General features: G+C 52.7%; 2 protein-coding genes across 3 annotated transcripts; one reads left to right on the plus strand and one right to left on the minus strand.

The window, feature by feature from the left end:
• Positions 1 to 10,257: 10,257 nt before the first annotated feature.
• TNS4 (tensin 4) lies at positions 10,258 to 36,369 on the plus strand. 2 transcript variants are annotated; one of them, XM_012452027.2, is made up of 13 exons: positions 10,258 to 10,339; positions 15,161 to 15,694; positions 23,226 to 23,649; positions 24,752 to 25,176; positions 27,550 to 27,636; positions 27,951 to 28,076; positions 30,429 to 30,521; positions 30,639 to 30,716; positions 32,312 to 32,380; positions 33,251 to 33,419; positions 34,124 to 34,192; positions 34,453 to 34,479; positions 35,083 to 36,369. In XM_012452027.2, exons 2-13 carry the CDS (start codon positions 15,256 to 15,258, stop codon positions 35,222 to 35,224), a joined length of 2,148 nt encoding a protein of 715 aa, XP_012307450.2. In that variant the 5' UTR covers positions 10,258 to 10,339; positions 15,161 to 15,255; the 3' UTR covers positions 35,225 to 36,369. The 2 variants fall into 2 exon arrangements, with proteins under 2 accessions (XP_012307450.2, XP_012307452.2); XM_012452029.2 differs by having other exon boundaries at positions 24,755 to 25,176.
• Positions 36,370 to 55,032: 18,663 nt separating this feature from the next.
• Positions 55,033 to 69,684, minus strand: IGFBP4 (insulin like growth factor binding protein 4). The gene is made up of 4 exons (XM_064369693.1): positions 69,147 to 69,684; positions 60,361 to 60,518; positions 59,342 to 59,476; positions 55,033 to 56,321 (listed from the first exon to the last, which is right to left on the minus strand). Exons 1-4 carry the CDS (start codon positions 69,493 to 69,495, stop codon positions 56,187 to 56,189), a joined length of 777 nt encoding a protein of 258 aa, XP_064225763.1. The 5' UTR covers positions 69,496 to 69,684; the 3' UTR covers positions 55,033 to 56,186.
• Positions 69,685 to 69,784: the final 100 nt, after the last annotated feature.

Raw genomic sequence — 69,784 nt, forward strand, 5'->3', positions numbered from 1 at the left:
TGCAGACACCTCGAATTCCTGTGCCAGGAACCGAGCTGAGGAAACCACAGGAATCTCATTTGAAGATTTTCTCAAATGGAAAAGCAGCTTCTCCTCTCTCAGCCTCAGTTTCCCCATTTGTAAAATGGCAACTTGTACCCAAGTCCATTCCAGCTCAAAAATACTATGATTCTTTTCTTAACAAGGAGGAGTTAAGGGGAAGAAAACTATTATTTCACCTGTGATCCCACTGAGGAAGAAGTCTGCGGACTGAGTTGGGGGCCAGTGGCATGGCGTAGAGCTCCCAGCACTCAAGGATGGCCACCCTCTGCCCTGGTGCCTGTTACTCTAGGGGAGTCCCCTTCTCCTTCCTTGGTTTCCTTGTCTGTAAAAGAGAATGATGCCAGCCACATCAGAGGACCACCGTAAGGAGAAATACAACGTTTTCTACAAAGTGCCTGGAGCAGTGCTTGACCCATAGTTGATGTCATGATCAACGCAGTTTCCTCTCCCTGGGTAGCAAGTGCTGGGTGCCTCCCCAGCTCAGCCTGCAGAGCCTGGAGACCAGAACATTCTGCTCTCCCTCACTGCCTCCATCCACCCCTGTCTGTGGCTTCCCTCCCCGTCAAGCTCAGCTCCTTGCCCGAGGTGGGGCAGAGGCCAGAGTAGCCAGGTAAGCATGGTTAGCCACGGACGTGGCCACCCAAGGTCCCATGGCCAGAGTGGCAAGCCTGAATCCACACCAAGGCCTGGGGACCATGTCCAGTGCTCTTGTCACAAAACAGTGAACCGCATGTGATGCAGGCCCAAGGGCTTGCTGCCCACCCGCCGTCCACCATCTCCCTCTGTCCCCAGGTGACCCCACTGCAGTCCTGTGGTTTAGGGTTGCTGTTGTTGTGGCAGCGACTGAAGTCTTGGCACCCTCCCGCCAGTGAGTGGGTAGGGGGCTCCAGGGGCCAAATTCCTCTTCAAATGAGATTCCCGTGGTTTCCTCAGCTGAGTTCCTCAGCTCGGTTCCTGGCACAGAACTCCGAGGCATCTGCAGAGCAGAGAACAAACAATGTGGAATTAAATTTCCCTGGAAAAAAAAAGGCTCCACAAGTGAAGCGTCTCTTGGGGCGTGGGTGTGACTGCTCCCCACGCCATGCCAGGTTGGACTCCCTCCGCCCTCCAGGCACAGCGGTTGAGCAAGCCCAACTCCTTCCCCCCACCCACCACCTCTCCCCACTGTGGGGCCTCAGAGCTGTCACCAGAGATGGGCTTTGGCTTTTTCCAGACTCTGCTGGGGCACTCTGACCGGAGACAGCTGGGAGCCCCGAAATAGGAGCGTCCTCCTGGGATGGGGTCACACCAGCTCCAGCTCCATCTGATGTTGCCGCCACCACAGGACAGGATTCAGGATCAGGTTGCAAAAACAAGGGGACATGGTGAGACAGGCTGTCTCCCCGGGTCCCCAAGCCTCAGCAGCATATTCTAAAGTGATAATCCCCAAGAGGCACCGAGGAGAAAAGGAGAAAAAGGCAAAGTCACCAGCTGACCTCCCCTAAACCCCAGCCCAATACCATCTTAGATCCTGTCAGGGAAGGCCCCCGGACATGTGGTTTATCCGCGCAATGGAATGTTATCTGGCCATAAAAAGGAATGGAGCTATTGAAATGCACTCCAGCATGGAGGAACCTGAAATCATTATACTAAGTGAAAAAAGCCAGACACAAAAGGCTGCATCGTGTATGATTCCATTTATATCAAATATCCAGAATAGGTAAAGCCATAAAGACAGAATGCAGATTAGTGGTTGCCAGGGCCTGGAGGAGAGGGAGATGGGAGTGGCTGCTTAGTGGGTGTAAAGTTTCCTTTTGGGGTTATAAAAATGTTCTGGACAGAAAGAGAGGTGGTGGTTGCACAACACTGTGAACGTATTAAATTCACAATGGTGAATTTGTTGTCATACGTATTTTACTACAATAAAAGGACAAAATGTAAGACTCCTGGCCTGGGTCCCCGGCTGTAGAGGAATCCTGCTCTGGCCACCCCCATGGAACGTGGGTCTGTTGGTCCAAGTGGATGTGCCCACCAGAACCACAACCTCCCTTCTAGACCATGGGTTGCACATGGAGAACCATGCATTGCACATGGTATTCCTGCCCTTACAGCCCTGAAACTCTTCCCCAGGTTAATTTCCCCAAGGCAAGTCACACCCTGGGCCCAAGGGAGAGCTGTTTGAAGGAGAGTGGTTAGAATTTGGCTTCTCAGGCTGTTCTATCCCCTACTTCTGGTGCAGGATGGAGCCAGGAATTAGAAGATAAGAAGGACCAGGGCCGGGTGAGGTGGCTCAAGCCTGTAATCCCCATACTTTGGGAGTCCGAGATAGGCGGATCGTGAGGTCAAGAGTTCGAGATCAGCCTGGCCAATATGGTGACACCCTCGTCTCTATTAAAAATACAACAATTAGCCGGGCGTGGTGGTGCTCACCTGTAGTCCCAGCTCCTCAGGAGGCTAAGGCAGAAGAATCGCTTGAACCAGGGAGGCAGAGGTTGCAGTGAGCCAAGATTGTGCCACTGCACCCCGGCCTGGGCGACAGAGTGAGACTCTGTCTCAAAAAAAAAAAAAAAGAAGAAGGACCAGCCCACCAGCCAGGGACTGGGATTCAGGGGCCAGCCCTACCAGGCAGCTACCTCCTGGCACATAACTCCTAGTTGTCAGAGAATTATGAATTTGATCCTGACCTTCACGGTCATTATAAAAATATATATATGTGAGGTAAATGGATTGAACATATTTTATTAACAGTTTGTAAGCTTGACTTATGACTTCTGAATATTTAGACTTATGGTATATATTCATCTTCTACTTCTATGTAAAAAATGACCACAGATTTAGTGGCTTAAAACAACACCCATTTAAGGCCGAGTGCAGTGGCTCACGCCTGTAACCCCAGCACTTTGGGAGGCCAAGGTGGGCAGAGCATGAGGTCAAGAGATCAAGACCATCCTGGCCACCATGGTGAAACCCCATCTCTACCAAAAAAATATAAAAATTAGCTGGGCATGGTGGCGCACGCCTGTAGTCCCAGCTACTCAGAAGGCTGAGGCAGGAGAATCACTTGAACCCGGGAGGCAGAGGTTGCAGTAAGCCGAGATCGCACCACTGCGCTCCAGCCTGGTGAGAGAGTAAGACCTTGTCTCAAAAAAAAAACCCACCCATTTATGAGCTCACAGTTAACACGTGGCTCTGAGGATGCCATGTGTAAAGAGCTGCCCCATGCCGTCAGTGACAACAAACCAAGCCCCAGAAGGGAAGACAAGGGTGGGCATGCCGCGGAGGGCCAGGGAGGTGTGTGAGCACAGCGTATCCTCTTACTCAGCCGCCAGGCTCAGCAGGAGGCGTTACTCATCCTATGAGCTCACCTTGGGCCTAAGCCCAGGCAGGATCACACACGAGCTGGCCGGGGATGCCCTTCTCCTGGCCAGTGCCTGGACAGATGGTCCAGCAACTTGGGTCATTGCTGCACAGGTACTGATGCCTCCAAGAGTGGCCCTGCACATCCCCTCCTCCAAGGGCAGTCAGTGAGAGAGAGGTCCAGAAGGGCAGCCCAAGGATGGCAGTGCCCAGCCCCCAGCCTCTCTGTTTTTGGGCACAGATGGCTGATTTTTTCAGAACTAACTGAGGTGTAAAAATCAGCAAATTATGTCCGAAAGCCAAGTACAAATTCCTTGGTTCTGAGAGACCCACACAACTTACCCCTGGTCACGGTGCTCTAGACTTGGTCTGAGAGGCCTGGCCCTGACATGAGGAAGGAAGGAAAAGGGAAAGGAAAGGGGCATTCTCATCAGAAGCATGTCCACACCTGCTCTCGTGCTCACCCGGGGCTGCTCCCCAGAGAGCACAGGGCAGGGCAGATGTTGAAGTTCTGAGTCCAGGGGGACAGGTATTCCTAGGGCCATGGGACCCTATGCGGGGGTGGGGCTTGCACAGGCTACCCTGCATCACCTCCACATCCACACTGTCAGGGGATTGTGAAAGGCAAGGATCTGAGTTTCAGTCCAGCATTATCACCCCACTGGCAATGGTGCCCGTGGACAACCCCACACTAAGCCTCAGCTCACCCGTCAGTCCAGTGAGCTTGCACACTCCCCAAAGGTAGCCTGGAATGTGGAAAGGACATTTTAGAATTCGTATACATGTATTTTTATCTAAAAGTAAGAAAGAGGCCGGGCGCAGTGGCTTTTGCCTGTGATTCCAACACTTTGGGAGGCCAAGGCAGGAGGATTGCTTGAGTCCAGGAGTTCAAGACCAGCCTGGGCAACATAGTGAGACCCACGTCTCTACAAAAAATAAAAGTAATAAAAAATTTTTTAAAGAAAGAAAGAGGCCGGGCATGGTGGTTCATGCCTGTAATCTCAGCACTTTGGAAGACCAAGATGGGCAGATCACCTGAGGTCAGGAAGTCAAGACCAGGCTGACCAACATGGCAAAACCCTATCTCTAATACAAAATACAAAAATCAGCCAGATGTGGTGGTGGGTACCTGTAATCCCAGCTACTGGGGAAGCTGAGGCAGGGAGAATTGCTTGAACCCAGGAGGCAGAGGTTGCAGTAGGCTGAGATTGTGCCACTGCACTCCAGCCTAGGCAACAAAGTGAGACTCTGTCTCAAAAAAGAAAGAGAGAGAGGGAAGGAAGGAGGGAGGGAAGGAAGGAAGGAAGGAAGGAAGAAAGAAAGGAAGAGAGAAATTCAGATCAACTAATATTTAACATACAGATTGACCCAGGTACCCTCACTGGGTCTGTCTGTCAGCCACTTGTGTCCCCAGAATTAGTCACTCTGTCAGGCAGAGAACTTGAGGGCCGAACCCTCTCTCTGTTGCTCACTTCCAATGTACTGTGACATATTGATGTCTGCGTATGCCCAGTGTATACTGTCTGATTCAAACTAACTTAGCCCTCCTTTAAAAAAAAAAAAAACAGATAAATGGTCTAAAAAGATTTCTGCAAAGACACAGCAAGAAAATAAGCAGAAGATCGCCTCATCTGCCGTATCACAAAGGAAGAACAAGTGTTGCCTATTGATTGCCCAGGAGAGATTTCCAAAAATGAAATCTCTTTTTATCAGGATAAAGGTGAAGTTCAGCCAAGTTAGCAAGGAAGCAACTATGGGGGACGGAAGAGACTAGGATAGAGCTTTTGAAAATCGGGTTGAAAAGCGTTCCCATTGTTACATGATTTTGTGGCTGAAAACCTCATGTGTTCCCAAGATCTTTCATATCTGCCCTTCAAACAACGAACTAAAAAAGAAATGTTTAATTTGCTTAAAAATCTTCTAAATGAAGAGTTTGAGTGGGTTTAAAATCCATTTGCTGAAAGTATTAAAATGCAACATATTCCAATTCTTTGCAAGAGCAACTGATTGACATGAGAGAAGATGGAAATTTGCAAGCCAATTTTGAACAAAACCTTTGCATAATTGGTGGATGGAATTGAAAATTGAAAATTAATGTCATGATTTAATGAGCTGAGCCCCACAATGCACCTCGTCCATCTGGATCTAGGTATCTTCGTGAGGCCTTCTTTTCAGCTGTGACAACCATTAAAACTGAATATTGAAATAAACTTAATTTAGAATGAGACACGCAAATCACTGTTCCACACAGTGTTTTCAGATTTCACAAACCAGGATTTTCAAAAATAAACAAGCATATTCAATCACGTCGCTCTGTGAGAACAAAAGGGTTTTTATTAAATGAAATGCCATAAAATGGCTTTTAAATATATCATTTAAAATGATTCAATGTATTTTTTCTTCATTTTTATTTATAATTTTAGAATGTATATAATGGATATAGCTTATAAATATATGTATAATGAACACAACTTCTTTTATAATGTGTATATATTTTTATAATGTAAATACTAATATATTTATGTATATGTAGTTCACGTATATAATTTGTAAAGTTCTATATACGTAATTTTGGTCGTTTTTGGTTTGGTTTGGTTTTTGTTTTTTTTCGGGATGGAGTCTCGCTCTGTTATCCAGGCTGGAGTGCAATGGTGCTATCTCAGCTCACTGCAATCTCTACCTCCTGGGTTCAACTGATCCTCCCACCTCAGCCTTCCCAAGTAGCTGGGATTACAAGCACACACCACTACATCCAGCTAATTTTTATATTTTTAGTAGAGATGGGGTTTCACCATATTGGCCAGGCTGATCTTGAACTCCTGACCTCAAGTGATCCACTCGCCTCAGCCTCCTAAACTGTTGGGATTACAGGCATGAGTCACCACACCTGACCTATATCTGTAATTTATAAACAAATGGTTTTTAAGATGCCTGCTCTAAATTTTTTACCAATGAGACACGTGAACAACAGAGTTTGAGTTTGAGGATGCGGCAGTGCCTGAGGGGCCCGCCAGTCTGGGGTTGGAGAATGCGTGGGGCCACCCTTACCTGGATGTGAGCCTTCATAGTAAACATGTTCCTGAATTAGGTCTCACCTGCCCTGCAGAGGCAAAGCATTGACTGGAGCTTCAGGAGTGTGCATGTTGTTGTTGTTGTTGTTGTTGTTGTTGTTGTTATTATTATTATTTTGAGACAGGGTCTCACTCTGTGACCCAGGCTGGACGCAGCGGCACCAACATGGCTCACTGCAGCCTCAACCTCCCTAGGCTCAGGTGATCCTCTCACCTCAGCCTCCCAAGTAGCTAGGACTATAGGCAGGCACCACCACTCCTGGCTATTTTTGTACTTTTTTTAAAAAAAGAGATATGAAGGGGGACAGACAAGGTGAAACACACCTGTAATCCCAGCACTTTAGGAGGCCGAGGCGGGTGAATCATGAGGTCAAGAGATTGAGACCATCCTGGCCAACATGGTGAAACTCTGTCTCTACTAAAAATACAAAAATTAGCTGAGCATGGTGGCGGGCACCTGTAATCCCAGCTACTAGGGAGGCTGAGGCAGGAGAATCGCTTGAACCCAGGGAACAGACGTTGCGGTAAGCTGAGATGGCACCAGTGTACTCCAGCCTGGGCGATAGAGAAAGTCTCCATCTCAAAAGAAAAGAAAAAAGAGATAACGAGGGTTTCACCATGTTGCCCAGGTTGGTCTCGAACTGCTGAGGCTCAAGAGATCCATCCGCCTCAGCCTCCCCAAGTATTGGGATTACAGGCATGAGCCACTGCGCCCAGCCAGGTATGTGCATTTTATAGCTCAGGGGTCAGAGGTCCAAAAGAGCAAGACCCGAGAGCTGCCCCACTGGAAAGACCATCATCTCCTCCCCTGGAAAAAGAAGGACGTCTGTCTCCACTACTCCACACCCCTCCCACTCAACAGGAGAAGGAAAACCTTCCTCCCACTCAGAGGGACTTCAGAGGCCCCGAAAGGGTAACACTCTTTCCTGGAGCATCACAGCACATTGGCAATGGAGACTAAGTGTGAACTCCACCCTGAGCACCAGTGCTGAGCTTTTACCTGCTCTGTTCTGTCTTGACCTCTGTCTTGATGCGGAGCCTGGTTATTGGTTACCAAAATTCTCACTGTCCTCTCTACTGGAAAGTTCTCCCTGCTATTCATTTTAGATTTGTGTGTTGCAAATAAAGCCTAGAATATTCAGGAGTCTAAACACTCAGAGTCAATTCTCTGCCCCACTGAGGCAAAGAACATCTCTTTCCAATCTTTTGGGTCTGTCTTAACCCCAAAGAAGAGGGACTTCCAGAGAAAAGTGAAGTCTGCACCTCTGCTACCTTCTCAGGGGGCTCAGCACCTCCCTGAAGCAACAGGACCTCCCTAAGGCACACATATGTTCATATGATTCATGTCATTCCCTCCCTGTGCTTGCCCTGCTTAAAGGCTCCTCCTGTATCTCCACTGCCCACCACAGAAAATTCCCACTGCTCAGGCCAATCTATACCCTGGTCCCACTCTTTGCATCAGTCACCTGCAGGAAACAGAAGCCACATTAGCTAGTGTAAGCAGAGAGGAATTTCATGCAGTATTCTGTCCTTAGAAAATGATCAAGAGAGCTAGAGGAGCAAGCTGCACTGCAGGAATAGCTCCCAGAACACAGGGGCCAAACAACCCACCTGGGAGTCTCGCCCTCTGCTACCATCAGGATATAAGGAATCACGAGTGGCCGGGTGCAGTGGCTCATGCCTGTAATCCCAGCACTTTGGGAGGTCGAGGCAGGCAGATCACTTGAGGTCAGAAGTTCAAGACCAGCCTGGAAACATGGCAAAACCCTGTCTCTACTAAAAATAAAAATTAAAAAAATTAGCCAGGTGTGGTGGCGCACACCTGTAGTCCCAGCTACTTAGGAGGCAGACGCAGGAGAATTGCTTGAACCCAGGAGGTGGAGGTTGCAGTGGGCTGAGATTGTGCCACTGCACTCCAGCCTGGGTGACAGAGTGAGACTCCATCTCAAAAAATAAAAATAAAAATAATTACCAAGCCAGGCACGGTGGCTCATGCCTGTAATCCCAGCCCTTTGAGAGGCTCAGGTGGGAGAATCACTTGAAGCTGGGAGTTTGAGACCAGCCTGCGTAACATGGTGTGACCACATTTCTAAAAAAAAAAAAAAAAAAAAAAAAATTCTTCAATTACTATTGAGATATTTCATATTATTTTTCATACTGAGTCTTTAAAATCTGAATTGTATTTTGCACCAACAGCACATCTTTATTTAGCCACATTTCAAATGCTCGGTATCCGCACGAGACTAGCACTGACAGGAGACGACTCAGCTCTGGCCTTTTGTAGGTCTCTTGGTTCACCAGGCCGAGATTTGGGGGCCTTTTCTGTCTATGATTCATGCTCCCCCATGAATAATGTGCTCCTCGGGGGCAGGAGCCTTGTCCCATTCATCTCTATATCCCATGCCTGAATGCAGGGGCACTCAATAAATGTTTTGTTTTGTTTTGTTTTGTTTTGTTTTTTTGATATAGAGTTTTGCTCTGTCACCTCGGCTAAGTACAGTGGCGCAATCTCGGCTCATTGCAACCTCCACCTCCCAGGTTTAGGTGATTCTCCTGCCACAGCCTCCCAAGTAGCTGGGATTACAGGCACCCACCACCACGCCTGGCTAATTTTTATAGTTTTAGTAGAAACGGGATTTCACCATGTTGGCAAGGCTGGTCTCAAACTCCTGACCTCAGGTGATCTGCCCACCTCAGCCTCCCAAAGTGCTGGGATTACAGGCAGGAGCCACCACACCTGGCCAAATAAATGTATTTTGAATGAATAAGTAATGTGGGTTCTCTACAAGAAAAAAACTCAGTCCGAAATTATATTTCTTAGTTTGTTTAACTGATTTTCCCTCTCCTTTAGTGAGAGACAGCAAAATACATCAAAATACAGGCGAAGTTTGTTTTTTTTTTTTAATCTACTTGGACTCTTTTCTCTCAGAAGAGTAGAGGTTGGACAAGGTGCCCCTATCAACCAGGGAAATCGTGTATTTTGAGGCTCCCTCACTTTAGACCAGCGCCCCCAGACCAGGTTCTGCCATCAGTGTCCTCCCCCGACCATGGCTGAACGCCCGCTTACAACATTCTGCCACCTCTGGCCCTTCTAGAACAGGGAGAGGGTTGGAGCCATGAAGAAGGAGCGACCAGACTTCTGGGCTTCCTGGCATCACCCTCCAATGCCCTCCCCTCAGGGAACTCCCACCCTGGGGCACAGACCAGACGAGGGACAGAGATAGCCCATGACTGAAGGAACAGCTACAAGTCCCTTCTCAAAGCCCTCCAGACACTTCAGCCCCCTTTCCTTGAGTGAGAGGCCCCATCCCAGGCTATAGTCATTACTGTGAAAGGAGAGAAAGAAGAAAAGACAAGCTCGTGCCTAGCCTTACTTCCAATGGGCCCGTACCTGCGCCTGTCCCAGCGTGACCCAGCCAAAAGGGGGCTGCAGAGGGTCTCCTGCCCACTGGCCTCCTGCTTTGTCAAGGCCCTCACTCTCCGCCAGCTCTGCCAACCCCTGGCCTCTGACCCAGCCAGCACCTGAGGGGTGCCCGCTGCACACCTTGATCCTAGCGATGCCCTGTCCAAGCAAGGACTCCCTGACCATGTGGTGCCACAGGAACTCGGGAGCCCCTCACACACACCCGGCCCCAAAACCTGCCACCCAGAGCTTCCTTTCCTGCTGCCTGTGCCAGCCCCACCTGAGCTCACTGGACCCAGCAGGGGTGGGGCCTCCTGCTGTCAGGGCCACGGTGCAGAGCCCGCCCGGAGGGGAGGGGAGAGGGCGGGCAAGCTGCTCTTAAGGCAGGTCTGGAGGTGAACTGGCGCCTCTCCTGACTCTTCACCTGGACTGTGAGTCGTCTTGATCCAGTAGTGAATGCAACAGCCTTCCCACCTGTGGACACCAGGTAGGTGCCTTTATTCTTTAAGAACAGAAACACTGAGCGCCTTTGCTGGCCCTGACTCATTTAACCATTTAATTTTTTTTTTTTTTAAACAAAGTCTTGCTCTGTGGCACAGGCTAGAATGCAGTGACACAATCTCAGCTCGCTGCAACCTCCACCTCCCGGGTTCTAACAATTCTCCTGCCTCAGCCTCCTGAGTAGCTGGGATTGCAGGCAGGTGCCACCACACCCCGCTAATTTTTGTATGTTAAGTAGAGACAGGGTTTCACCATGTTGGCCAGGCTGGTCTTGAACTCCTGACCTCAGGTGATTCTCCCACCTTGGCCTCCCAAAGTGCTGGAATTACAGGCATGAGCCACTGCACCTGGCCTCATTAAACCTTTTGTCCTCAGCTTCTCCACTTCTCAGGGCTCAGAGTGAAGGTGGGAGAAATGGGGTAGAGGATGTGGACGAGACAGAGGTGGTCTCAGGATCGCAGATTGCAGAGTTCAGCACTTTAAGGAAACTAAACCTGTGCCCCTCGGTGAAGAGATGGGAGAGCTGAGGGCAGGGAGGAGAGGCTTGCCTGAGATCATGGAAAGGGACTGGACACGAACCCAGGCCTCCTGCCTCCCAGTGCTCCGGGAGCTCTCTGGGCCCTTCAGAGGTAGGCAGGAATGGGAGGTGGGTGGCTGGCCTTCACTGTTCCTACAGGTCCCTGCCTGCTATCCACGTCCTGTGTCACCGGGTCTGGGTGGGACGGATGGGAAGATCAGGAGCCAGTTTTCAAAAACAGGGGGTGCAGTGGGGAATGGGCTAATGAGGCAAGGTGCTTTTGGGGAGACTCAGGCTTCACCTTCACCCTACCCTCTCCCTTCACCGACCTGGGCTCATAGGGAGAGAGTAAGGGGAAGAGGTTGGCAATGACAGGGAAGAGGGGATTTACCAAGGTACCGGGACTCCCCAGAGCCCTTGCGGACTGAGAGATCTGAGTCAGAATCGGAAGCTGGAGCAGGTGGGGGGCACCTATAAACGGGGCAGAAGAGGCTGGAGCCCTCCTTACCGCCCCCCTCCTCCCCATGCATCCCAACCACACAGAGCCCTGGGCCCAGAGACTCTCCCCACCACTTACAGCAAGAAAGAGCAAGTTACAGCAAGGGACAGCGTTCAGGAATACAGGAGTAAGACCGAGCCCTGCCCTGGGACATCCAAGGGCCAGGCAGAGCCTTAAAAGTGAAAGAAGGCTAAAGAGGAATGTAGGAGCTGCCTGCTCGCCCTGTGCTCAGCTCCGGGTCTGTCCCTCTTGGTTCCAGAATCTCAGAAGGGGCAGCGGTGGACAGGGGTCTTAAATCTGTGAAGCAGCCACAGAGGTTAAAAGTGTGGGACCATGGAGCAGGACGACCTGGATTCAAACCCCAATTTGCATTCGGGTTGCATGACCTTGGGCAGATTCCTCCACTCTCCAGCCCTGTGGCAATAGTCCCCTCCTCAGAGAACTGTTGAGAGCATTCGAGGTGTTTGGTGTCATATCCCCATTATACAGATGGGACAACTGAGGTCTGCCCAGAGAGGAAAGGACGCTTGCCCAGGGTGGCACAAAAGCTGTGTCCAAATTAGTAAGCAGGTATCCTGGGTCCTGGTCGTGAGGGGACACGCAGCCCTCCTTGAGCTCTGCAAAGTCAGCAGCCCCTGCCTCCTCTGCAGGGCACAGCCAGAACACCCTGCAGGGAGCGCCCAGATCCTGTCCCAACAAACCCAGGCCACTTGGAGCCTGTGTGGAAAAAGCTGAGGTTCCGGCTCTGTGTCCTCAGCTGTCCCGGGAAGGAGGGAACACAGAGGCCGGCTCCCTTCCACTGCCATTTATAGACAACTTCCCGTGCCTGGGATGCCCCACCCCCTGCAGGACCTGGCTAAGGCAAAGTCTGGCATCAGACCAAGGAGCCGCAGGGGTGAGGGGAGGCAGGAGAGGGGAAGGGGGACTGGCTTTCCTCAGGAAACCTGTGTGACCTTCAGCCAATCATGCCGCAGCTCTAGACCCCAGGAGTCCCTCTGCACTTGAATTCCATGTGGCATATAAGGAAATAAGATTCCAAAATCCCACACCTGGGTTTGAATCCCAGCTCCACCATTTTTCTTGATGTGAAGAATGTTTCTTGACCTCTTGAGTCTCAGTATCTTCATCTGTAAAATGGACTGACAACTCAAATGTTAAGTCCGAGCACAGTGGCTCACACCTGTAATTCTATCACTTTGGGAGGCTGAGGAAGGAGGATCACTTGAGTCCAGGAGTTCAAGACCAGCCCAGGCAACAAAGTGGGACCCTGTTTCTACAAAAAATTCGCCGGGTGTAGTAGCACAGGCCTGTAGTCCCAGCCACTTGGGAGGGTGAGCTGGGAGAATCACTTGAACCCCAGGAGGTCAAGGCTGCAGTGAGCCATGACTGTGCCATGCACTCTAGCCTGAGCAACAGAGCAAGACCTTGTCTTGAAGAAGATTGTCAAAAGAAGATTGACAATAGGGGTGCAGTGCTTCCTAGAGCTGCAAGGGGGTTGAGTTACCAAGTGTAACTCGTGTGTAAACCACCTAGCACATGGTCAGTGCCAATAAATGGAAGCTACTATTACAAGAGTGTTCCTTAAGCCCTTATTTCTAAGGACTATTTAGAATTGCCTAACTACCTTCACAAGGAGCACCTCACTGGCTCCGTAACGCTCTCGGGGAGGGTGCAGGGCAGGAATCCTCATTCGCATCCCACAGATGAGGAAACTCAGGGTCAGAGTCACACCATAAGGAGCTATTTGAGCTGCAAGTCAAATCTAAATCTTCAGCTCCCAGAGTCTACTTTCTCTTCTCCCAGGCTAGTCTCAGATTCCTTTTCCAGGGCTAAGGTCTGACTCCAAAGCAGGATGTAAAGGAGGCCTCTTGGCCATGAGGAGAAAGAGAGTTGGGGAGTGTTGCTGGGGCTGGGGGCAGGCAGCAAAGCTCAGAGCAGGCAACGGGAGCGCAACCAGCACATCCCAGCTCTGTCCAGTTTTCTTGGCAGCCTCATTCCCAGAACCTCTTGCCTCCTGCCAAGCCCCACCTGCAAGAAACTAGCATGTGGCATTAAGGCTAGACAATGGAAAGCACTTTCACAGGAAGGTTTCACAGGAAGGAAAATGAGGAGGTTGAGATATTGCTTTCCCAAATGAGCCCCAAGGAAATGAATATCATCTGATGATGTCACTCCCCAGCTCAAAAATTTTCAGAGGCTCCCTGTTACCCTTAGGGTTGAGCTGGCAGTCCCGAGCCCAGCCTGCAAGGCTCTGCCGGGTCCGGCCAGCCTGCCTCCCCCGCCCCATCTCCTCCATCCATCCCAGGTGCTCTGTTACTCAGGTGCTTAATAATGTCTTGCGAGCTTCCTTGCTGGCCAGACTCTTGCACGATGGTCCCCTCTACTTTATTTGTTTGTTTGTGTGGAGGCAGAGTCTCACTCTGTTGCCCAGGCTCGAGTGCATTGGCTCGATCTCAGCTCACTGTAACCTCTGCCTCCCAGGTTCAAGCAATTCTCCTGTCTCACACTCCTGAGTAGCCGGAATTACAGGCACACACCACCACACCAGCTGATTTTATATTTTTGGTAGAGATGGGGTTTCACCTTGTTGGCCAGGCTGGTCTCGAACTCCTGACCTCAAGGGATCCGCCCACCTTGACCACCCAAAGTGCTGGGATTACAGGTGTGAGCTACCATGCCTGGCCCACCCCCTCTATTTTAAACCTTCCCCTGCCTCCTCATCCCTACCCACCTTGCCCAGCTACCTCTTGTTTTTCCTTCTTATCTCCCTTTGCATGTCGCTTCCTCCAGGAAGGCCTCCCTAACCTCCCCACTAAACTAGGAAAGTCCACTGCCCTCCCCTCCTCCCTCGTGACACTCCTTACAGTTGTTCACCCACTTACTTGTCTGTTTCACCAACAGGCTTAAGTGCAGGCACTCGGACATCAGGCAGCCTGGGGCCCAGTCCTTCTATGACATTTGTTGGCAGTGTGACTCTTGGGCAAGTTACCTACCTCTCTGTGCCTCAATTCTCTCACTGTAAAATGGGATGATAATACCTACCTTATACAGTTGTTAGGAGGATTTCTAAAGGCTTTATGTAAAAATACCAGAGCTTATGTGCTTAATAATTACTCAGCAAACAGTAGGTAGTATTTACTTAATAAACACACCTGGGATGTAGTAGATACTCAATACACATCTACTGAGGTTATTTTATTTAATGATCTCTTACATAATGCTTATTATGTGCCAGGCACTGTTCTAAGCACATTACAAATATTAATTTGTTTTATAGACAAGGGAACTGAGGCACAGAGAAGTCAATTAACTTGCCCAAGGTTAAACAGCTAGTAGGTGGTGGAACCAGGCGCAAACCCAGGTGGGCTGGCACCAGTATTCATGCTTTTTTAATTTTCTTTTTTTGTGTGTGAGACAGAGTTTTGCTCTTGTTGCCCAGTCCAGAGTGCAATGGCACAATCTCAGCCTCTGGCTCCCGGGTTCAAGTGATTCTCCTGCCTCAGCCTCCCAAGTAGCTGGGATTACAGGCATGCGCCACCACGCCCGGCTAATTTTGTATTTTTTATAGATACAGGGTTTCTCCATGTTGGTCAGGCTGGTCTCGATCTCCCAACCTCAGGTGATCCACCCGCCTCAGCCTCCCAAAGTGCTGGGATTACAGACGTGAGCCACCACACCCAGCTGCATCCATGCTTTTAAATGAATGAATAAATTGGCCCTTGTATGGAGGGTGGGGAGGCAGGGGCTTCACCTACAGAAGTTACTCCATTCCCACTCTAGGACTCTTGCAGATCCTGGGAGCTCCTGGTTGGCAAATGAGATCTATGGGATGTCAGTGAGGCTGGCTGAAAACCAGAGGTAAACCGCAGAGGTCACCGCCCCCACCATGTCCCAGGTGATGTCCAGCCCACTGCTGGCAGGAAGCCACACTGTCAGCTTGGCACCTCATGATGAGCCCAGGAGGTCCCTGCACCCAGCACCCAGCCCCAGCCTGCCACCCCAGTGTTCTTACTACACCACAGAAGGCTGGGGAGCCCAGGCCCTGATGGCCCCCATGCCCTGCATGGGGCCCTCTGGCCGACTCCAGCAAGCCCCACAGGCAGAGGCCAAAGCCACCTGCTTCCTGCCATCCCCTGGTGAGCAAGCCTTGGGGACCCCGGAGGACCTTGACTCCTACATTGACTTCTCACTGGAGAGCCTCAATCAGATGATCCTGGAACTGGACCCTACCTTCCAGCTGCTTCCCCCAGGGACTGGGGGCCCCCAGGCTGAGCCGACCCAGAGCACCACGTCAATGAGAAAGAAGGAGGAACCTGAAGCCTTGGGTAAGGATTTGGGGTGCAGTACCAGGAGGGGGGCTTGGCGCCAGACCTCAGGAGGAAGAAGGACTTTCCTATGTACCGAGAAGGGGACAATGTCCTGTTGGGAAATGCCGCGCAAACCTAATCACGTTACCAACCCCTCTGTTTTCTGCGCTACACAAAAGGGATAAATACAAGTTTCCCTCGCTAGCCCATTCTATTTGGTTCCTGAGTTTGGAAAGTGATAGATCCCTATTTTGTATGATTTTATGAGGACTTAAATAAGCTACTATAGAAAGTGTTTTGTGCAGGCCGGGCACAGTGACTCACACCTGTAATCCCAGCACTTTGGGAGGCTGAGGAGGGTGGATCACAAGGTCAGGAGTTTAAGACCAGCCTGGCCAAGACGGTGAAACACCGTCTCTACCAAAAATACAAAAATTAGCCAGGCACTGTGGCAGGTGCCTGTAATCCCAGCTACTTGGGAGGCTGAGGCAGGAGAATTGCTTGAACCCAGGAGACGGAGGTTACAGTGAGCCAAGATTGTGCCACTGTACTCTAGCCTGGGCAACAGAGCAAGATTCCATCTCAAAAAAAAAAAAAAAAAAAAAAACAAGAAAAAGAAAGTGTTTTGTATAGTGCCATGCCCATAAGGAAGAGCTCAGTAAATGTGGATCCCTGACCCCCACTGCCCTAGGGTGTCTCACTTCAGAGCCTAACCTGGGCCCCCCTGAAATTTTGGTAGGATCACTATCTGGACCTCTGTCCTTGTTTAGGGGAGTATCTCTTTGGAGGGGCCACATTAGGAATGGTAGGATTGGGTAAGGACCTGGTAGTGTTGAAGCGGTGGTATGCTGGTGAATGTTTCCTGGCTCCCTGGTTGGGGAGCAGGGGCAGAGGGAGCTGATTTGAAGCTTCTGCCCATTTCCACAGTGTAAATTCTCCCACCATGGCCTATTTCAAGCTACCAACATGATGTCACTGAATGAGGAGCTAGAGACACATGCAGGCTATGACACAGCATTGCCACCAGACCGACACAACAGACGTAGAGAACCCCGAGAGCGCAGATAATAGTACCCTGTAGTAAAATAATTGGGATGTGATGAACTTTGAGTATTTACTATCTTTGTGTTTAACGTAAGTTACTTCATTGTAAGTGTATGTAATTATTCATAATGGCTGAGTTTAGTAACCAGCTGGACAAAATCCTGAAAATTTAACAACCAGCTCTTAACCAGCTGATGCAAACCAATTCCAGTGCACCACCAAGTCCAAAGGAACGTGGAAGTTCCCACATCTGGCTTCAGTTTCCTGAACAAAGACTTTCAAGTATTCTCTGAGGATGAGGGTCAAGGAGCTGCCCCATTAGACAGGTTGGAAGACTGAGGCCTCCAAGGCTTTCAACTACCAGCAAGGGTGACGGGGTGCATGATTAGGATAGAGATAGGAGCCATAAGATCTTCCACTTATTGGACACGTATTATATATCAGGCAGTGTGCCAAGCACTTTGTGTAGAATCTTCAATCCTCTCAATCCACTCCCTGAGTTAATTTTTTTTTTTTTTTTTTTTTTTTTTTTTTTTTTTTTTTTTTTGCGACAGAGTCTCTCTCTCTGTTGCCCAGGCTGGAGTACAACAGCACAATCTCAGCTCACAGCAACCTCTGCCTCCCAGGTTCAAGGGATTCTCCTGCCTCAGCCTCCCCAGTAGCTGAGATTACAGGCTCCTGCCACCACACCCAACTAATTTTTGTGTTTTTAGTAGAGACAGTCTAGGCTGGTCTCAAACTCCTAGGCTCAAGTGATCCACCTGCCTTGGCCTCCCAAAGTGCTGGGATTACAGACATGAGCCACTGTGCCCAGCCGAATATTTTACCTCCATTTTGCACATGAGAAAACTGGGGCTGCTGGGGTTGAGTAAGGAGGCAGTCTAGCCTAATGGTTGGCGTCGGGCAGAGCGTTCGCAAGCTCCTTGCTTCACTGCTTTGCAGTGCAGATTCCTCATCTGAGAAATGGAGGTAATGAGGGTTCTCACCTCAAAGGTGTTATGGGGATTGAAAGAAATTACATTTGTTGGCGGCTTATCACAAATCCTGGCACCCTACAAGCCATGATAAATGGTAGCTGTTTTCATTAAACATTAGGGGTTGCACGTCGGGCCAGCCCCAGGGTAGGTTTAGGCTCAGGGTGGAGGCTAGCTCGACACCCAGGCCCTCTGGCACCCTGGGTTCCTGGGCTCCTGGGCTCCTGCCTGCTCTGCCCCCTCCCGCCAAGTACTGCCTGCCAGGCCTGTTAAAGAAACCGTCCCTCAAGGGTATTCCTGTTTCTTAAGGCCAGTCATGGACACGTCACTGCAGGAAAGGTGTCTTGGGCCTAATTACTGTTGGCAGGAGCAAGCCCAGGGTTTTACCGTTCATGGCCCAACGCAGGCTTTCCACATGTCCAAGGCCGGCTGGGCCAAAACCAGTCCCTATGGAACATCCACACACATTGGATGAGGGTTGGTGACAACTGGGCCCTTCCTCCATGGAAGGGGCTCATGATCAGCTTGGGGCTGATGGTGTGGGTCCACATCCACAGATGCCCCGGGCACCACATGCCACTGGACATGTGTCCACACAACTCTGGGGAACAGGGAACGCAAGGCAGGCCCTGGCCAGAGGGTCCTGAGGAAGCCACCTTGCTGTGCCCTGGCCCCTTCCGAAGGAGAAAAGAAAACCCTTCCTTTAACCTCTGCCTGGACACCTCCAATGCCTGGGAGCTCACTACCCTCTAAGACGGCCCAGCCAGGTCAGCTCCCCATTGGGAAGTTCTCCACCATCACTAAGAGTAACAGGAACTTACATCCAAAATCCTCCCCGCAGTCCCTGCTACCGGTGACCAAGCTCTCACTGGCCCATGGCAGTACAACTCTGAGCATCGTGGTGAGTTCTCTTACCGCTAAATGTATTCGGAGTGGAGGACGCCCTGCCATTTTATAATCTCGTCCTTCCTACGATTGGGCTATTCAAGGAAAGACATTCTGACATTACTATACTAGGACATGTTTACTGTTCCTCTTCGTCCTAACTTGGCAAAATTTAAAAATTAAACATTGGCAATCCTATATTATTGACTTTTCCCCTAAATATATATAGATTTTTTTTCTGAGACAGGGTCTTGTGTTGCCCGGGCTGGAGTACAGCGGTGTGGTCGTAGCTCACTGCAGCCTTGAACGCCTAGGCTCAAGCAATCCTCCCACCTCAGCATCCCCAGTAGCTGGGACTACAGGCACATGTCACCACTCCTGGTTAATTTCTTTCTTTTTTTTTTTCTTGTGGGTGACAGAGTCACCAGGTTCAAGCAATTCTCATACCTCAGCCTCCTGAGTAGCTGGGGTTACAGGTGCCCGCCACCATGCCCAGCTAATTTTTTTGTATTTTTAGTAGAGACAGGGGTTTCACCATGTTGGCCATGCTGGTCTCGAACTCCTGACCTCAAGTGATTTGCCTGGTTCAGCCTCCCAAAGCGCTAGGATTACAGGCATGAGCCACCACAACTGGTCAACCCGGCTAATTTTTAAACTTTTTGTAGAGATGGAGTCTCGCCATGTTACCCAGGCTACCTCAAGCGATTCTCCTTCCTCAGCCTCCCAAAGTTCTGGGATTACAGACAGTGAGCCACATCGCCCAGCCCAGACTTAAAAAAATAAAACAAAACAAAAAACTAGTCCATGTACCAGCCTGGCCAACATGGCGAAAACCCAACTCTACCAAAAATACAAAAATTATCTGGGTGTGATGGCACACACCTGTACACACCTGTAGTCCCAGCTACTTGGGAGGCTGAGGTGGGAGAATCACTTGAGCCTGGGAGGTGGAGTCTGCAATGAGCCGAGATCCCACCGCTGCAATCCAGCCTAGGCAACAGAGTGAGACCCTGTCTCAAAAAAAAAAAAAAATAGAGAGAGTTCATGTAATAGATGATCCCAGTGTATGCCTTTCAAGGGAGTAGTGGAAACCTCCTTTGACAGATGAGGAAACTGAGGCTCAGGGTGGGTATGTGGTGGCTCACAGTCACACAGCCAGGGAGAGATAGGTCAGGCCCTGAATCCCAACCTACTGGGCTCCGTAGGAACTCTTTCTCTCTTTCTAAAGTCTAGTCTTCTGCCCTCTGGGGCATCATGGAATCCATCCATTTGGAGGCAGCCTACGGGCTCCTCTTCTGAGACCCGACCTCCTGGGCACTTCACAAACCTTCCCCAGGTTCCCTGTCCCTGCCTTCTTTTAAACTTGCCCTGAGGGTCCCCATCCCACAGGGAACGTGGTTCCTGGAAGCAAACACCATATCCATTTCTTTATCCTCTCCACCACCTCACCCCATCTTTGGAACAGCCCCACACTTTCATTTTCCAGCAATTTCTGCCAGGCAAGGCTGTTTACCAGCCCCGAGTGAAGGGCATTTAATAACTGTCTCTCCACCCCCCACCCACATGCCCTCCCTCCACCCACCCGCCCACCTGGGGCTGGCGCCGGCACCCACCCAGCACTGCTCAGACTTGCCCCACAGACCAGTAAACAGCCACTGCACCCCCGAAAAGGGTGGAGGGCCCCAACCCCGCCCACTCAGCCACACCCACCTCGGGACAGCAGGTGGAGGTGAGTACTGGGCCCCTCCCTCCCCTCCTGCTCTCCTTACTCTGCGCCCCCAGCAAGGTCCCTGGTGGGAGTTTAGATGACCCAGTGAGTAGGGAGCCCAGAGCTTCACCAGGCCAAGAGAACCTCCCCAAAGCAGCCAAGCACCTTCTCACAGGGCAAGGCCTTGGAACAGGGTCCCAAGGAGCCCCTCCTCATCCTGGAAGAAGCAGTCCCCAAACAGAGCACAGCAACACTCCCTGGCTGTGCAACATCGGATAACTCACTTCACCTCTCTGAGTCTTGATTTCTCATCTGTTATATGGGCGTAATAATATTCCCTACTTCAATAGCGTTGTCATGAGGGTTAAAGGAGCTAATACAAGCAACGTGTTCATAGTGGTCCTGGCACACAGCACTCAATACTAGCCTTTATGAAACATGGTTGTACACTAAGTGTTAGCTCCGCCCCCACTCTTCTCCAAGCCTCAGTTTCCTCCTCTGTAAAAAATAATACCTGCCCTGCCCGAGGGCTGTTATGAGGTTCAGAGGAGATTATGGGTGTAAACACTATAAAGTCCTATAAAAATTGAAGTTGGCTGGCGCAGTGGCTCACGCCTGTAATCCCAGCACTTTGGGAAGTCGAGGCGGGTAGATCGCCTGAGGTCAGGAGTTTGAGACCAGTGTGGCCAACATAGTGAAACCCCATCTCTACTGAAAATACAAAAAATTAGCCAGGCATGGTAGTGGGCGCCTGTAATCCCAGCTACTCGGGAGGCTGAGGCAGAAGACTCCATTAAACCCGGGAGGCAAAGGTTGCAGTGAGCTGACATCGTGCCATTGCACTCCAGCCTGGGCAACAAGAGTGAGACTCCATCTCAAAAAGAGAAAAAAAAAAAAAAAATTGAAGTTGTGCTTTCCAGCCTTCCAGAAGAATCCAACCCATTCTCCATTTGGCCAATACTGCCCCCTAAAAGCAGGCAGGTAAGAAATGCTCCTTTCTCAAGGCTCACCATGGGCCAGACTCCAGGCTATTGTATTTCATCCTCATCACAACCTTGCAAGACTGGTTTCAGAGCCTCACTTTTCAGATAAGGAAACTGAGGCTCAGAGAGGTTAGGAAAGATACACAGTGCCCTTGGCTGAAAAGCCGCAAAGTCAGGACTCACCCCAGGTTTGTCTGGCTACAAAGCCAGGCTCTTCCTCCACCTGCTAAGCAGCAAGCCCCAGTCAGCTGCCAGCCCTTGCTCATCTGATGTAATCCCCCACCCCCACCGTGGCCCAAGCAAGCTCAGACAGAGGCAGTCACCGTGAGCAGGGCCAGATGGCCCTACCCAGGAGCAGGCTGGGGCAGGCTGGGGCTCCACAGTCGTAATGGGGAGGAACAGTACATGTGCCAGGGCCCCAGGCAGGTGGGAGCTGAGGGTGCACGTTCTCCCTAGTTTCCCCAGCCTCCATCCCAGGAAGCCAGAGGCAAGACTCACACTCTCAAGAAAGGAGCAGCTCGTTAACCCCCACTTTCCTCCAGCTTTGCTGGAACAGCACCAAGGACAATTCCCCTCCCCCAGGTCAGGAGGTTGGGTGTCCATTGAGCAGGGCAGCCCACTCCAAGGCTGACCTCGGGAGAGGAAGAAGGCCTCAGAATCCCGAGAGTCCTGGGTGCCCCCACTGGGGAGTGGAAAGAACGCTGGAGCGAGTCAGCAGCCTGGGATGAGTTGCTTGACCCCTGTGCACCAGCTAGAAGCCCCAGGATACCCGCAACTCAAGAATGCGGCAAGCCCTGCGCTCTGGGAGTGCCTGCTCCAAAGCAGAATTCTCAAACTCCGCTGCGTATTCACATGTCCTGGGTGGCCGTGCTAAAGAGCAGATTCTATTTCTGTAGGGGTGGAGCTCGGGTAACGTGGTCCTGCTGGGCCATTCATGGTCTGCTGGACACACCTGCAAAACTGGAAAACAAACAAAACTGAGGCATGGGTTCACCCACTGGAGAGTCTAATCCAACTGGCATGAGGTGCAGCCTGCGGTGATTCCAGTGTGTAACCAAGCTTGAGAATCCCTGCTTTCATTGCAGGTACAAGAAACAACCACCAGTTTCTTTCGATTTATTTATTTATTTTTTTTTGGAGATGGAGTTTCACTCTTGTCACCCAGGCTGGAGTGCAATGGCGCAATCTTGGCTCACTGCAACCTCTGCCTCCCAGGTTTAAGCAATTCTTGTGCCTCAGCCTCCCAAATAGCTTAGATTACAGGCACCCGGCTAGTTTTTGTATTTTTGGTAGAGATGGATTTTCGCCATGTTGGCCAGGCTGGTCTCGAACTCCTGACTTCAGGTGACCCACCCACCTCAGCCTCCCAAAGTGCTGGAATTACAGGTGTGAGCCACCTCGCCTGGCTTCAGAAAAACCACTTTCACTCTCCCTGAGTAGCAGAGGCATCAGAAAGCGTCACTGGTACAGCCCATCAAGTGGTCATTTCAACCTAGAAACGGCACAGACAAGGGAGAGGGTTGCCCCGTTTTTAAGCACCTGCACTGTGCCGGGAACAGTGCTGCCTGTGTGAGTTCCACTTCATCCTTTCTGTAACACCAAGAGGCTGGATGCAGTTGTCCCGCTTTACAGGTGTGGAACTGAGGCCCTGAGTAGTGAAGCCTTTTGGCCAAACTCTCAGAGAATAAGTGGTAGAGCCAGATCTGAAGCCTGGGTCTGTCTGATTCCAAGGCCTGGGTTCTCTACTGCATCTCCTTACCCAAGGGAAGTGGTCACAGGGAGGGTGACTTTGGAACTGGGTCCTGAAGGTGGAGTTGGGCTCTCCTCTCTGGGCCTCAGTTTCCTGATCACTATAAAAGAGGAGGGACAGGATGACCTTGAGGACACTTCCAGTGTTTCTGTTCCATGAGTCTGGGCTCCTGGGTTTCACCAGTGCTCTTCTTTTCTTCCCAAAGATATAAAGTACATCGAGGTGACCTCCGCCAGATCCAGGTGCCACGATGGCCCCCAGCGCTGCTCCAGCCCCTCTGTCACCCCACCCTTCGGCTCACCTCGCAGTGGTGGCCTCCTCCTTTCCAGAGATGTCCCCCGAGAGACCCGAAGCAGCAGTGAGAGCCTCATCTTCTCTGGGAACCAGGGCAGGGGACACCAGCGCCCTCTGCCCCCCTCAGAGGGTCTCTCCTCTCAACCCCCAAATTCCCCCAGCATCTCCATTCCTTGCATGGGGAGCAAGGCCTCAGGCCCCCATGGCTTGGGCTCCCCACTGGTGGCTTCTCCAAGATTGGAGAAGAGGCTGGGAGGCCTGGCCCTACAGCGGGGCAGCAGGGTCTCTGTGCTGTCAGCCAGCCCATTGTCTGATGTCAGCTATACGTTTGGAAGGTAGGTTCTATAGCTTCTAACACTGAACACACACACACACACACACAGGCACACACAGGCACACGCGCACACACTCCCTAAAATCATTGAAAGGCACCCTGCTCTGTCTGAGCAAAATCTGGGCATGCACCAAAAGCAAAATCGAACGTTCGCTTTCACAGCCATTCAGATCTCAAGCTGTCCTCAAGTATTGAGAATACAATTCAATATAGAAAGCCTTGACTTATATCTCCCTGTTGGGAAAAGAGCTGTTGCTTTAATGAGGCTCATCTACAGCCTTTCCAGCCCTCAGACAACCCATCTCAGGGAAGGGTTTTTCTAAACCCCAAAACACAAGGCTATAAACAGAATCGGGGGGCCTGAGATGAACCATTTAGGAATAAAAAGGCTCCTTCCTCTTTGTTGCTGGCAAAACCTAGCAAAGGAAGGAGGCAGCCTTGCCTGGGCATTACTTACAATCCCAGTTGAGTTCTCTATAGACCTCACAGCAGAACTGCACACACGTGCACACCCATCCTGCCCCAGGAAGGCAGAATCCCAGGACTCTGCCTCCCATTCCACTGCCAAAGCCACTGGCCAAAGCAGTCCCTGGCACAGAGGCTGGGGATTCCATAGTCATGCCCATTGGCACGGGCCTCTGAACTCAGGGAGAAGTCTAGCTGGATGTGAAGCTGGCCTCCTTCTGCAGCTGGGGAGTTTCCTCTGCATCAGCTGCGGTGTGTTCCAGCATCGCTCCAGCCCATCTGCAGGGCTCCTAGGAGTCATGGGGGCCTGGGAGGTCCTGATGCGACAGCTCAGTCAGGACGGCCTGGCTGGGAAGGCAGAGGGAGTGTGGGCCAGCCTATGCCCAAGGCCTGCAGGGGTCAGCTCACTGGCTAATTTAAGTGACCCAAGACCCTGCCATCCAGGCACATTTCTGTATCCTTACCATCCCTTGAGGATCACAAGGGTGTGCACTTTGCTCTGGGCTCTGTGGGGTGGGGTAGGCAGTGTTCTATTTGGCCAAAGCCACAGGAACCCAAATCACTAGATCCAGAGCCTGGCTCTAGCCCCTGAGCCACCTGCTGCCCTAACACCCTGTCTGACTCTCTCTCTGCTGCAGCAGTCAGTCCCTCCAGCACACCAGCATCTCCAGCCATCAGTCATCTTCCAGATCCTTGGAAAGTCCTGCCAGCTCTTCTTCCAGCCTCCACAGCCTTGGCTCAGTGTCCCTGTGTACGAGACCCAGTGACTTCCAGGCTCCCAGAAACCCCACCCTAACCATGGGCCAACCCAGATCACCCCACTCTCCACCACTGGCCAAAGAACATGCAAGCAGTTGCCCCCCATCCATCACCAACTCCATGGTGGACATACCCATTGTGCTGATCAACGGCTACCCAGAACCAGGGTCTTCTCCACCCCAGCGGATCCCAAGACACCAGGGCTCTGTCCGACCTGGAGCAGCTTCTCCCAGCAACCCCTGTCCAGTCACCAGGAGTCGCAGCCAGACCCTGTCAGATGCCCCCTTCACCACGTGCCCAGAGGGTACGTTGTAAGCCAGTATTTCAAGCAATGTAAGGTTTGGCTTGGGGGAATAGACAAAGTGCCAGTGGGTTTCTGCAACAGTCAGACAATGTGTTTATTGAGCAACTACTGTGTGTCCAGCATGCCAGGTAGTGAGGACACACACACAGAGGGACACAGTCTAGAAAGAGAGACAAAAACAAATCATCACAGTAGGGTAGGATAAACGCGGAGGTAAAGAGATACTCTCAGTCACACGGGCCAGAGCGGAAGGAGTGATTCCTTCAGTCTGGAGAACAGAGGAGGTGACATCCAAGCTGGATCTGGGAAGTAGATCAGAAGTTTTTGGCCAGAGAAGGAGACGAAAGGCATTCCCAGCAGAGAGAGCAGGGGGCCCACAGTCATGAAGGTGTGGAAGCACACGGCATGTTTGGGAAATGCCGGTATGTTGTGTGCGGGTTCAGGTCATTGAGAGTAATTTGAAACCAGATTGTGAAAGGCCTTAAATGCCAAGCTAAAAAAAAAAAAAAAGGAATTTGCCTTTTAAGCAATAGGGAACCATCAGAGAGCCTCCTGCAGGAGAGTGTTGGCGTCAGAGGTGCAAGCTCAATGGATCACCCTGGCCGCTGCGTGGCAGATGGATAGCAGAGGCCTGAACCGGGGTTGGGCAGCGGGGGTGGAGGAGAGAGGACAGAGCCAGGCGACCCTCAGGATGTGCTTGATGACTAACCCAGGGAAAGCGAGAGGGCGAGTCGGTTCTGACTGACGTTCGTGGATGACGAGAACACAGAGGGGGTGGATGGGGTAATAGAGACAACGCATTCCGATTCAGACAGCTGAAAACCGCAAAACAGCAAACACCCTCCTTCCCGGAGTCTGAGACCACAGGTGCCCAAGGAGAAAAAATCAACCAGAATTTACAGCAGTAAACACAGAAGCTAAGCTCTAGCACCCTCAGGACGCCTCTCCCATGAGCAGAGTCCTCTCCCAACCCCCTGTTCCCTCTCCCTTGGCCATCCAGGGCTTCTCAGCCCCCACTTGGTCATGACACTCACAGGCATCAAGGCGACTCCAGGGGGGTGTGAAATGTTTACTGTAGCCCACTGCTCACTCCCACTCAGGAAGCCATGTGGATGCAAGCAGAGAAAATGACACTTCCGGCATGCCTTCGCAGCTGCCCTGATGGCTTTCCTAGGACAGATCATTTGAAGATTTTAGTATTTTTTTTAATGAGTTACTTAATAACTGGTCACAACAATCGTGGTTTTTTTTATTTTATTTTTATTTTATTTTTTATTTTTTTGAGATGGAGTCTTGCTCTGTCACCCAGGCTGCAGTGCAGTAGCGCGATCTCAGCTCACTGCAACCTCCGCCTCCCGGGTTCAAGAAATTCTCCCATCTCAGCCTCCTGAGTAGCTAGGACTACAAGTACGTGCCACCATGCCCGGCTAATTTTTGCATTTTTAGTAGAGATGGGGTTTCACCATGTTGGTCAGGCTGGTCTCAAACTCCTACCTTGAAATCCACCCATCTTGGCCTCCCAAAGTGCTGGGATTACAGGCACAAGCCGCCGCGCTTAGCTAGCTGCAACACTCCTTTTCAAGATGCCAAGGTTGACAGCCACTGCTCTCTGCCTTCGGGACCCAGGGAAATGGGCATTTTGGCATCTCAAAGAGCACATTTACTTAACCTAGTGATATTGCCATCCTGCTTTGGTGATGTCCCATAGTATCACTAACTGTACCCCCAAATCTATCAAATTTTGCAAAATATTCTCAGAACAAAATTCATGTTAATTTCATAGGCACTGGAATGTTAAAGACCCTCTGAGGTGGTTTAGTCCACCTGGTCCCCTCTGGGCTTCAGTTGTCCCAGATCAGAGTCAAGACCCAAGCCCCCGACTCCCAGGGGCATGCTTTTCTGCCCAGATCTGCTGTTTTCCTCTCCTTCATGGTTTCTGCCATTTTCTTTTCCAAGCTGAATATACCCCTAAGGAATTCTTAGGATTATGAAGCCAGAGGAGAATGTGATACCAAACCTGATGCAACTGAGAATTCCTTGTTTATCTCTTATTTCAGTTCTCACCAAGGGACTCAACATTAGATTTGAGAAACCATTTTTCCTTAAACTGAGGTTGTATCTATTCACTTTTTACTCATTACCAAGGATACAAGGGTGCTTCTGAGTTCCAGATGCACCAAACCCTGGCATCCTTCTGTTTGATTTTCTCTCTCGTAGGCAGTTTGGAAATACAATGGGGTTAGGGTCTGGGATGGTTGTTGAATGAGACCTCGAAGCAAAAGAGTGGGGAAGGGTCTCCAGGGTTCTCTGGTGCACATCCCTCAGATCCCCTCTATACAGCCTACAGTATCCCCCTTCTCTGTCTATCTCCAGGTCCCGTCAGGGACATGCAGCCCACCATGAAGTTCGTGATGGACACATCTAAATACTGGTTTAAGCCAAACATCACCCGAGAGCAAGGTAAAAGGAAGCATGAGCGACCCCAGAATCGGATCTGGGTCTTGCACTTTGCATCAGGCAGAGCCCTGGGTCACAGTTAAGGAAAGGCAAATAGCGGGTCCAGGTAAGCAAGCAGGGGGTGGGGGTCCGCTGACCTCATGACCTCCTGAGGAAGTAGGAACCACAGCAAGAATGGTGGAGATTTGACCGTAGAAAGAACTTCCTGGGGACAAAAGGTGACTCTGCCACATCTGCTCTGTGAAGACCCTACGGGGCTAGGGACAGAGGGTGTCCAGGTGGGGCAGTGTCCATCTCTGACTCAAAGATTGTTCCAGCAATCGAGCTGCTGAGGAAGGAGAAGCCAGGGGCTTTTGTCATAAGGGACAGCTCTTCATACCGAGGCTCCTTCGGCCTGGCCCTGAAGGTGCAGGAGGCCCCCGAATCTGCCCAGAACCGACCAGGTATGCATCTGTCTCTGTGCTCACTCAAGGCCTCATTGAGGCAGCGGGCTGTGCTAGGTTCCAGTCCTGGCTCTGCCACTAGCTTTCAGGGTGAGCTGGCTCCAGTCTTATAACAGCTCCTGGGAGAAGCGTCCACCCCAGTATTCCCCCCGGATGCCCTCCAGCCCCGAGGCACCCTGAAAAACGCCTTTCACAGCAAGCCTGAGTGCTTCTGCCTTCCCGAGCCCCCCCAGTTTTCCCTGCTTTTTCCTTCTCATGGTGGGAGAGAAGGAGGGGGTCCCAGCCCCCTCTAGGCTGCTCTCTTTGGAGTCAAACTGGATTCATTTCCAGGGAACCTAATGTGTGATTACACAGGTGTGTGTTAGCTCATCTCATGGGTGATAGGTCATCACGTGTGTGTACTAGCTTAGCACACGTGTGTGTGCTCGCTTCTCATATGCTTTCCCGTGGTCTCCCACGCTCATTTGATCACTCAGCAAACATCTATGGGGCATCCACCACACACCAGGCCCTGTATGAGGCAGCAGGGATACAGAGGAATCAGACACAGACGTCACCTCACTAGGGAGACAGCCGAAAACAGATGATTACGGTACCAGGTACCTGGGTCATAGGCCTCACTCAAACCCCAAGATCGCACCCTCTTATTTAATGGATGAGGTAACAGAGGCTCCTAGAGTTACTTAATGATCCCAGGGCAATTAAGTGATAAAGGGAGGATGATGCACCCAGTCTGTGTTCTTGTCAGTGTGCCTCACTGTCACAATTAGAAAGTGACGTCTGGGGAGGGTGTTGCTTATAAAGGACCACTTGCAAGAGGCAATGAGCCCAGACTGAGGAGGAGGATGTGGGCCGGTGGAAAGGAGTCAGAAGATCACTGTTTGCCCCCCTTCCCCCGGGGACCAGCCTGGCTCCAGCAGAGATGACCTGGTGGGCAGGGGGAGACAGAAGCCAGACCAAAGGGTCGATTTTTAGCTAAACAATAATTAAGAAGTGTCCTTGCCGGGCACAGTGGCTCACACCTGTAACCCCAACACTTTGGGAGTCTGAGGCAGGAGGATCATTGAGCCCAGAAGTCTGAAATCAGCTTGAGCAACATGGCAAAACCCCATCTCTACAAAAACTACACAAATTACCCAGGTGTGGTGGAGCACACCTGTAGTCCCAGCTACTTGGGAGGCTGAGGCAGGAGAATCACTTGAACCCAGGAGGTCGTTGAGGCTGCAGTGAGCCATGATCACACCACTGCACTCCTGCCTAGACCACAGAATAAGACCCTGTCTCAAAAAAAAAAAAAAAAACCCTAGGCCTCTTGGTGTCTCACACCTGTAATCCCAGCATTTTGAGAGGCTGAGGCAGGAGAACCGCTTAAGCTCAGGAGTTAGAGACCAGCCTGAACAATATAGTGAGAATTTGTCTCTACAAAAAAATAAGCCAGACATGGTGGGGCACACCTGTAGTCCCAGCTACTCAGGAAGCTGAGGTGGGAGGATTCCTTGAGCCCAGGAGGTTGAAGCTGCAGTGAGCTGGGATTGCGCCACTGCAGTCCAGCTTAAGAGACAGAGCGAGACCCTGTCTAAAAAAAAAGAAAAAAAGAAAAAAAACGTGATAACTTTTGACCAAGAGAAAGATTTCCCCACCCCACCCCCCAAAAAAAGAGAAGAGAAAGGTTTCCTGAAGGATGGGAGGCTGAACCCAGGAGCCTTTGAGAAGACATGTTGGTACCTCTTCTGTGGGAGATAGAGGCAGGGGATGGACAGGTGGAATTTCTTTTTTTTTTTTTTTTTTTTTTTGGGTAAGAACAAGTCTCACTCTGTCACCCAGGCTAAGTAGCCGGGACTACAGGCATGTGCCATCATGCCCAACTTTTTTTTTTTTTTTTTGTATTTTTAGTAGCAACGGGGTTTTACCATGTCAGTCAGGCTGGCCTCAAACTCCTGACCTCAAGTGATCCTCCTACCTTAGCCTCACAAAGTGCTGTGAGTGACCAAGCCTGGCACAGGGTGGAATTTCTTTTCTTTTCTTTTCTTTTTTTGAGATAGAGTTTTGCTCTGGAGTACAATGGCATGATCTCGGCCCACCACAACCTCTGCCTCCTGGGTTCAAGCGATTCTCCTGCCTCAGCCTCTTGAGTAGCTGGAATTACAAGCGTGTGCCACCACACCTGGCTAATTTTATATTTTTAGTAGAGATGAGGCTTCTCCATGTTGGCCAGGCTGGTCTTGAACTCCCGACCTCAGGTGACCCACCCACCTCAGCCTCCCAGAGTGCTGGGATTACAGACATGAGCCACAGCGCCCCGCCACAAGGTGGAATTTCTATCCGAATGCACTCTCTTCTTTCTCTGTCCAGACGAGGACAGCAATGACCTTATCCGACACTTCCTCATCGAGTCTTCCGCCAAAGGAGTGCATCTCAAAGGAGCAGATGAGGAGCCTTATTTTGGTGAGACTCCCCAGCCTCCAGGCTCCCCAGGACAGGGGGCCAGTGAAGTCTCTGTCGTGTGCTGTGCGGGTGGGCCGGGGGAGCCCAACTCATGTGGGGCTGCTTGCTTCCCTTCAGGGAGCCTCTCTGCCTTCGTGTGCCAGCATTCCATCATGGCCCTGGCCCTGCCCTGCAAACTCGCCATCCCGCAGAAAGGTGGGTCTGGACCCCAAAGAGGCAATGCCAAGGTGGGGGCCTGTTCGTTCTCACTAGAAACGGTCTCTACTTCTACCTCGTTTGTGGATTGTTTTAGTGTCACGGTTAAAACTGCATGCATGGGCCAGGCACGGTGGCTCACGCCTGTAATCCCAGCACTTTGGGAGGCTGAGGTGGGTGGATCACAAAGATTAGGAGTTCAAGACCAACCTGGCCAAGATGGTGAAACCCCGATTCTACTAAAAATACAAAAATCAGCCAGGCATGGTGGCAGGCACCTGTAATCCCAGGTACTCGGGTGGCTGAGGCAGAGAATTGCTTGAACCCAGGAAGCAGAGGTTGCAGTGAGCTGAGATCACACCAGTGCATTCCAGCTTGGGCGACAGAACGAGACTCCATCTCAAAAAAAACAAAACAAAACAAAAAAAACTGTATGCACTGGAGTCACTCAACATCTCCACTTCCTAGCTGTGAAAATGTGAGACTGTTGACCTCTCTGAGCCTGTTTCCTCATCTATAAAATGGGGGCAATCATCATCCTACCTACTTATAGAATTGCTATGCAGCCTAAATGGGATAGCTTGAGCAAGGCCCTTAGCACAATGCCCGGCATAAAATGGATGTTGGATAAATCGCAGCCTGCTTTGAGAGGATGAAAGAGCTTCAATCAAACAGTTTGGAGAGGTTTTGTCTTTCCAGGTCCAAAATTTGTTGAGTGCTCACTCACTCCTTCATGCTTCACTACAACCTTGTGAAGTAGACTTTGCTGTTATCATCGACATGGTGAAACCCCGTCTCTCCTAAAACTACAAAAAATTAGCCGGGCATGGTGGTGAGCCTCCTGAGTAGCTGGGATTATAGGCGCTCACCACCACGCCTGGCTAATTTTTTGTAGTTTTAGTAGAGACGGGGTTTCACCATGACAGCTCCTGCCCTATGCCCTGAGCCCGGGAGGTGAAGGTTGCAGTGAGCCAAGATCATGCCACTGCACTCCAGGCTGAGCGACAGAGTGAGCCTACATGTCAAAAAAAAAAAAAAAAGAAAAAGAAAGAAAAGAAAGGAAAATGAGGGTTCTAGATGTTAAGTAATTTGCCCAAAGGCCCACAGAGTCAGACCTTGAACTCAGATCAGCATGCCCTATCCAGAGCATGCCGCCGGTTGGCAGCTCGGATGGAACAGCTCATCTCAGAGGTGTGCAGGAGAAGCTCGAGAAGGGCAGTTTCTGGGACGGGCATTGGGGCAGGGGAGCCCCAGAGGAGTGATGGCGAGAAGCTCCTCGCTTTCTGCGGACAGGCCAGGGGTTGGGACAGGGTCCAAAAGAAGTGAGAAGGTCAGACGACAAGGTCACAGCAGCCATCTAGGAGGTGGGGGGCGAGGAGGGGAAGGAGAGATAAAATTCTTGCAAACTAAGCATTTAGAGAGCCCAAGGTGGCCCGTTTGCCTAATTACAGTAATCACACCTTGTTTGAATCACTTCCTGGAGGTGGGGGCAGAGGTGAGAGATCTTCAAAGGGATTAACAGGCCTGTTCCTGTGAGAGGGTCCATTCACTCCACCCCTGCCCTTCTGGGGGCCTGTTGCTTTGTCTTGGATCAGAACTGGGAGGTGCAGACGGGGCCTTGGACTCTGCAGACAGCCCAGCCTCCTGCCAGAAGAAATCTGTGGGTGAGTGGTACAGGCCGTTAGGCTCCAGGCTTGGCTGTGCCTGGAGAGGGCACCTCCCAACCCTTCACACACGCACGCACGCACACACGCACACACGCACAGGCCCACACATGTTTCCCATCTCAGCTTTGTTTCTGCATCTTTAACAAGGTGCCACACCCCACCCCCTCCCCCCAACCCCTGTAAAAAGGAAGATGAGAGGCTGCGGGCACCAGGCCAGCAGGGAAGTGGAGCAGGGTGGGGGGGTGGCAGAACTTGCACTCACTCCCTCCTGCACACACACAGACACGTGCAGATGTGCTAGTGTCTCTCTGTGTCTGCAGAACCTACCCTGGAGGTGGTCTCTGGCCTGGGATCCTCTGTGGGGTGTGGGTCTGAGTCCTGGAGCCTTCACCCTGGGAAAAGTCCCTGGCCCACACTCCCAGAGGTCAGCACAGATCAGCACTTGTCTCAGTGACAGCTCCTGCCCTATGCCCTGAGTACAAACTGTTCACCTCCCCATTCTTGTCTTCTGTCCCCACCGTTGTCAATGAGCCAAGACCTCCAGGGTAGAGGTGTGGGGAGGAAGGCAGCCATTAAGTGTGGACAGAAGGACGTTTTCCTGAGCACTCCTACACACAGGGCAACTTCCCCTCCTCTGCCCCATGCTGGAGGGCCAGGGACCAGGGTGATGCAAAGCCACCAAAGATCCCAAAGTCCTCTGGGGTTGGCCTCAAACTGTGGTCACGCACGCACCCACTTCCTGTTGGGTGGCTCTAAGAGGAGCTCCACTAGATTCCTGAAGAGGAGACTCAGCCCCTCCCCAGCTCTGGGCAGAGGGAGGATCTGGGCCTGGGTCAGTGGCCCCAGCATGGTATCTGCCTTCCACAGGCTGCCACACCCTGTACCTGAGCTCGGTGAGTGTGGAGACCCTGACTGGAGCCCTGGCTGTGCAGAAGGCCATCTCCACCACCTTTGAGAGGGACGTCCTCCCCACGCCCACCGTGGTCCACTTCAAAGTTACAGAGCAGGGCATCACCCTGACTGATGTCCAGAGGAAGTAAGAGCCTTCCCTTGCCCTGGGGCTGCGGGGCTGGCGGAGTAGAGCTGAAGGGGATAGCTGAGATGGCCGTGAATCAGGGACGAAGGTGGAGTTCAAGGTCCTGGTGACCCAGTAGGGCCAGTGATGTGCTGAGTGACTCCAGGTAACTTCCCTGCCTTCTCCAGGCCTCGCTCCACTGCCAAAGCCCCTGTTCATCGTGACTGATGAAAATGGAGTTAACTAGCATTCATGGGTGCTGATTATGCCTGCACCCATTGCCAGAACATCTTCCCTAGGCCAGACTCGGGCTGACCACGGGACCCAGAGAGGAATGAGATTGTTCCTTCCCTGGGCTCGGGCTCTCACAATCTAACAGGAGCCTGATCCAGGGCTGGGCACTTTACAGGGAGAAACAAGATATGATCAAGACATAATTCATGTCCTCAAAAAGTTAGGGGCCACAAGAAAGTTAAATGGTGTGGTGGGGTGTGATAGAAAAGCCCAGAGTGTGAGACACAGGTAGATATGCTCCATGAGAGGAGAGAGGCAGGAGTGGGGCACCCAGGCCCCACGGTGGCAAAGGCCATAGTGGCCATCAAAGTCTAACTCAGAGACTTCTTGGAGGACAGGGCACCTGAGCTTGGGGGGACAAGGGCTGACGGAGGCAGGGTGACAGTGGGACAGGCTCTCACTGCTTTCCTTCTCTCCCTGCCTCCTCGCAGGATGTTTTTCCGGCGACATTACCCACTCACCACCCTCCGCTTCTGTGGTATGGACCCTGAGCAACGGAAGTAAGTTCAAGGCTGAGCTAAACTCAGAAGGCCATCCAGGGCCCAGCTGCCCACCGAGGTCTCCTGCCGACTCTGGGACTGGGATCCCAGAGAGAGCCTGTGAACCTCAAGGGGTCAGGGAGACAGAATGAGGGCCGGGTGGGGCGTGGTGGGGTGTGGTGGGGCGAGGACGCAGCTGGTCAGTCCCTCCTGCTGCTCCTCCCACGTCCTGCGGCATGGAGTGAAGCCTCATTACTCCGTATCACGTTCTTTTCCCACAGGTGGCAGAAGTACTGCAAGCCCTCCTGGTAAGACCTTCCTGTCTACTCTGTCACCAAAGACAGGTCCTTGTCTCAGGGCCCCAAACCCAACATGGGGAGGGAATTAGAGTAGGAAAGAGGCCCCATTCTGACTTTAATAGTCCAAGGTGTTGATGAGGGCACAGTCCCTGGTCCACCGGGAGTGCCCATCTGATGGGAGAGACTTTGCCCTCAGAGCACCTCTGGGCTGATGGTGGCCATGTGAGCCTGGGAGCCCTCAATCTTCTGCAAGAGGTACATGCTCCAACTTCAGGGAGACTCAATCTATTGGAATGTCACAGTCTGATGATCAAGATGCATCCTTGCTCTCAGAAATCTTCCACTCTAATGGGAAACGCACAGGTCCTGTTCTCAAGAAGCCCCCATTCAAAACAAAGGAAACCCAGAGCTTGAACTCAGAAATCTCCCAGTCTGGAGGGAGAGGCACCTCCTTCCTCAGGGAGCCCCATCATAAGGAGGTGCTGGAGCAAACTGGCTGAGGGAGGGGTAAGGAGGAATAAGATGCAGGCTGAGGGCCCCCACCATCCCCTTCCCATCAGCCTGATGCCTCCCTGGGTCCCACCCCTCACTCAGACTGCCCTTCCCCACCAGGATCTTCGGGTTTGTGGCCAAAAGCCAGACAGAGCCTCAGGAGAACGTGTGCCACCTCTTTGCGGAGTATGACACGGTCCAGCCAGCCTCGAAGGTCATCAGCCTGGTGACTGCTCTGCTGCAGGATGCAGAAAGGATGTAGGGGAGGGACTGCATGTCTACCTGCCTGATGCCTCCAGGGGCTCGCTCAGGAGCCCTCCTTTACCCCCTGAATGGGTGTGGCTTGTGGCCATATTGGATTGGCATCAAGTTGACACCCTGGAACCTGATGTGGCCTTCAGCAGTCACCATCATCCAAACCCCCCAGGCCTCAGTTTCCTCAACCGTAGAAGAAGACCAATAGACAAAATCAGCTGTTCTTAGATGCCGGCAGGCATCCCGATGAATGAACATGCTGCGAGTTCATCCTGAGGAACATGCTCTTCTGTGATTCTGAAGCACGCCCACATCTGAGGACCCCGCCATGAAAATAACCTCTGAGAACCCTCTGACCCCATCGACCTGGGCTCTGTGGACACAATAGTCTGAGCGAGAGACCTGCAGGTGCCTGGTGGTGACCCACGGGGCTCCAGGCCTGCAGCTGGTGATAGTCAAGGATTGACCACAAAACGGGAATGGATAAACTCTATTTCCTTCCATATCTGTTCCTTTCCTGACTTTCTGGATGGCTTTTTGGATCCACCCAGCCAGGATGCTGCAGGCCAAGCTGGGTGTGGTATTTTGGGCAGCTCAGCTGGGGAACGTGCCCCCATGATCAGAGGAGACACAGCTGTCCTGCACCCCCTTGCAGATGAGTATCATCCCATCTTTTTTTATCCATTTATATTTTAGATGGAGTCTTGCTCTGTTGCCCAGGCTGGAGTTCAGTGGCGCAATCTCAGCTCACTGCAACCTCTGCCTCCCAGGTTCAAGCGATTCTCCTGCCTCAACCTCCCAAGTAGCAGGGATTATAGGCAGTGCCACCACACCTGGCTAATTTTGTAGTTTACGTAGAGACAGGGTTTCACCAGGTTGGCCAGGCTGGTCTTAAACTCCTAACCTCAGATGATCCACCCACCTCAGCCTCCCAAAGTGCTGGGATTACAGGCATGAGCCACTGCATCTGGCCTCTTTCCGTTTTTTGATAGGTGAGTATTCCAAATCGGGTGTCACGTCTGCCCTAATGTTGCATATTAGGAGGTGGGGGCAGAGATAAGGGCCATCTTTCTGTGGTTCTGCCTCAGCTCCAGTCTTGCTGAGCCCTCCTTCAACCCAGACTACCACACACACACACACACACACACACACACACACACACACACACGCCCCTCTACTGCTATGCTAGGTGGGGGCAGAGATAAGGGCCATCTTTCTGTGGTTCTGCCTCAGCTCCAGTCTTGCTGAGCCCTCCTTCAACCCAGACTACCACACACACACACACACACACACACACACACACACGCCCCTCTACTGCTATGTGGTGTCAACCAGCCTCACAGCCACATGGGGACAGCAGAGAGTCAAGAATGCAAAGAGGCCGCCTCCCTAAGAGGCTTGGAGAAGCTGGGCTGTTTCCCACCCCCACCCCACCCCCACCCAACCTCCAGAAGCTGGAACCATTTCTCTCGCAGGCCTGAGTTCCTAAAGAAACCACACTACCGGAGTGGAAGGGAGAGTCAGGGAAGAAGCCCACTCCTGCTCTATGAGGAGCAAGCGTGGGCCCCCTCCCAGCGGCCAGCCCTGCCAAAGCTGCATTATCTTTGGCCAAGGTTGGGCCTGACGGTTATGATTTCAGCCCTGGGCCTGTGGGGGAGGCTGAGCCCAGCCCACCCAGCCTGTGGTCAGGCACTGCGCGGCCGCCAAAGTCTGCAGAACGTGAGATGAGGTTCTCAAGGTCACAGCGCCCAGTCCCAGTCTGGGGGCTGGCAGAGGCCCCCGTGTACTCCTGTACCGCTCCTATCATGAAAAATAAAGTGTTAGTCTTTGCAAAACAGTAGGTTCTGAGGCAGTCGGGGCTGTGGCCTGGGAGATGGAGACCTGAACAGAGAAGGGGTCCTGACTTGGGAGGGCGTGGCTGCGTCTTAGGGGTGACCGGGTGTGCCACGCTCCCTGCCACACGCCTGGCCACGCCACTCCAGGCTCAGCACACTTCCACTTCTAAACCATCGCTTCAGCCACTCTGTGTCCCCCACACACCCAACACGCTTGTTCTTCTTTCTTTATCACCCCTTTCCTGCCACTCTGCCAGGGAAACAGAAGGCTTGTGATTTTCCGGGGCCCAAAGTGAGTGTGTATCGTGCCCCTGATGGACTCCAAGGTCTCACTCGGCCTCCACGGAGAGGCAAGGAGAGGCGGCAAAACATGAACCCCTCAAGAGGAGTCCAGAAGAGTCCCCGAACCCAGATGGTCCCAGAGCTACCAGCTCAGCCCTGGAGAACTGGACTGTGGTCGGGCACGGTGGCTCACGCCTGTAAAACCAGCACTTTGAGAGGCCAAATAGGGAGGATGGATTGAGCCTAGGCGTTTGAGACCAGCCTGGGCCATGCAGGGAGACCCTGTCTCTACAAAAAAAATGCAAAAAGTTAGCCAGGCATGGCGGCATGTACCTGGAGTCCCAGCTACTCGGAAGGCTGAGGTGGGAGGATCACTTGAGCCTGGGAGGTCAAGGCTGCAGTGACCTGTGGTTGTGCCACTGCACTCCAGCCTGGGTGACAGAGTGAGACCCTATCTCAAAAAAAAAAAAAAAGAACTGGTCCATGGCCTCTTGTTCCCACCCTGGGTCTGGGAGTTCTACCCCCAGCTTCTTCCAGTGGCAATCCGCCCCTCAACCCCGAGTCCCAGAGGAATGTCCCCTCCCAGACCTGCTCCAGACTTCACTGCAACGAGGTTGCCAAGGCTGGCACGCCCTGAGAAGACCTCAGCAAGGATGCCAGAGAGGCTGCAGCACCTCTGCACTCCTGCAGGGCTTTGGGAATGGAGAGCCCCTCCTTCCGTCTGGGCTGAACCATGTGACCCAGTGGCAGGGGCAGGGCCCAGGGTCCATGAAGAGAACTTCCCAATGGCCTTGAACCACCGCCGGGTAGCCGCTGCCTCCCATTCCACTGCCCCAGTGCCGTACCAGATGGAGACTCCTCTCCGTTCCTTGCCCTGGCCCCACTTGGCCCAACCTCAAACAGAGTTCCTGGAAGGTGATCATTTCTGCTGCATTTGCCATAGCTCATGTTTCCCCTAAGAAGATTTAGCAGAAAACTTAGGACTTTTGCTGAGGGCCAAGCAGCCAGCCGGCAGGGGTGGGAGGACTGGAGGGGAGGCGCGGGGTGGGGCGGGAAGGATAGCCACTGAGCCAGGAGTCAGGAGGGGCGGAGCTATCATATCCACACAGGGACACCAGTGTTCTCTCCAGGAGGCTCCAGGCCCAGTAGCCCTCGGTCTTACCCCTGCCTCAGCGCCCCCTCCAATGTCTCTCTCTCCAGTCTCTCCACCCTCCCCATCCCTTTCTTGATCTCCATACATGGCACACCACCCACCCTCCCTCCCTCTCTCCTCCTCCCATTTCCCCTCTCCTTTCTCACCCTCTCTCCTCAGCGTGCCTTGTCTATCTGATCACCCCTTTACAGAGAAACCTTTCCTCCTTCTTGCTCTTTTCCAGTTGAATTTCCTCGGCCCTTTGTCCCAGGTGGCTGGACACACAGCAGAGGCCAGTTGCTGCTGGAGTTCATGAGAAGGGAGCCGGGGAGCCTCCTGCAATGCCAATCATTTCTCAAAACCAGGTTCCAGTTTGAGACCAAACTGGCCAACATGGTGAAACCCTGTCTCTACAAAAAAAATACAAAAATTAGCCAAGCATGGTGGCATACCTGCAGTCCCAGCTACTTGGGAGATTGAGGCATGAGAATCGCTTGAAACCTGGGAGTTGGAAGTTACAGTGAGCCGTGATCATTCCACTGCACTCCAGCCTGGTTAACAGAGCAAGATGCTGTCTCCAAAAAAAAAAAAACACTTCAGGTTCCCACACCCACTAAATCCTGCCTCCTCTCAGACTACAGAGACCTCTCCAGGAGGCTGAAGTGCCCTTACCCTAACCATCTGACCAGCCACCGCCCCATGCCCAGGCCCCACCGAGGGCTGAGGCCACTCACTGCTCTGTTTCATCTTTGGCCTATGATCCTTCACTCTTTTTTTTTCTTCCCGAGAGTGGAGTTTTGCTCTTGTTGCCCAGACTGGAGTGCAATGGCATGAAATCAGCTCACCGCAACCTCCACCTTCCGTGTTCAAGCAATTCTCCTGCCTCAGCCTCTGGAGTAGCTGGGATTACAGGCATGCACTACCACGTCCAGCTAATTTTGTATTTTTAGTAGAGACGGGGTTTCTCCACGTTGGTCAGGCTGGTCTCGAACTCCCGACCTCAGGTGATCCACCCGCCTCAGCCTCCCAAAGTGCTGGGATTACAGGTGTGAGCCACCATCCCCAGCCTTGTTCCTTCACTCTTGTGCCAGGCGACGGTCCAAGGGCTTAGACCCAGGGCAGGGGTGGGGTTAAGGGCTTTCAACCCAAGGGACAATGCCTTGATTCATGCAACAAGTGTTTTCCGACTGTGTGCTTTATTTGTGTGAGCCAAGAAAACAGAAAGCTATGACAGTTTATAAGTGCCATGCAGGGCTGGCCAAAGGAGTAGAAATGGAAAGATAAACTTCACCCACTTGAAGGGAAAGAGGGCAATGTTACCAGGAAGGTAACATTTGAGTTGGGTCTTCAAGGATGAATAGGAGTTCAGCATGCAAAATGGGGTAGAAACCAACTTTTAGGAGGGGGAGGGACTCTTATGTGCTAAACACAATCTGAGGCACATTACATATGCGAAGATTAGAAAATGGGCTCAGAGGGTTAACTTGGCCACATTCACCTAAAGGTAAATGGCAGAGAAACAATATTTCAAGTCCATGCCCATCCTGTTGCCCCAACATTCACAGAAAGCAAATGGAGACATTAGTGTTTGAAGCACACAGGTATGAAGAGGTGTACCATGTTTGGTGTGGCTCTAGTATCTGGTACCTAAGGGAGTAGGTGAGAGAGAAAGCAGAAGAAAGAGGCAGGAACAGGACCCTCAAGACCCTTGGGTGCCAGCTGAGAATGTCTGGAGATTGAACACTCGCTGAATGAATGAGATGAGACTCAGCCCTGCTGTGTATGAATGTGTGGGCTATGCAGTAAACAGTCATACACGGCACCTTGCTCAGGCTTTATCCTGTAGGTAATGAGGATGAGGTAGAAAGTGGAACTGGGCTCCAGAGGCACAGCTCGGACACAGGTTGGACTGAGGACTAGCTAAAACAGGGATGGGGTGGGAGGAGCTTTCCTTAAGACACACCTACCAGTGTGTCATGTCAGTTTACCATTGCCATGGCAACACCCAGAAGTTACCACCCCTTTCTATGGCAGCAACAACCTGATGACCCAGAAGTTACCACCCTTTTTCTACAAATCTCAGCATAACCTGCCCCTTAATTTGCATGTGTTTAAAAGCGGGTACAAATGAGTGCAGAAGCTACTGAGCTGCGACTCTCAGCACACTGTGGTAGCCCTGCTCTGCAGGAGCAGTCACGGGGCTGTGATCCTCCACCTCTATAAAGCTGCTTTCTTCTACCACCGCCTGCCCTCGAATTATCCCCTGAGTGAAGCCAAGAACCCTCCTGGGCTAAGCCCCAGTTTGGGGCTCACCTGCCCTGCATCAGGGAGATGTTTCAGCTGAGGAGTAATTGATCAGATTTTAAGTGTGCTCTAGAAATATGCCAGTAGAAGCGGGAGATGGCATCTGTGAGGCCCAGGCTGGGGAGAAGGGTGCTGGGATGAGAAGCTGGAGTTCAGACCAGGGAAGGGATAAGAGCCAAAGAAAAGGAGCTGTCACCCAGAGACAGGCTAGGGAGGAGCCGGCTCAATCCAGGCCCAGGTCCCTGGTTCTCTCTGAGCTTGGGAGGACTATGTGAGACAGAGCAGGACTGAGGGCCCATATCCTCCCTTGTATTATTCATCTTCTCTGGCTGCCATAACAAAATACCATAGACTGGGTGGCTTACACAACAGAAATTTATTTTCTCACAGTTCTGGGGGCTGGAAGTCCAGGATCAAGGTGCCATTATGGCCAGCTTCTGGTAAGGACTCTCTTCCTGGCTTGCAGATGGCTGCCTTCTCCCTGTGTGATCGTAGGGTCTCTCCTCAGTGTGTGCGCATGGAGAAGGAGATCTCTCTCCTCCCTTCCTCTTCTTATAAAGCCACCATCCTATCTGATTAGAATCTCACATTTATGGCCTCGCTGAACCTTAATTACCTCAAAAAAGCCTTATCTCCAAATACCATCACATTGGGAGTGAGAGTTTCAGCACACGAATTTGATAGTCAATCCATAGCACCCATCCAGGCAGAGTCCTGCCCAGTCATGCTCCCCATCCCTGCCAAGCCCCAGTAATGGCCAGGCTGGAGCCCTCAACTTCAGGAAAGGAGACCCTCCTCGTCTCGGGTTCCAAGGGCCAGCCAGGTTTTGTAACTGTTTCCTGGAAGGCTTTTCAGCGTTCTCCTTTCCCCAGCTTGACCAGCCAAGAAAAGCAAGTAGAACTTGGCTGGGAATGGGCCTGGGGATCAGGGAGACATGCCAAGGAGGGAACCAGAGGGAAAGAATGAGGAGGGGGGTAGGAGGGCGAGCAACACGCACTCATTCATTCACACATTCGAAAAAGAGGCGCTGCGCTCCCATGTGAACCACACAGAGCCAGGCGGACCAGGTTGGCCAGGAGGTGGGGGAGGGGCCTACATGTGACCCAGGAATCAATGTTCTCTTCTCCAAGAATTCAGATTTGACACCCTGTGAACATGGACATGGGACATGTCCTTAGTTCCCCCCACTCCCATTTATGCATGCGTATACACACACACACACACACACACACATGCACACACACACACACCTCTTCTGCATCAAGAACTGGAAGCCGGAAGGGTGCGGTGGCTCACACCTGTAATCTCTGCACTTTGGGAAGCTGAGGCGGGCAGATCGCTTGAGGTCAGGGGTTTGAGACAAGCCTAGGCAACGTGGGAAAACCTTGTCTCTACTAAAAATATAAAAATTAGCCAGGTATGGTGGTGCATGCCTGTAATCCCAGCTACTTGGGAGGCCGAGGCAGGAGAATCGCTTGAACCCAGAATCGCTTGAATCCAGAGGCAGAGGCTGCAGTGAGCCGAGATCACGCCACTGCCCTCCAGCTTGAGCAACAGAGTAAAACTCCGTCTCAAAACAACAAAAAAGAACTAGAAACCTGGGTGATCTGGCAGATCTGGTGGCAGGTCCCTTCTGCCACTGGTTAGCTGCATGGTTTGGGACAAGTCAATTCTCTGGGCATTGAGCTTCAGTTTCCTCAATTGTATTACCCACCTCACAAAATTAAGGTTGTGGGAAGTTTTATAAATGCACCAGCCATGAATGCACTTCGGAGCCTCTGGAGTGCTGTACAAATGCTTCTTATGGGAGGGACAGCACATCTGCAGCTCTCTCGCTGAGCACTCAATATGTGCTGAGTGCTGGGCCACGAGAATGAGAGCTCCATGGGGAAAGAGACTCGTCTGGTTCACCACTGAATCCCCAGCATCTAGAACAGTGCCTGGCACAAGCTAGGTCTGCAGTATCTGTTAGAAGTTTTGCCATATGTTAGCTCATTTAATCTGGACCATAACACTACGTCAGTACTATTATTTATCCTCATTTGATGGATATGGAACTGTGGATTTGAAAATTAGGTAAATTTCCCAAGGCTCAGTCATAAGTGGCAGAGTGAGATTCGAACCCAGGCAATCTGGTCCCATGGCTGCTGATGATAATGATGACGATGGTGATGGAGGTGAAAGCAGGTATTTGAAGCTTATAGAGCCCAAGGTCATTAAATCCAATCCCCTGCCTTCAGGCACACCAGGACAGGGTTGGCTGTCCCTCCTTCTGGTGTCTCTGCCAAACCCCTCTTATTCCACTGGGGGTTAGGTTCCTCCCCCTACCTCGATCCCTAACCCCAGGCTACTCAGAAAATTGAAAAGGTCACATCTCTTTCTCTTTCTGCCTGGAAACCAGCACATCTCCACTGTAATCTCCCACCCAGAATCTTCCATCAGGACCAAGGATCCAAACCAAACGCTCCAAGCAAATCTACCTTCTCCGGCAGTGCTTGCCGTCCTCTCCTGCCAGAACAATCTCCTTCATGGACTCCCCACATGAGACCCAAGGATCCCGACTGGGAAAGACACAGACCCCCAGGAAACCACCCCACCCCCAGCTACTTGTGAGTAGATGGGATGGGGAGAAGGGAGGGAAGACAAGCAGAGAGAGAGGGAGACAAAAATAAAAGACAGAGCCAGGAGTGGCGGCTCATGCCTGTAATCCCAGCTCGCACGTTGCAAGGCTAATGGGGGTGGATCACCAGAGGTCAGGAATTCGAGACCAGCCTGGCCAACGTGGTGAAACCCTCTCTCTACAAAAATACAAAAATTAGCCAGGCGTGGTGGTGGGTACCTGTAATGCCAGCTACTTGGGAGGCTGAGGCAGGAGAATCATCTGAACCAGGGAGACAAAGGTTGCAGTGAGCCAAGATCGTGCCACCGCACTCCAGGCTGGGCAACAGAGAGACATTCCCTTTCAAGGAAATAAAAGACAGGAAAAAAGAGAAATGGAGAAACAAAAAAAGAAAAAAAATGAGGGATAGGCCAGGAATGGTAGCTCACGCCTGTAATCCCAGCACTTTGGGAGGCCGAGGCGGGTGGATCATGAGGTCAGGAGTTTAAGCCCAGCCTAGCCAACATGGTGAAACCCCATCTCTACGAAAAAAACAAAAATTAGCCAGGTGTGGTGGCATGTGCCTGTAGTCCCAGCTTCTCAGGAGGCTGAAGCAGGAGAATTGCTTGAACTCAGGAGGCAGAAGTTGCAGCGAGCTGTGATCACACCATTACACTCCAGCCTGGCAAGACAGCGAGACTTTGTCTCAAAAAAAAAGGAGTGGGGGATAGCCGGGTGCAGTGGTTCACACCTGTAATCCCAGCACTTTGGGAGGCCGAGGTGAGTGGATCACAGGAGGTCAGGAGTTGAAGACCAGCCTGGCCAAAATGACGAAACCCCATCTCTACTAAAAATACAAAAATTAGCCGGTCGTGGTGGCGCACACCAGTAATCCCAGCTACTTGGGAGGCTGAAGCAGAAGAATTGCTTGAACCCAGGACGTGGAGATTGCAGTGAGCCGAGATCGCACCACTGCACTTCAGCCTGGGCAACACAGCAAGACTCTGAAAAAAAAAATGGGATTAATAAGCTGAGAGTGGCTGTGGAGTAAGCAAGGGAAGCAATGGTGGAAGCTATGTCTAGGACCTGGATGGAGGCAGAACATCAGGGATAGAGCGAAAAGATACTGAGAATTAAAATCCACAGGACTTGGAGATGGAACAGGAGTGAGGAGTGGAGGACAGGGGGTATCTAGAAGAACTCTCAGGGTTCCAGCCTACAGGAATGATGGTGGAACCCTCTCCTGAAATGGGGAGGATCCAGCTTAGGATCGGGATGAAAACCTGAGTTCTGAGTCAGACCCCCGCCCCACCCCTCCCATCAGCTGGGCAGGACTCTCTGAGATGCCCTCATGCAGACCATCCTCCCAGACAGGGCAGCCAATCATTCTCCCAAATTGCTGAGATGGAAACCAATGCATGGTGGAGAAGAGGAAGATGAACAGAAAACCACCCACTTTTGCCCTGCTTGAAGGGTGGGGGCCACCTGAGCCCTCAGACAATGTGCTTGGGAGCAGGGGTTCGGGGAGATCCCTGGCACCTCACTCTCATTTCCTTTATCCACCGCCCCTCCCAAAAGCCGGGCAGCCTTGGCGATATGACACAGCCCTTCCTGCATGGCAGAGGGTCTGTGGTGATGGCAGGAGAGGGCATGCCTCGGTTTCCAGCAGACCACAGAGTAGTGTCGGGGAGGGGGACGCAGGAAGACCCAGTGACAGGGCAGATTTAAGAGGCAGAGGGAGGCCAGGCACAGTGGCTCACGCCTGTAATCCCAGCACTTTCGGAGGCCAAGGCAGGTGGATCACGAGATCAGGAGTTTGAGACCAGCCTGGCCAATATGATGAAACCCCATCTCTACTAAAAAATACAAAAATTAGCCAGGCATGGTAGTACACGCCTGTAGTCCCAGCTACTGGGGAGGCTGAGACAGGAGAATCGCTTGAACCCAGAAGGCAGAGGGTGCAGTGAGCCAAGATCTTGCCGCTGCGTCCAGCCTGGGTGATGGAATGAGACTCCATCTCAAAAAAAAAAAAAAAAAAAAAAAAGATAGTGGGAAAGGGAGACACAGAGGGAGAAAAGGGATAGGGGCACAGGACAGCAAGACACAGAAAATAGAAAGATAAGAACCGAATAAGAGAACTGGGACCAGAGTCAAAGGAACCCACAGAAAGACAGAGGCGTAGATAGAAGGACGCCTGGGTGGAAGGGGAGGCTCACGCCTGTAATCCCAACACTCTGGGACGCTGAGGCGGGAGGATGACTTGAGCCCAGCCTGGAGTTTGAGACCAGCCTGGGCAACATGTCGGAACCCCATCTCTGCAAAAAATACAGAAAATTAGCTGGGCGTAGTGGGGTACACCTGTGGTCCCAGCTACTCAAGAGGTGGGTGGAGCCCAGAGGTTGAGGCTGCAGTGAGCCATAATCACACCACTGCTCTCCAGCCCGGGTGACAGAGTAAGATAAGACGCTGTCTCAAAACAAAAACTAAAAGAGAAGGATGCCCAAGTGTCAGCTTTCTTGTCACACTGAGCTCTCCTGTCCCAGGAAGGCTTCTGTCACCAGGACTGTCCTCAGGGACCCCGCAGGGCTAGGGCAGGAAGAGTGAAGAGAAGCAGAACTGAGCAGTGACCCTGGTGCCCTTACAAGAAGCCTTCAGCCCCGCAGCCACCCAGGACTGCTTCCTGTTTCCTTTTTTATTCACTTCTTCATTCAATAAGCATTCATTGAGCACCTACTGTGCACCTGACTCTGGAGATTCAAGTGTAATTAAATAAGACCGGAATGAATAATTGTGAAAAACATCATGTAGGAAATAAGATGGTAGAAAATAAGGTTAAAGGAGATCCTTTATCTAGGATGGTCAGGGGAGGACTCTCACCAGAGGCGACATTTGGCTGAAGGCTGGAGGTGGAGGACCCAGCCTTGTGAAGAGCAGGGGTGAGAGTGATTCGGCAGAGGGAACAGCACATGCAAAGGCTCTGAGACTGGCTGCGTTATGCTAAAGGGGCTGGAGAAACTCGGAGAGAGCCCTACAGGCCAAGGAAGACATTAAACAGGGGGCCTCTGGAGGGTGTCACACAGGGTCCCAACCCAATGCCTCTCCACTGCCTTCCTCCACCCCTGAGCTCAGGTAAGGCCACCACATAGGTGTTGTCCCCAGCAGGACCTCACACACATCCATCCCCCATATGTAGGATTATGGCTTTTCTGCCCAGAAACTGTACCCCCTTCCTTCCTCCCAAATGACAGCCCCTGGCTTAGCTTCACCTATCTGGTGCCCGAAGTGCCCCTTCCTATTTAGGTACCCCTTTTAATCCCACCAGGAAACACTGGGGGAAAGAATACTGCCTTGAGTTGTGTTGTGTTGTGTTGTGTTGTTTTAGGATGGAGTTTCACTCCTGTTACCCAGGCTGGAGTGCAGTGGCACGATCTCGGCTCAACACAACCTCTGCCTCCCGGGTGCAAGCAATTCTCCTGCCTCAGCCTCCTGAGTAGCTGGGATTACAGGCATGTGCCACCATGCCAGGCTAATTTTGTATTTTAAGTAGAGACAGGGTTTCTCCATGTTGGTCAGGCTGATCTCGAACTCCTGGCCTCAGGTGATCCACCTGCCTTGGCCTCTCAAAGTACTGGGATTACAGGCATGAGCCACCGCGCCCGGCTGCCCTGAGTTCTAATTTGCTTTTGTCACCTTCCTACAAGCCAGTTACAGGCCCATCTAGGCCCCTGTTTCCCATCCTCATAAGGGACCTGCTAGAGAGGAACATGCTGGTCCCAACCCTGGTCTTCTTGGGGATGACCTTTCTCAGCCACAAGATATGGCCATCCCTTCCCTTCCCCTGACCACACACACACACACACACACACCCTGCTCTCTCCTCTCCAGCTGTGACCCTGCCCTGCTCTCCCCAAAGCCTCCTGTGTGGTCTGCCCCTCTCCCACCTCCCACCCCAGAAACTTGAGATCTGCCTCCTGGCAGCCTCTGCTCTTCCCCCTTTTCCCCACTCCCTGCCTACCCTCCACTTAGGATTGCACTGACCCTCCCATCCTCTCCCAGTGCCCCAGTCCCCTACAGGGCTGCTGTCTGCAGACAGTGCAGCTGGAGGCTGGCCCTTCCCTCGGCCCTTCCCCACTCACTGGAGCCCTACGAACCTCCCCATGGAGAGTTTACAAGGCCCATTGCATTCTTAAGGAAACCTCCACTTCTCCCCACTCCCTCTAAAAATAAGAAACTTTCTCAGAGTTATGAAGGCCCCAGTTTACATTGTAACATAAACCCCTCTGGGCCTGGGCCTGGGCTTTAAGAATCGCCCGTTCCTAAACTCTCCTCTCACACATACAGCCAGGTTTGTTTCCACCACAGCCTCTTCCTCGGTGTGAGGCGCTGGGGCTGCCCAGAGAGGATCCTGCGGGCCTTGTCTCCAGAACAGACCTTGAGGGCTTTCAGGAGTGGGGGTGGTCACAGATCCTGGGAGCTCGAGTTCCGGCAGCCCACCGGGCCAGGGTCACAGAGCAGTCACATGTCACTTTGAATGAGTTTTGAACTGCAGCTGAGAAATGGAGTTGGGAAACAGTCAAAGGCAATTATTGAACTTGGTTGTTAATGCTTTTTGGAGGAAAAAAAAAAATCCCCTATTGTTCAATTAGCCTTCCATGGTGTTAGAAAATTGCATTTATTTCCTGGACAGGCTGGTCTAGTTTCCCCTGGGTAGGGTGGAGGCTGAGCTCCCTTCCCTGCTGCTCCAACTTAGAAGTTTCTGGTTCTGCTCAGAGATCGGGACCCAGAAGCGAAGCAGAGACCCTGAGCCTCGGCCCTGCCAGGCAGCCCTCTCTCCCCACCATCCTGCCTCAGGAAGCCCCTGCTCCCCACCATCCCGCCTCAGGCAGCCCTCTCTCCCCACCATCCCGCCTCAGGAAGCCCTCTCTCCCCACCATCCCGCCTCAGGAAGCCCCCGCTCCCCACCATCCCGCCTCAGGAAGCCCCCGCTCCCCACCATCCCGCCTCAGGAAGCCCCCGCTCCCCACCATCCCGCCTCAGGAAGCCCCCGCTCCCCGCCATCCCGCCTCAGGCAGCCCTCTCTCCCCGCCATCCCGCCTCAGGAAGCCCTCTCTCCCCGCCATCCCGCCTCAGGCAGCCCCCGCTCCCCGCCATCCCGCCTCAGGAAGCCCCCGCTCCCCACCATCCCGCCTCAGGAAGCCCCCTCTCCCCACCATCCCGCCTCAGGCAGCCCCCTCTCCCCACCATCCCGCCTCAGGCAGCCCCCTCTCCCCACCATCCCGCCTCAGGAAGCCCCCTCTCCCCACCATCCCGCCTCAGGAAGCCCTCTCTCCCCACCATCCCGCCTCAGGAAGCCCTCTCTCCCCACCATCCCGCCTCAGGCAGCCCCCTCTCCCCACCATCCCGCCTCAGGCAGCCCTCTCTCCCCACCATCCCGCCTCAGGAAGCCCTCTCTCCCCACCATCCCGCCTCAGGAAGCCCCCGCTCCCCACCATCCCGCCTCAGGAAGCCCCCCTCCCCACCATCCCGCCTCAGAAAGCCCTCTCTCCCCACCATCCCGCCTCAGGCAGCCCTCTCTCCCCACCATCCCGCCTCAGGCAGCCCCCGCTCCCCACCATCCCGCCTCAGGCAGCCCCCGCTCCCCACCATCCCGCCTCAGGCAGCCCCCGCTCCCCACCATCCCGCCTCAGGCAGCCCCCGCTCCCCACCATCCCGCCTCAGGCAGCCCCCGCTCCCCACCATCCCGCCTCAGGCAGCCCCCGCTCCCCACCATCCCGCCTCAGGCAGCCCCCGCTCCCCACCATCCCGCCTCAGGCAGCCCCCGCTCCCCACCATCCCGCCTCAGGCAGCCCCCGCTCCCCACCATCCCGCCTCAGGAAGCCCCCGCTCCCCACCATCCCGCCTCAGGCAGCCCTCTCTCCCCACCATCCCGCCTCAGGCAGCCCTCTCTCCCCACCATCCCGCCTCAGGCAGCCCCCGCTCCCCACCATCCCGCCTCAGGCAGCCCCCGCTCCCCACCATCCCGCCTCAGGCAGCCCTCTCTCCCCACCATCCCGCCTCAGGAAGCCCCCGCTCCCCACCATCCCGCCTCAGGCAGCCCCCGCTCCCCACCATCCCGCCTCAGGAAGCCCTCTCTCCCCACCATCCCGCCTCAGGCAGCCCTCTCTCCCCACCATCCTGCCTCAGGCAGCCCCCGCTCCCCACCATCCTGCCTCAGGAAGCCCTCTCTCCCCACCATCCTGCCTCGGGAAGCCCCTGCTCCCCACCATCCTGCCTCAGGAAGCCCCTAGCCCAACCCTCGAAAGTTGGGGAAGTTTTTTCAAGAACTTGGAGATTTCTCTTCATGCTCACGCTCACTCCGCCAGCAGCCAGGGTTTGCTGGGCGGCTGTCTGGGCCTGTCCCCACCCACCCAGGCTCTCTACTTGTGCGTCTGTGTCTCCCAGACTCCCCACCTCTGTCTCAAGGCTCTTGGGGCAAGCCGACCAAGGGACAGCTGGAAAATATTTGTGCTGGGGAGCCATTCGCAGCTGGGTAGCTGCCAGGCCTGACTTGATGGGAACCCTGGTCCCCAGCCCAGCCCCAGCCCTTCCACTGGAGCCCCAGTGCAGGAACCCCTCATTCTGCCAAGACCAAGAAGGCTGAGGTGAAGGAAATGACCTTGAGGCGCCTCCAGGAGACCAGGGGTCAGGCATGGTCAGCCCCCACTTGACAACCTACAGTTGAGCTGAGCTGTGAGGATGGAGGGGTGGGCAGGGTAGGGAGGTGAGGGCAGTGGGTACTGCTTCTAGAGGATGGCAGCAGGCAAGGTACCAAACTGCCCACCCAAGCCTCAGTGATAGGCTGTCCACAGCTGGTCACCCTCTGTGTGCTAACAGAAAGGTTTCCAGGCCACAGCCTAGAGAGACGGAGAAGAGAAGAAGGGCTCTGCCTCCCAGCCCCAGAAGAAGGACCCCCAAACACACTTCCCCTTGCCCTTGGTCTGCCCCCGCCTCTGCTCCTGGGGGAGGACACGGAGTGAGTAGACGGCTTAGGCCTCCAGCCGCAGCGGACCCATCTGGTTGGCTGGGCGTGGTGGCTCACGCCTGTAATCCAAGCACTTTGGAGGCCAAGGTGGGCGGATCACCTGAGGTCGAGAGTTCAACCCAAGCCTGACCAATATGGTGAAACCCCGTCTTTGAGAAAAAAAAAAAAAGAGAACAGGTTCCCAGAAAGGACACAAGGGGAGGGAGGCCACAGGCAACAAGCAGCCGGCCCTCGCTGCAGCACCCCCACACCCTCACCGAGTGTGGTCCCTTTCCCATTTGGTCTCCTTTCACCCTCCAGATGGGCCCCACACACAGCCATGGGGGCCCATGGGGGGCCTTAGGGGGCAGGGAAACTTTAGGGGGCACGGGCCTCCCTTCCCTACCCAGTCATCTGACCGCAGACCCAGACCTCTGCCATGGTTAGACATTCAGCCCACAGAAGAAAGAAGAAAAGGGAAGGAAAGGAAGGGGCTAGAGGGAGGAAGAAGGACTGCAAACATAAAAAGAGCAAGCAAAGACTCTAGAAGCCTTCGGGTCCCAGCTGGATCTTGTTATAAATGGGGAAACTGAAGTCCAGAGAAGGAAGTCTAACAGAACTGAGTGAGCTCAGCCCCAAGCCTGCTTGTGCATCACGCCCATATAATGGTCTCCACAACTCTAGACAGGAATTACCATTCCCATTCGACAGATGGGAAAACAGAGGCTCACAGGAGCAAAAGGTCTTACCCGCCCAACCTCACTCAGGTGCTCAGCACCCAGGTCTGCTTGATTCCAGAGTCTGGGCTCCAGGCTGCCCACCAGAAGTGACAGCTGCCTTGACAGCCCGAACCCCAGGGCCATCCATTTTCCTTTTCCCACCATATCCAGACTTTGACCAGGTGGGAACCTAGTTCTGGAGAAGCCTGCCCTCCCCATCCAGGGTCTGCCTTGGTTCCCACCCCTTACTCACGCAGCCCCAACCTCAACCTCTGTCTTCAGGCCCAAGGACACAAGCCTGAGAAAAAAAACAGCCTCTCTGGTTACGGCTTAGTGCCAGAGTTCTAATCCTAGCTCTGGATGACCTTTGTGTCTGGGCCTTGACTTCCCCATCAATAAAATGTACCGGGTTGTCTAAAACCGGTTGGATAGGGATTCTGTGACTCCCCAAACCTCCATTCCTACCCTCCTGAACAAACTAGAGGCTTCCGCTTGGCTTGGGTGGTCTTAGAAAAAGAGTTCTGACCCCAATTTCAGAATTTAGAGCTGGCAAGGGGACCAAGGGAAGGAGGGGACCCAGCCAGCCGTGGACGCCACTAATTTCCATCTTTCCCCCAGGGACTGCCGCCTCCACTGAAAGCAATTTGTCATGCCCTGAATTAAGTGATTCCAACGAGGGTTTAATTTCAGTTTAATGGCTCTGTTTTTGTGAGTAATTAAATACTATTGCATGGCGAAAATATGTTGTTTGCACTTTAGAGACTGTGTAAGGGCCTGGGAGGACAATCCCACCGAGGTGCTGCTCCCAGGCTCCACCAGCGCCTCCCCTGGTTTGGCTGGAATTGTCCAGGTAGTAGGGAAGGGGGTGGAGTACTTAAGGGAAAGAGGTTGAGGAGTGGGGGATGAGGAAAGGGGTGGTCCTGCTGGCTCCTGCTCACTCAGTAGAGCCTGTTTCTAATTATCTGCAGCTACTCCCCCCACTTCTACTCCCTGACCCCACCCTCCCCAACCCTGGGGCTTCAGACATAAGAGGGGACAGATCACTCTGGGAGTGAGGAGCTAATTAGACTTCTGGTTGGCTGCAGCAGCATCTGCTCCCCCACGGGTGTGCCCAAAAGTCTGCCCCATTCTTCCGACCCAACATCCCAGTGGCCAGCCCGCCTCCCAGCTCCATCCTACCACTGCACCTTGACTTTTTCTTTTGAGGTCAAAGAGGCCTGGAACACAGGGGGAGTCTCTGTCAGGGAGTGTTTCAGGTCTTTTACCACACAGCCATAGAACAGCCCCCACACTGGGAAGGAGGCTGAGCAGGCGCCCCAATCCTGCATGCCTCATAACATTCCTGGAGCAGCTTGGCGGCAGAATGTGGCTTGGGGACAGCGGGGTTAGGACAACCGGCCTTTTCCTGGAAGGAGGTAAAGAGATGGCAGTGGCTAGAATCTTAGGGCCTGAAGAGCAGGCAGGGCCCAGAGGCTTGGCCAGCTCTCCAGAGATTCCCCAACCTGAATCCAAGGCTGGATTCAGTCCAAGTTTCCATTCTCCCTCCCTACTCCCACCCCACTTTCTTGTCAGTGGAAAACCCAACCCCCAACCCTCAGCTGACATCAGGGCTTGATCTCCACTAGTGAGCTGGGAAATGGAAAACAAATGCTTGGTGTACATCAGATGGGGGCTGCGGGCAGGCGGGATGTCCCATCCCCGGCTCCAAGCCGGTGGGAGGGAATGATGTCCCGAGGAGGCAGGGCAGAGCACTCAAGGACTTCAGTTCTCAAGTCCATCCAGGCTTGGTGGTGCCACCAGGACCTCCCTCCCACATCTCCCTGAGCTGCTGACACCCCTGTGACTACTAGACAGACCATTCAAGAGTATTCCTACCACTTGGTTTTTTTTGTTTTTTTTAGTTTTTTTTTTTGGAGACGGCATTTCACTCTTGTTGCCCAGGCTGGAGTGCAATGGCGCGATCTCGGCTCACCGCAACCTCTGCCTCCCAGGTTCAAGCAATTCTCTTCCCTCAGCCTCCCGAGTAGCTGGGATTACAGGCATGTGCCACCATGCCTGGCTACTTTTTTTGTGTATTCTCAGTAGAAATGAGGTTTCAGCATGTTAGCCAGGATGGTCTCAATCTCCTGACCTTGTGATCCGCCCGCCTCAGCTTCCCAAAGTGCTGGGATTACAGGCGTGAGCCACCGCACCCAGTCGGGTATTCCCACCATTTCACGTGTGGGATGCCTAGGTGCAAACAGGAAGCTGCTTTTATTTGCTTTTTGGTACTTAGGACCTGGCTCCAGGATCCTGTGGGCATGAGCCTGGATAGGAGCAGTGTTTCTGTGGGATGTGACAGTCCTCTCCCAGAAGTGCGTGTTTATTCTCTAGTGGAAGACATCTCCCCACACACCCTGTAGTGGGATCACCTAATGATCGAGAGTCCACTCATGCGCAGTCAGGAGGGACGAGCGTGCTCCGTGAATGTCTCACTCCCTCTCTCCTCGCATCGCACACGTGTTCGCACTCAGACACACCACATCTACACACCACACAAATGCACACCTTGCCTACACACACCCAAACTCACACATCAGACAGGCATGCACACCCCCTAAAAGCCCATGCGCTCTCACGTTTTGGGTATCACCGTATTATACTCACTCTCATGCGTGCACCCACACATACTCCACAAACGCACGTAGGTCACAAAGGCACACCCAAGCCATGCACACAGCTACTTCCAAGCCAACTTGGCTTTTTTTGGAAGCCCGTGAAAAAAAAAGGACTTTCTACCATCACTGTCAAGAGTGCAAGGCTGGAGCATCGGGAAGGGGACTAGAGACAAGGGGAGTTGGAAAAGATGCCTTAGGGAAAGAGATACTTCCCCTAAACTTGGAACCTAAAACTTAGTCTTCAGCCTGCACCACCTCCCTCCCCTACAGGCCTTGGCCTACGCTCCAGAAGGAGGGAGCTCTGTGAAGAGTGGCTGGGGCTGAGGGAGCAACCCTCAACACGGCTTTGTTCTTTATCTCCTGATGCTGGAGCCGCCATGGTGCCTCAGGGAGACCAGAAGGCTGCAGATGTCATGCTGGGGCAGAGCTAGAGAGATGGAACTGCAGACCCAGCCTCAAGATACAGACCGGACAAGTGCCAACAAAGTCAGATCCCAGTGAGACCAGAAGCCCGGGAGTGTCTCTGGAGCTGGGAAGCGGGCTGAGCATCCAGGACACAGCTAGACAGGAGGGAGCATCCGCAGCAGGCAGCAGGCTCAGTGCACTGTCTCTCAAGACTGCCTGCAATCTCCTGGAAAAAGGCTCCCCCCTCACACACACACACACACACACACGCGCGCGCACACACACACACACGCACACACACACACGCACGGCGTAGAGGTGTGGGAGAGGAGGGGCATCTGGAGGATGGCCAAGAATCCAGGCATACCACGTGAGCACAAACTCTGAAGACGTGGCTTCAGCAAAGTCAACCACTCCCAACCCCCAATCTCAGCACAATGCCCGAGTCAGAGATCTCGGCAGTCAGAGCCGTGGAATGTGCTGAAGCATCTACCCCCTTTCCCCAAATGCAGGGCAGTGTCCCTGCCCCTTCCCAACAAATTGATAAATCAAATCCAGATGAGAGCCCCATCTGTCTGATGCCCTAGGAAATGCCCCGGCTCCACATGCCAGCTGACCCCAGACACAGCTCTGTCCTTGGTCACGCCCCCCTTTCAGGAGCCATTGTTTGCCCACCGGGAGTCTAAGAAAGACAGTGCAGACTTTGAAGCCAAGGAGTTCCCGGGGAAGAGGCTGCAGGGAAGAGGAAGTAGATTGACCATCCTTCTCAGTCCCTTACCATACAGGCGGGTCTGGGGACCACGCTCACCTCCCCAAATCTGTCCCCTTCTCTCCATCCCTGGTGCATCCCTGTGTCTAACTGAATAAATCAGTCAAACACAATTCTCTGGACATTTGTTGGTTTTATTCTGTTTTGTTACAAAAACAAAAAAGAAAGAAAAAGAAGAAAAGACATCATGGCTAACTGGTAGGTTCCTAAGACTCCTTCAGTCCAGTCAAGCCAGAAGATGCCCAGGGGAGTAGGGAGGTGTGGGGAGGGAGCTGCAGGGGAAGGAGATATGGAGAGGGAGGCAGAGCCACAGGCAGTGAGCCACTGGAAGGATACTGTCATCCAGGTGACTTCAGGACTGTGACCACAACGGGGTAGGGAACAGGATCCAGGAAGCCCCCTCATCTAGCACGTGGTCTTCTCCATTAGGCACATTCAATCCACTCTTGCATTCTTTCTTCCCACCCTGGCTGCTCAAAGAAATGCACCCCATCCCCCTAGCCCTCTGTCCAAGTCTTCCTTTGACCCCCTTCCCTCGCACACAGCAGGGTCTCTCTGCCAGCCAACCAAGCAGATGGCACCACAACCAGACCTAAAGGAAGGACCTGGGGAAGAAGAGAAGGGGAGCCTGGCAAGTCTGAGTTTTGGGAGTGGGTCTGAGTCTCGTGACCATTAAGCCATCTGCTACCCCACACTTCCCCAGGCTCTCACCCTCTGACTAGCTTGAGAGGAGGGACGATGGTCAGGGTACATGTCTCTTCTCCTCTGACTCTGGGAATGAGGTTTTTCTTCTCCCACAGGCTTGAGCTCACCTTATAGAAGTATCTCTACATGCCAAAATCAGAGAAAGTCACAAGGCTGAAAACTAGAGCTGGTACATAGTATGTGGTCAATAAATGTTTTTAGGTAGCTGGATGGATGGATGAATGAAAGAATGAATGAATGAATGAATGAGTGAATCCAGGATCGATCTGGAAACACATCAGGGCTCAGACCTCTTGGGCTAAGTGCCACTTTCAGTCCTCTTGGGCTGTGTAAGACCAAAGAGAACACCCCAGGCTATGGCTTACCCCAAGGGCTCATAAGCACACACACACACACAAACACACACACATATGCAAACACACGCACACGTGCACATGTGCACTCAAGGGAAACTTCTGGGCAGGAACAGGACTCAGACTCAGACTCCACTCCAGGTCAGCTCTGCAGCCTCCAGAGCACGGGAGTAGCAGGGGATGCTGAGCCCTCAGCCTGCTGGCGGGCCTCACTCTTGAAAGCTGTCAGCCAGCTGCTGGCAGTCCAGCTCCCCCATCGGCTCTGGGCCCTCCGGAAGCTTCACCCCCGTCTTCCGGTCCACACACCAGCACTTGCCACGCTGCCCATCCAGAGATGGGTAACACTGCCAAGACAAGGGCATGAGGGGTCAGTTCCCAGGCAAGAAAAGAGACCCCAGGTGACCCACCCCAATGTCCCAGCCCAGCCTCCAAGTCAGACAGTTGCTGCTTTTAAGATGGCCTCTGAGAGTGGTGGCTCTTTTTTGAGCATGGGTCCTCTGAGCTCACTGGAGCAGGGGGAACCTGATCAAGAAGGAAAGATCCAGAGAGTTTTGGAAGTCAGTACCTTAAGAAGGCCCTCAGGTTTAAAGATGCAGCTGGATTTGAAAGGCTGGGTTCAGGTTGGAGATGTTTGGGGTACATACTCTGATTGGGTTGGGACTTTAAGAATGGGATTATAGTTATGAGCAGGATATAAGTTGGGATTAAGGTAGGATCAGATAAAAGCTGCAGTTGAATTAGTAACTATGACTAAAACTTGAGTTGGGTGAGAGTTAAAGCCCAGGTCAGAAACAACTGGGATAAAGACAGAGGTCAAGGTCAGAATAACTAAAATTAGCCTAAAGTTTGGAGGCGCCACAAATGTACATTTCAGTGTCAGAATTAAACTTGGAGTAAAGGATGGCTTAAGGATCAGAATTGGTCTGGGGATAAAGTTCAAGTGTCAGAACTTTCAATGGGATAAAAATCAGAGGAAGAGGCCAGGCCTAGTAGCTCAAGCCTGTAATCCCAGCACTTTGGGAGGCAGAGGCAGTGAATCACTCAGGAGTTCGAGACGAGCCTGGGCAACATAGAGAGACCCCTCCATATCTACAAAAATATTTTTTTAAAATTAGCCTGGTGGCCAGGCACAGTGGCTCACACCTGCAATCCCAGCACTTTGGGAGGCCGAGGCAGGCGGATCATGAGGTCAGGATATCAAGACCATCCTGGCCACGGTGAAACCCTGTCTCTACTAAAATACAAAAAATTAGCGAGGCATGGTGGCGCACGCCTGTAGTCCCAGCTACTCAGGAGGCTGAGGCTGAGGGGATTCGCTTGAATCCAGGAAATGACGGCTGTAGTGAGTCAAGATCGTGCCACTGCACTCCAGCCTGGTGAAACAGCAAGACTCCATCTCAAAAAAAAAGTAGCCTGGCATGCAGGCATGGTGGCTCACGCCTATAATCCCAGCACTTTGGAAGGCCGAGGTGGGCAGATCACCTGAGGTCTGGAGTTCGAGACGAGCCTGGCCAACATGGCGAAACCCCATCTCTCCTAAAAATACAAAAAATTAGCCAGGTGTGGTGGCAGGCCCCTGTAATCCCAGCTACTCAGGAGGCTGAGGCAGGAGAATCGCTTGAACTCAGGAGGTAAAGGTTGCAGTGAGCCGAGATCCCACCATTGCACTCCAGCCTCGGCAACAAGAGGGAAACTCTGTCTCAAAAAAAAAATTAGCCTGGCATGGTTGTGTGCCTGTGGTCCCAACTACTCAGGAGGCTGAGGTAGGAGGATCACAAGAGCCCAGGATGTGGAAGTTGCAGTGAGCTGTGATCACACCACTGCACTCCAGCCTGGGAGACTGAGTGAGACCCTGTCTTTAAAAAAAAAAAAAAAAAAAAATCAGGAGAAGAAAATGCATAGAATTGCACAACACAAAAAGTGAACCCTAATGTAAACCACTGGACTCTAATTAACAATAATATACCAACATTGGTTCATCAATTGCAACAAATATAATGTAAGATGTTAATAATAATGAGGAAACTGGGGTAGGGGACAGTACATGGAAACTCTGTACTCCTGCTCAAGTTTTCTTTAAACCTAAAACTGCTCTAAAAAATAAAGCTAGTAATTGTTTTTTTTTTAATTAAGATAAAAAGTTTTTAAAATCGGGACAAGGATAAAATTAGCGTTAGGATAAAGGTTAGAAATAGGCTGAGCACGGCCGGGCGCGGTGGCTCAAGCCTGTAATCCCAGCACTTTGGGAGGCCGAGGCGGGTGGATCACGAGGTCAAGAGATCAAGACCATCCTGGTCAACATGGTGAAACCCCGTCTCTACTAATACAAAAAATTAGCTGGGCATGGTGGCGCGTGCCTGTAATCCCAGCTGCTCAGGAGGCTGAGGCAGGAGAATTGCCTGAACCCAGGAGGCGGAGGTTGCGGTGAGCCGAGATCGCGCCATTGCACTCCAGCCTGGGTAACAAGAGCGAAACTCCGTCTCAAAAAAAAAAAAAAAAAAAAAAGAAATAGGCTGAGCACTGGTTTGGGAGCCCTCTCTGGCCCTTCGCTCACACCCTTTCCGTGCCATCCTGGATGTACAGACCCAGGGCAGCCTTTGTCCTTCCCTCTAGGCCTCCACTGGCCGAGTGGCTGCTCAAACTGTGGATTTCTCTATGGCTCACGGAGCAGGGGAATGGGTCTATCTACACCCACAAAGAGCTCCAGGACAGGGTTCCCCAGGCCGCACCCAGCAGGAGGCACCCCAGAGTCCTGCCCAGACAGGCTGCCCATTCTGTTGGGCCAGAGATGGGCTGGAAGAGGCCAAGCCTGCTGACCATCCCAGCCTCCTGGAGGCTTGTCGGGGGACCCCAACTTCCAAGGGCAGGAAGGAATAGGGAAGTTGCTGCCTTTGTGTCTTCTCTCCTGTCCCCCTCCTTCCTCTGCTTCTATCCAAAGTGCCTGTCTCCAATCAGCCAATTTGGCTTTACCTCTACCCTTGCTTTACCCAGGTGGTTTTGTTGCTGGCCTTCAGGGTGGTGTAGCCTGAGTTTCCTCCCGGACTCCTCATGACTTTGGCCTTCCATTCCCAGGTGAAACCTCAAACACTCAGTGGCAGGAAGAATAGAGTAGGGTGAACAAGAGAGTGTTGGGAGCCAGGGGTTGTCAGGGTTGCTAGGTCTGCGCCACAGATGGTGAAAGCCAGGAGTAGAGGGGGAAACTGCCCTGGATGGGGAGGCAGGATCTGCTATGAACTCTCTCTATGACTCTGGGCCAGCCCGAGTGTCCCCTTCCTGAGATCTCCATCCTGGACCATCCTGCAGAGAGGCCAAGAATGTCCCAGAGCTGAGGCCAGGGCCAACGTAGCGGGAGACAGAGACGCACCTGCTTGGGATGGAAGTTGCCATTGCGGTCGCAGTTGGGGATGGGGATGATGTAGAGGTCCTCGTGGGTGCGGCTGGGGGAAGCGGCCAGCCGCTCCAGGGCCCGGTGCAGCTCGCTCTGGCAGGCGCCCTGGGGCTGGAGGAGGGGAGGACAAAATAACTCAGCAGAAGGAAGAGAGGCAGGAGGCCCAGGCTGAGGTCAGAGCTAAGTGGGAACTGACGGTCCCGAAAGGAGCCTAGAGCCCTGGGGGCTGGGCAGGACCCAGTGAGGTGAGGAGAGGGCCCGTGTCCAGAGGACACAGTGGGGAGAGTAGGAGGCATGGAGGAGAGGGTCTCGAGCCAACAGCTTCTTCAAAGCAGGAGAGGAAAGTGAGGGGACATTGTGGGGAATGGGGCTGTGGGAAGTTATGCAGAAAGCCAGGGAGGGGGCTATTTCTAAGCAGAAGGAACAGATAAAACTTACAACTGGTAACCTGTAAGACCCTCAGAAGGGACATTAGCCAGACCCTGGAGCCAGGTCCCCAGGCCCCCTGCTATGGCCAGCATTCACCCTTTAGTTACTGAGAAGGTCCAGGGTGGGGAATCTAAGAAAGGCCAAGAAACCCCAGGGGGCTTGGGGCAACTGCTTTTTACCAGTCGGTGTCGAAGTTTTTCAGTATTTAACAATCAGCCATCCCCATGTATATAACTGATGAGCGGCAAGGAATCCCAAGGAAGGGAATGAGGGCTCTCTCTGGGTCCCGATGACTCATAGCAGTTGCATCTTGCACACAGTAGGCATCCTAGAATGTGTGCTGAATGAACACGCTCCACATCTGGTGGTGACGGTGTGTGTGTGTGGGTGTATGTGTATGAGCGTGTGTGTGGGTGTGTGTGCGTGCGTGCATGTGTGTGTGCATGTGTGGGGGGGTGTGCCCGTGTGATTGTGGGTGTACATGCATGCGTGTGTGTGCCTGTGTGTGTATGAGTGTGTGTGTGGATGTCTATGCACATGCACATTTGTGCGTCGGAGGTCCTTACCAGAGGCCGGGGTTCCTCCCGGGGTGCCCCATTGACCTTCATCTTGCCCCCATTGGTGCTCCGGTCTCGAATTTTGGCCATGTGCTTCTGCAGGCACCTTCGGTCATGGGCGCTGCAGGGGTTGAAGCTGCTGTTGGGGTGGTCACCTTCATCCTTGTCTGCAGTCGGGCCGAGATAAGGAGAGGTCAGCACTGGAAGAAGTCAGAGCATCACACCAACCCAGCCTCCCACCTGTGTCCTCCTCCCTGGGGATTCTCCGGCTTGGTGCTGGAGAAGAGCAGGAGGGGTGGGGAGAAACAAGAGCAGCCCCCTCAATCTCCTCCCCTCTCCCCTGGATCACTCAGGAGAATATTCCTCTTGAGGTCCTTGACTTGTCCCTCACCCCACCCAGGCCAGTGCTCAGATGAGTCACCAGCTGCAGCTGCCCAGATGGCAGGAGGGTCCCCTGGGCCCTGCAGGGAGGTCTGAGGCAGGCAGGGGGACCCCTGCTGGATCCTGTCCCCTTCCCATTCAACTCCTCCCACCATCCCCCTCCCCATCTGATTGTTTTCTCGGTCACCTTTCCTGATTTTTTCTGTCTGGCTGAGCCAGCCAGGCGATCCCCAGGGCTGTGGACTCTGCTGACTCTCTTCCAAATGGCCAGAATCAGAGTTTCCATGAGCAATGAGAACTCTAGCCCAAAAGGTTCTCCCCACTGGCTGGGTGGGAGAGGAGTGGGAGTTAGTGTATCCGCCTGCATGAGGACGAGTGTGTGTGTGTGTGTGTGTGTGTGTGTGTGTGTGTAAAATACAACCTGTGTGGCCCCAGGACCAGAAGAACAACCTCACACATTCCTTCAGTCCCCCACCTTGAAGTCTCCCATTCTTAGACTTCAGACTCCATCCAAAGTCCATAGGGGTTGCCCAAAACCAGAACACTGGGGATCTGGAGATGGGAGTGATGAGGCTGGACCTTCAACCCCTCTGTGAGATCTCCTGAAGGTTCTATTGAGCTCAAGAAAAACTCCATCCAAATAGGGCATGGTGGCTCACGCTTGTAATCCCAACACTTTGGGAGGCCAAGGAGGGAAGATCGCTTAAGGCCAGGAGTTCGAGACCAGCCTAGGCAACATAGCAAGACCCCCATCTTTACAAAATATTTAAAAATTAACCCAGGCATGGTGGCATGTGTCTGTAGTTCTAGTTACTTAGGAAGCTGAGGCAGGAGGATCACTTGAACCCAGGAATTCGAGGTTCATAGTGAGCTATGATTGCACCACTGTACTCCAGCCTGGGTGACAGTGCAAGACCCTGTCTCTAAAAAAAATAAAATAAAATACATTTTTTTATAAAAAGAAAAACCCCACCGGGTGCAGTGGCTCAAGCCTGTAATCCCAGCACTTTGGGAGGCCGAGGCGGGTGGATCACGAGGTCAAGAGATCGAGACCATCCTGGTCAACATGGTGAAACCCCGTCTCTACTAATACAAAAAATTAGCTGGGCATAGTGATGCATGCCTGTAATCCCAGCTACTCAGGAGGCTGAGGCAGGAGAATTGCCTGAACCCAGGAGGTGGAGGTTGTGGTGAGCCGAGATCGTGCCATTGCACTCCAGCCTGGGTAACAAGAGCAAAACTCCGTCTCAAAAAAAAAAAAAAAAGAAAAGAAAAACCCCATGCACAAGTCCCAGAACTGTAGCCACGGCTCCTCCCTCCAGGCAGTCAAAACTGGAATGCAGGGCTGAGCTGGAGAAAGAGACGGGAAGACCTCTCTGCAGATCAGAGCCACCTCTGAAATGCTCAGGCTTGGCAGCTCTAAGCGCAAAGCCCCTGCCAGCATTCCAGATGTTGGCAGTCGGACAGAGGTTACATCTGGTTTGCGTCAGGGTTTTTTTCCTGAGGAGTTAGCGGGTTCCTCCATGCATGACAGCAGTCCCAGAGCTGCCTCTGGGTCAAATGGTATTTTTTTGCTTAGCCAAAGCTGAGGAGTTGGTTCTCTTTTCATTCTCCTAGTTTCAGGGGTGTGGGGAGAAATATGTGGATAAAGACAAACCAGACCAGGAGGAATTTAACCAGAAAGTCTTTGTCAATAAGCTTCCACACCAAAAGTTATTGATAAAATTCACCAAGGATGGAAGAAGATTTTGTCACAGTGGAGGGCTGGCTTAGAAAGAGGAAGAAAAGGGAAAAAGTAAATAGAGGAGATAGATATAATCCATCCTTCTGCAATTTAAAATCCCAAGAAGGACAGTCCAGAGGGGACAGCAGTCCTACATCAAGTTCCTGAGAGTCAACCAAAGAGAAGACACTATAGCAAGACCACCCCCCACCCTGCCCCCGGCCAAGGTAGGCAGCAAAAGAAGAAACAGATATTAGGAGATGAGGATTGTACCAAGGGGACCATAAGAAGATGGATCCTGAGCCCTTAGTTAGGAACCAGAGAAAGACCTCGGATCCAGGCCCTTCCTTGGAGACCCTCCAAAGGAATGTCTCTAGCCAAAGAAACCTAGGCTAGCCCAGTGATCACCTCCCTCCATGCCCCCACCTTGCACAAAGCCAGAAGGTTTGAGGATGGAGTCACCATGTTTCAGGGGTGCAAGAAGAGGAAATGGAAGACCTGAAAGAATTAGAACCAGGCTGGGTGCTCACGCCTGTAATCCTATTTGGGAGGCCGAGACAGGAGGATCACTTGAGACCAGGAGTTCAAGACTAGCCTGGGCAATATAGCAAGACCCTGTCTCTACCAAAAAAATAAAAAATAGAAGTTAGCCAGATGTAGTAGCACATGTCTGTGGTCCTAGCTACTTGGAAGACTGAGGTAGGAGGATCGCTTAACCCCAGAACATCGAGGCTACAATGAGCTACGATTGCACCACTGCACTCTAGCCTGGGTGGCAGAGCAAGACCCTGTCTCTTAAAAAAAAAAAATTCAAGAATTAAATAATTAGAACTAAATGTCAGAGGGACAGAAGCTGAGCTGATATGTGAACAAAGGCCCCACCATATTACCTAGGTAAGGCTAGAGGAGATCACTTGGACTTGTTTGCCTCAGCCCCGGACACTAACACCAGGGGACACCCTTCCAACCTGGAAAGCCTTTGTTTTTCCTGAACATGCTTTTTTTTAACGACCACAAAAGAAAGTACTAGGGGCCAGGCGCAGTGGCTCATGCCTGTAATCCCAACACTTTGAAAGGCTGAGGTAAGTGGAACACTTGAGCCCAGGAGTTCAAGACCAGCCTAGGAAACATAGTAAAACCCCATCTCTACAAAGAATTAGCTTGGTGTGGTGACACGCACCTGTAGTTCCAGCTACTTGGGAGGCTGAGGTGGGAGAATCACCTCAGCTCAGTGGGTCGAGGCTGCAGTGAGCCATGATTGCGCCATTGCACTCCAGCCTGAGTGACAAGTGAGACCCTGTCCCAAAATAAAAAGCAAGCACTATTTTGTACAGTGATTCATTCCTCTCAATAAATGGGCAGAATGTTCTTTGGTTCAAGGAGTGGAGAAGCATTTTCAGGAGGTAGTGAGCTCTCACCCTGGAGGTGTGCAGCATTAGAGTGGTAGCAGCCTCAAAAATCTCAAGAGATACCGAGTAGAAGTGTGACCATGCTTTCCACGTTGAGTTTCTTTTCTTCTCTCTCTTTGTTTTAAGAGACAGGGTCTCACTATGTTGCCCAGACTGGTCTCAAATTCCTAGCCTCAAGTGATCCTCCTGCCTAGGCCTTCCAAAGTGCTAGGATTACAGGCATGAGCCACAGTGCTGAGTTTTTATGAGTCAAAGTTCACAAACAACTAACTCTCAGAGGATTATTAATGGATATTTGGGATATTTACCATTAAGGAGGATTGGGTACGCTCACTGAAACCTAGGGCCACATGGAGCACAGGGTGAGCCTGGAGGCACAGCTCATGCTCTTGGGTTGGTATGGCCCCATGTCACATCAGGTGTTTACCTGGGAAAAGCTGAGCCAGCAGCCTGCCTGGCTTCTCCCTTGTTAGTTTCCCCACTAGCCATCCTGCTTATTCCCAGTTCATGTCTACACGGAGTAGAACCCACCAGACAGGGATAGTAGCTCCTTCCTTACTCTCATGGGGACACAGGGTAAATTCCTATTTGCCTGTTCACACACAGACAGGCTGGGGCTCAAGAATAAGAAATGTATACAAGCAATCACGCATCCGGACACACACTTATCCGCATGTGCCTTCCCCATGTGCAGTTGGGCACTCTGACCCTGCCCTGGTCAGAGATACAGAGCCAGGGCAGGGCACGCTGACTTCAACAGCTTCTCTGCACCGTGGTTTGTTGACTTTTCATGTAATCTGTAACTTTTCCTTGCCCAACCCTGCTTCACTGGCAGACTGAGGAGCCACCCCAGGATCCACCCCTAGGCGCTAGGATTTTGTGGGAGTAAGGGTTATAGCATTGGGTCTCTTGATAACGTTAACCTTCTCATCTCCAAAACTTGCTATTTCCCTGCTCACAAAAGAGTTCCAGCCACCTGGTGCTACTCATCCTGGTAGTGCCCTCTGGAGAAATTCCAATGCCTATGGGTTCCCCTCTGAGCAGGAGTGGAGTCAGACCTATTTCTCTGAAAAGTCTGACCTCCAAAAAGCTTGTTTGGGAGATGGGACTTCCAAGTAGGCTTGGTCCTCCTACAGCCCCCAGCTTGGAGTTAAGCCAGCTGACATTTGGCTACAGAGAAAACCTCAGTCTGCTCCAGCAGCAGAAGAAGGGAAGGAGCCAGAGAGAGAAGAGGCCACACAGCTTTGGCACCACTGGCTGCAAAGTTCGTGGCAAAGCCAGAGGATTTCCTCTTTCCTGTTGCCTGATTTCACTCTCATGATTTCTCCCCAGCACCAGCCTCTGGCCCCCGAGAGACACTAGCTATGAGCTGAGCTGGCCCAGCCATCCTGACCAGAAGTTTCAGCTGTGATGCAGAGGGTCACTCACCTGTCCTGCCAGAAATGTCTTTTCCCCCTTCCCCTAGACTCTGGCTGGAGAAGCCAAGACCACCGGTGCTGGGTACCAGGCCCTTTCTCTGAGGTCTGGCTCAAGGGGTATCCCCCCCACCATTGTGTCATGCTGCCAGCCTCAGAATAAAAAGTCACATAAGGCAACTTGGCCTGTTCTTCCCACGTTGACAGCAGCAAAATGCACCAAAGGCTGCCCTATCCCCTCAACTCCTCTGAATGTTGCCCCAAATTTGCTCCCTTGTCCTACTGTTTCCCTAAGTCCTAGCGTCAGCTTCTTCTTCATCATCATCCTCATCATCGCTCTAGTTTTTTAAGCTCTGACCCCATGCCAGATACCCCAACCCTATGAGGCAGGTCCTGTTGCCCTCCCCACTTTACAAATGAGGAAACTGACGTAGACTGGGTGGAAGGCGAGGAGGAGAGACAGCTCTGCAGCACTCTGTCTTTAAGTGGAAAGACTCCTGACACCCGAGGCACCAATCTTGCTGGCTTTGCCAGTACTAAAGAAAAAATGGGAAGCAGCCATGCTCCTCCCTTCCCCTCCCCCCACGGCACAGAATTTCTGGGAATGCCCTTGTTCCCATGACATAACTGGACTCCCAGTACTGAAGTAGGGGGGAAATATTTGCTGCGTTGGCTAAAATTTAACCCAGCCTGCCTGTTCCCTGTCCCAAAGGGACTGAGAGCCCAGCTTACGAACTCCCCAACCAAACACTGATCTTTCCATTGTCCACTCCCCCAGATTCCATGAGTCGAGGACCAGTACCAGGATGCAGAGCTGTGGACTTTTGACGCGCATGCCCCGCCTCATCTCTGGTGGCCTCAGTGGTGTTAAGCCACAACCTGGCCAGTTCATGGAAAGCTGAGACAGGAGGGCAGGGGTGGCTGGAGATGGAAAGGGGAGCTGCCCCCGGGGCAAATAGGAGACAGCTGGACCATAGCAGCCAAAGGAGGGGGCATGCCAAGTGGCCACCCTCCCCCAGCCACCTGCTGACACTCAGCCCCAAGAGGAAAAGGCAGAAAGAATAAATGGGTCCCCTCGACCAAGCTATTCACAGGCCAGTGGGCCCAAGCCTTGGGACCTAGAGGGGACAGTGGCCTACTGACTGTGTAAGGCTAAAAAGGATGAGTGGGTAGGGGCTTGGTCGTCTTATCTCACCCACAGACGCTGCAGGGCTGCAGCAGAACTCTAGAGGGTGCTTTTCACATGGTGCCACGTGGCCCAGGTCACAGAAAGGGATTACTTCTATGATTCTGTGATGACTGGGAGGTGTGGGAGGGCACGGGCATAGCTTGCTCCACAGGTACCTCCAGTCTTCCCCATCTCTCTCTAGGTACCTGCATCCATTGCATGGCTAGAGGACAAGGCAAGGAAGAAGGGGGAGGGGCACTACAGACCTCAGCTGTGTCATCCAAAGGGGACCTAAAGCCTAGACACCTTTTATTTTTTTTGAGATGGAGTCTTGTTTTGTCACCCAGGCTGGAGTGCAATGGCGAGGTCTCTGCAACCTCCGCCTCCCAGGTTCAAGCAATTCTCCTGCCTCAGCCTCCCTAGTAGCTGGGATTACAGGCACCCACCACTGCACCCAGATAATTTTTGTATTTTTAGTAGAGATAGAGTTTTACCATCTTGGCCAGACTGGTCTCAAACTCCTGAACCTTGTGATCCACCTGCCTTGGGCTCCCAAAGTCCTGGGATTACAGGTGTGAGCCACCGGCCCCCACCACACCCTACCCCCTTTTTTTTAAGAGATAGAGTCGCCCAGGCTGGGCTCAAGTGATCCTCCCATCTCAGCCTCCCAAGTTGAGGGGACTACAGGCATGAACCACTGTGATTGGCTAATTTTTTTTTTTTTTTTGTAGAGACGGGGGTCTGGCTATATTGCTCAGGATGGTCTCAAACTCCTGGCCTCAAGCAATCCTCCCAAAGTACTGGGATTACAAGCATGAACCTCCACAACCAGCCCCTAGACACTCCTGCAGACCCGTTCGCCTTATGTCCAGGGAACAATCACAAATTTTTCATGTCATGCCCTCCCCACACCCCTAGGGGGTCTTATTTTCCTCCACTATAGGATGGAGTATTCCTACCCAACCAGAGGATAAGGTATTCCTACCCAGCCCTTTGTGGGCTCTTCTGTCTTTCGTTCAAAGTGCTGAGAGAGGAGGAGGCTACCGGCCATCCTTATCTGGTGCCAGATACCCTCTGGCTGGTGGAGGATGGAGATTCAAATGGAACGTGGCCCTATTGTACCCCAAGAACCCAAGGACTCGGCCCTGGCTCCCAGTCTCAGTACCCCTCCTCTACCATTACCACTGGCATCTCTGCTCCAACATCAGCGACTTTCTCCACCAGGACCCCCCTTCCCAGATGTGTTGGGTGCCAGGCTGGCATTTCTCCTAGAATGTTTTCTGCTGACCCATCTCTCCCTAGCCAGGGGCAGGAGGGGCAGAGAGGCCCAAGGCCCAGACCCCTGGGGTCCACCTCCTTCCTGTTTTCCCTATATCCTGCTTGCCTCGGCTAACAAGCTGCAGAGGATTGAGGAAGTGGAGGGTTTGGGACCCAGGACAGGAAGCTTGGGGCTGGAGTCCCAGCATCCGGACTGCAACAATGGAAGCTTCAAGTACCAGGAAAAGAGACAGAAACAGACAGAGGCACAGAAGAGCAAAACAGAGTGAGAGAGGGAATGAGAAACAGAGGCATAGATACAGAAAAGGGGACAAAGAGATTCCCAAAGAAACAGAGAAAGACAAAAACAGGGACAGAGACAGAGAAAGAGCAACAGAAAAAGAGGGAGAGAAGCAGAGCAACTGAAACAGAAACACAGAATAAGGTAGAGAAAGAAAGGCGTGATGGGCAGAAGACGCTGAGGAACAGAGAACGCGAGAGCATTACTAGTGAAACCAGAGGTTGAGAGACGAATCAGGAATTAAAAAAGAGCAAGAGAACAAAGGAAAGAGACTGAGAGTCTAAGGAGAAACTGAGAAAGGTTCACTGAGAAACAAAGACAGTGTAAGAATGAGGGTAGGGCAAGGGCCTTCTCAGAGTCTCTCTCTCCTTCTGTTTCTCTGCCCTGGCCCCCCATCCCCTTCTCTATTCCCCATTCCACACATTTGAGGCTTCTGCAGCTCTAGGCCGGGAGCCAAGATTTTCTGACACGTCAAATCACACCTGCCTGGAGAAAAGAACAGGAGGCCTGTATACCAGAGCAGGCAGAGATGCCCAGGCCTGGCAGGGGGACTTCTGTCTTCCCATTCCCTCTCAAACAACAAGGTGACATGGCTCTGGGCTTTAGGGAAGGGCAAGTCTAATGCCCCTCACTGCCAAAGTCCCTCTAATTTGTATGTCCCACTCCACCACAGGACCAAGTAAAAAGTTCAGGCCCTGGCTCTCCAGACCCCTGGGGTTCCAACCTCGGCCTGGATCAAGAACAGAAAGCTTTTCCCCATCCCCCATCCTCCCCAACACACACCCCACCACCATCCTCCTGTCCTCTGGCCATGGACAGCTGACTTAACTGGACCTTAATCTGCCACTCTCGCTCCAGCAGCCAGGTCTCCCAGTGGGAGACCCTTATCAAATAGACAACCCTTGGAGGTTTGAGATGGAGCGATGGGATAGTCTTCCTTGGTGTTGGCAACAGGCTGCTAGGGACTCGGTAGCAGTTTCCTTTGTGAGCCTGTCCCATGCCAGCTGGGCCCTGCCACGTACCTGCCTTCTCTTCAACTCACAGGGGATTTTAAAGGGCCTTCCAGGGCGGCTGGAATGGAAAGAAGCCGCTGGGAAGGGAGTGCATTCAGGAGGGAATTGGGAGGCCAGGGGTACCTTACCAGAGGGCTGCTGGCTTTGCCGGATGGCCTCGACCTCCGCCAGCTCCATGCACACGCCTTGCCCGAGCATCAGCGTGTGCAGGGGCTTCTCCACCCCCCGGGGCGGGTAGCAGCGCAGGCCCGAGCCGCAGCGGGGGGTGTACACCCCGCAGGGCATCCCCAAGCCCAGGGCGCAAGTAGCACAACAGCCGCAGCCGGGCTCCCGCACCAGCTCCGTGCAGCCCACGGGGGGGCGGCAGCGCGCCAGCTTCTCCTCGGTGCAGGTCGGGCAGTGGATGGCTTCGTCGCCCAGGCTCAGCCCGGGCCCGGCCGCCAGCAGCAGGACGGCCACGAGGCAGAGGGGCAGCATGATCGCGCGAAGACTGGGCGCGGGCGCGGGCGCGGGGCCGGGCGGGGAGCGCAGGCGCGCGAGCGGGCGGCGGAGGGCACACGGCGGCAGCGCCCGGAGCGCCTGGAGGACCCGACCCGGAGGGCTCGGGGAGATGGGTCGGCCCGGCGGGCGGACGCAGTCGGAGCGGGGAAGTCAGCAGGCGGGCGGCGAGGCGACGGGGCAGGGGGCTGAGCGGAGGCCCGGGTCGGCTCCCCCGGACTTTATACTGGTCCCTGGCCACACCCCCAGCGCCTTCCCAGAGGTGGGG

The sequence above is a fragment of the Aotus nancymaae genome, unplaced genomic scaffold, assembly GCF_030222135.1.
Source record: "Aotus nancymaae isolate 86718 unplaced genomic scaffold, 86718_ANA_hifiasm-v0.15.2.pri h1tg000089l, whole genome shotgun sequence".
Taxonomy (NCBI): Eukaryota; Metazoa; Chordata; class Mammalia; order Primates; family Aotidae; genus Aotus; species Aotus nancymaae.

Coding starts and splice junctions, on each gene's coding strand:
- TNS4 (XM_012452027.2), top strand. CDS start 15,256: ATGTCCCAGGTGATGTCCAGCCCACTGCTGGCAGGAAGCCACACTGTC. Junction 30,522..30,638: donor AGATGAGGAGCCTTATTTTG/GTGAGACTCCCC, acceptor GCTTCCCTTCAG/GGAGCCTCTCTGCCTTCGTG. Junction 33,420..34,123: donor CTGACTGATGTCCAGAGGAA/GTAAGAGCCTTC, acceptor GCCTCCTCGCAG/GATGTTTTTCCGGCGACATT.
- IGFBP4 (XM_064369693.1), bottom strand. CDS start 69,495: ATGCTGCCCCTCTGCCTCGTGGCCGTCCTGCTGCTGGCGGCCGGGCCC. Junction 60,519..69,146: donor GCAAAGCCAGCAGCCCTCTG/GTAAGGTACCCC, acceptor GCCCGACTGCAG/ACAAGGATGAAGGTGACCAC. Junction 59,477..60,360: donor GGGAGGAACCCCGGCCTCTG/GTAAGGACCTCC, acceptor CCCCTCCTCCAG/CCCCAGGGCGCCTGCCAGAG.